The 72,089-nt window shown below is 34.1% G+C and overlaps 4 protein-coding genes across 17 annotated transcripts; 2 read left to right on the top strand and 2 right to left on the bottom strand.

The window, feature by feature from the left end:
* The first annotated feature begins 27,921 nt into the window (after window positions 1-27,921).
* On the top strand, window positions 27,922-33,202 carry LOC112734062 (uncharacterized). Of its 11 annotated transcripts, none has more exons than XM_072211877.1 (8): window positions 27,922-28,113; window positions 28,449-28,585; window positions 29,212-29,309; window positions 29,540-29,603; window positions 30,209-30,277; window positions 31,610-31,679; window positions 32,100-32,200; window positions 32,755-33,202. In XM_072211877.1, the coding sequence occupies exons 6-8, from the start codon at window positions 31,637-31,639 to the stop codon at window positions 33,052-33,054; spliced, it is 444 nt and encodes a 147-aa protein (XP_072067978.1). In that variant the 5' UTR covers window positions 27,922-28,113; window positions 28,449-28,585; window positions 29,212-29,309; window positions 29,540-29,603; window positions 30,209-30,277; window positions 31,610-31,636; the 3' UTR covers window positions 33,055-33,202. The 11 variants fall into 11 exon arrangements, 9 of the variants coding, with proteins under 9 accessions (XP_072067978.1, XP_072067983.1, XP_072067984.1 ...); XM_072211882.1 differs by having other exon boundaries at window positions 32,084-32,200; XM_072211883.1 differs by having other exon boundaries at window positions 29,212-29,352; window positions 32,084-32,200.
* Window positions 33,203-37,047: 3,845 nt separating this feature from the next.
* LOC112738305 (PHD finger protein ALFIN-LIKE 4) lies at window positions 37,048-40,608 on the top strand. Of its 3 annotated transcripts, none has more exons than XR_011869709.1 (6): window positions 37,048-37,491; window positions 37,639-37,671; window positions 38,752-38,980; window positions 39,208-39,343; window positions 39,543-40,014; window positions 40,150-40,608. XR_011869709.1 is itself a non-coding variant. In XM_025788684.3 (5 exons), the coding sequence occupies exons 1-5, from the start codon at window positions 37,395-37,397 to the stop codon at window positions 39,795-39,797; spliced, it is 750 nt and encodes a 249-aa protein (XP_025644469.1). In that variant the 5' UTR covers window positions 37,048-37,394; the 3' UTR covers window positions 39,798-40,080. The 3 variants fall into 3 exon arrangements, 1 of the variants encoding a protein (XP_025644469.1); XR_011869710.1 differs by having other exon boundaries at window positions 40,147-40,608; XM_025788684.3 differs by lacking the exon at window positions 40,150-40,608 and having other exon boundaries at window positions 39,543-40,080.
* Window positions 40,609-47,820: 7,212 nt separating this feature from the next.
* LOC112738303 (protein PLASTID MOVEMENT IMPAIRED 1-RELATED 1) lies at window positions 47,821-52,424 on the bottom strand. Of its 2 annotated transcripts, none has more exons than XM_025788682.3 (3): window positions 52,132-52,424; window positions 49,441-51,839; window positions 47,821-49,349 (listed from the first exon to the last, which is right to left on the bottom strand). In XM_025788682.3, exons 2-3 carry the CDS (start codon window positions 51,837-51,839, stop codon window positions 48,188-48,190), a joined length of 3,561 nt encoding a protein of 1,186 aa, XP_025644467.1. In that variant the 5' UTR covers window positions 52,132-52,424; the 3' UTR covers window positions 47,821-48,187. The 2 variants fall into 2 exon arrangements, with proteins under 2 accessions (XP_025644467.1, XP_025644468.1); XM_025788683.3 differs by having other exon boundaries at window positions 47,821-49,346; window positions 52,132-52,289.
* Window positions 52,425-54,661: 2,237 nt separating this feature from the next.
* On the bottom strand, window positions 54,662-63,612 carry LOC140177595 (uncharacterized). Its single transcript, XM_072210725.1, has 3 exons — window positions 63,429-63,612; window positions 62,406-62,936; window positions 54,662-54,768 (listed from the first exon to the last, which is right to left on the bottom strand). Exons 1-3 carry the CDS (start codon window positions 63,610-63,612, stop codon window positions 54,662-54,664), a joined length of 822 nt encoding a protein of 273 aa, XP_072066826.1.
* Between the last annotated feature and the right edge of the window lie 8,477 nt (window positions 63,613-72,089).

Here is a 72,089-nt window from a genome sequence, read left to right as displayed (position 1 = left end):
GAAATTTTGGGTTGTTGTCCAAGATCAGCTACCAGATTTTTCACATTGAATTCTAAGAACTCCTTTTTATTAGAAGAGACTAATGGAGTGACTTCAGATTCTAGTGGTAGCTTTTTTTTGAAATATTTTTTCATTACTATTTCTAAAAATAAAAAATATATATTCTAAATTAGTAAATTGATCAATTCACTTTAAAAATTTATATGCAACATAATTACATATAATAGAATAGAACGAAAGATAAATAAATAAATAATAAGAATCACTAAATTGAGAATAAAATAAAATATATAAATTCATGAAGAGAATAAAAAATAGATTAACACCTAAATTATAATTATTTGAATTAAAATTTGCAATTGAAAATATCAAAAAGAGAAACAATGAAATTGAAAGATACATAGAGTCATAGAGAGCTATATAAAACAAAATAGAGAATTTAAAATTTACCTTTTGATGAAGCGAAGATGACCACTAGATAAAGAATAGAAAAAGAAGATTGAAAATATGAAACTAAGAAAAAGGTTTAAGAGAATAAATGAGTAACAGCTGGGATTTGAGAATAGAAGAAGACTAAATTTAATTAAGTTAACTAATAGTCAAAATAATAGAAAGATAAAATGGATTTGGGACTTTTAATAATTGGGCTTAGTTTATTTGTAGTGGGGTCATTTAAAATTTAAAATGAAGGCATATATATATATATATATATATATATATATATATATATATATATATATATAAATTTTTGTTTAAAATTATGAAATCAGAGTGGGGGCAAGTGCCCCGATCATGATGCTTGGGTTCGTGCCTGGAAGGATGTGATGTGAAAAAAATATTATTTTTGATAGAAATATGAAATGAGATTGGTCTCATATATTTTAATTATCTAAATGTAATATTTTGATATCTTTTGTATTTTTTTTTTAAGAGATTTTACCACGTATTACATGTAAAGGATATAATGTAATATATTTTAATTTGTATCATTTAGACTAAAAATATATCTAGCTTATAATATAAATTTTATGATTTAGATTATTTGAATTTATCTTTTTTTTTTTAAACTTATTTTGTGATTATCATAATTTTGGGATATGATTATGCTTTTAAAAAATAAATCTCATAAATAGAGTAAGTTATAGTGATGGTTTAAAACAGCGATAACTATAGAGTAAACTATGGTCATGCTAAAATCGTGACCATAGATAAGCTATAATCATGCTAAAACCGTGGTCATAGATTAGGTTATAGTCATGATTTAAAATAAGAGTAATCATAGATAAGCTATATGGTCACAGTTTAAAAATAGGGTGACCATAAATAAATTATGATCACGCTAAAAAAAACGTAAAATTTAAATACCGCAACTGTGATCATAGAAATCATGACCATAAATAAAAAAAACTGTAACCCTAGATTTATGGTCACGCTAAAATAGACCGCGATTAAAAAATCGTGATCATAGATCTATTATCACTTTTTTTATTAATTATGGTCAGGGTTTAATTATGGACCACTTTTCTTTTGTAGTGATGTAAATTGAAATACAGTAACCAAAGTAAAGAGCAATTTAAAGTAGTTAGAAGTAACGAAATTAAATGAAATTGAAGAAAACCTTGGTTTAGGGGTATTTTCTCAGATCCTGTATCCTAATTACTCGTGTTATGAATGTAATTAAGGTGAATTTGCCCCGACAGAAAAGTCTATTGCTAAGTTAATATGCATCTCTGATCTCTCAATGCATACATGTATTTGCCCTTTGTTACAAGCAAGTAATAAGACAATACAAGTTTTGCCAAGCTACAAGATATATAGCTTTTTAATACACGTTATTTTTCTGCTTTTTTCTATCCATAGACTTTATGAAATTAATCATAAATAAACCAGTTCTATCCTTCAACCCAGTTTAGTAGTTATTTTCATTCAAATTTGCATTTGCAAGGTGCATACATGTATTTTCATCTGGTTATAAATATATTAAATGACCATTACAAGTTCTACTGTCACGTTATAAAATTTGTTGCTTATTAATAAATGTTATTTTCTTAAAATTTTTTATACATATATTTTTCTCGTATTCTGGCCAACTAAAACATCTGAATAGTCAGAGAAAAAGAAAGCAAAAGTGATTCTCATAATAGTAACGAATGAAATGAGAAAAAAAAAAATTGATCCCTCCCTTTGTATAATGTCTTAGTTTTCTTTATTTTTATTTTAGGGCTTATATATTCCATTCTCCGACTTTATTAAAAATGTTCTAATAGAATTATATATATATCGACTTGACTCTTCTTATAAAACTTGTTTTTTGAATGTCCTGGTCCTTTTTTTTTCTTTTATTAGGATAGTCAATCTAAACAAATTCGTTATGCTAAAGAACTAAATCATTGGATAAAAATATTGAAATTTGAGTCATCTAAATAAAATTTTTTGTTTATTTTCTTTTTATTTATTGTTAAAATGAATATAAATGAAACAGAAATATAGTCTAGTTCTATCTATATCCTTTGTTGAATTACATGATGTGAACGAAAATTAGTTTAGATTTTTATGAATTCTTGTACGTCTTCCGTGTAATTTTCATGCAATACACGAAAATTTTTTGTTCAATTCATATTTTTGTTAGAAATTGTTAAATTTATTTTTTAGTATCTATTTAATCTGTAAATATTTTATTACTCAATACATAACATACTTTTGTATAAATATTTTAAAACATAATTATAAATTAAATTATAAATTTTATTACAGTATATATTATTAATAAAATTCTATTATCTATTAATAAAATCGAGTTTCTTTAATTAATAGGATAGCTAATGTGAAATGTTCTTGAAGGTATTATATCTAACGGGCCTGCTACACATACAAGCAAAAAGGCCCTACAAGTTATACAAGTTCTCAGCCCACACTTTATTCACACGCGCACTCAATTATTTTGAATGGAGCGTAGAATTCACGCGCTCCACTCAACAGTTGCGCTTCACGAAAACCGCTCCTTAATGGCGCACTCTTTCACTTCTCCAAGCCATTCGAAGAAAACACAAACCGTCCATTTTCGAGCAACATTGCAAATTGCAGAGATAGCAATCGTCGCAAAGATTAGAACTCTCCATCAACACAACATAGAACTCTCCATCAACAATCTCCAGAAAAAACGAAGTTATAATACTCAAGGTACGTTACGTTACTATTTTACTCATCTTGTATATTTTCCACATTTCGAAATCGAAGAACTAGGTTTTACTGTTCTTCTACGTTCTTCTAGGTTTTACTGTTCTTCTTGTTCTACGTCTCATTTTACAGTTTATAATGTTCTACTTGTTCTAGGTTTTACTGTTATTCTTGGTTCTAGGTTATACTGTTCTTCTTAGTTGTTCTAGGTGTTACTATTCTTGTTGTTCTAGTTCTTCTAGTAACTGATTTGTGGGGTATATGGAGTAATTTGTTGGGTGTATATGGCATAATTTGTTGGGTGTATATTTCTGAACTGATATACTGTAATATAGTCAACAGTTGTAACTGTTCTAATATTTGATTGTCCATGGGTGTATATTGCTTGACCTTGTAATGTTGCTTGACCTTGTATATTAATGCATGTTTGAGTGATATCTGACTCATATCTATGGGTGTATCTTACTGATATCTATGGGTGTATTTTTCATTTCAGAAAAAATGGCAGCCAGAAACCAAGCTAGAAAAATTGTAAGAACAAATATATGTCTTAGATGAAATTAGTTTTATATAATAGAAATATATCTTACTATAATTTTGCTTTGTTTACAGCAAACCAAAGACCTTAAGTGTGCAACACATTTGTTAAGTGAGAAATTCAGAAACATGAGCGAGGAGAAGAAAACGATAGTTAGGGATTTGGAATTTGGTGGCCTGATGCACATCCCGCCGCTAAGGGTGCATCACCAAATATTAAGGGAGTTGGCTAACTCCTTCAAATTAGGGGAAAACCGACTGGAAATCGGCTACGGTTCTTTTAAAGTAAGACCAAAAACAATAGGGGCTGCGCTTGACATCAATGCGTCAGGTAACTCGCTAAAAATTATAGGTGTATATGAGACATATTCAGGTGTATTTCAATTGATGCTTGGGTGTATTTGAACTGATTTTCATACTATGTTGTTTTCCTTTTTGTAGGAGATCTATTTCCTCAGAAAGTCAATTATAAGGATCTTTCTGAAGATGACAAAGAAATTTTTAGAAGATTCCAGGGTAAGACCCTCAAAAATCTAATAGATGAGATGATGGCTATTGGCGTTGGTAATGAAAAAAAGGCAGGAAAAAAAAGTAAAAACTACAAGTATGTAAAAGAACCATGGTGATTCACCCCGACAAAAGAACCACAAACCAAATTATACCTGAAACAAATTACCATAGTGCAGAATGGAAAATAATTAGGTACACCCAACAAATGCTTTGTATACACCCAAAAACACCCAATATACACCTCTGCTGCGGATTCATAAAAATACATTAATTTAGCATCATAAATAGGGACAGTTTGTTACTTGTTTGTATTGTAGGTGGTGTCAAATGAAATAACATCTCCGAAATACTCAAAGGCAGCTCTACTTCTTGCATCGGCCCAAAAAGCCAGCTTAATTGATTGATCCTCCTCGAGTTCAAGTTCAAAAAAGAAATTCTGATTCTTCTCTTTCATTCTTAACAAATATTTCCCGAATTCCTTTGCATCTTCTTGTTCAGAAACATTATGCACTTCTCTCATAATGTAATTCCTCACATCCTTTTCAATAAAATTTAACTCGCGATGACCCCTGGCAGCCGCAACAAATGATTGGTAAGTTTTGCTTGGTCTAATACCAGCCTCCTCGTTATTCTCTATTGTACGACGAATGGACATGCTTAGTTCCCTGTGCTGTTTGAGCATCTCTGCTTTACTTGGACAGCAAGGGTGTGAATGATCCAGCACAACCTTTGAAATGATCCAAGCACCAACATTCTTCAATGTGTGTATATAAATTCTTGCAGGATAGTTTAAACCAGTTGTCGAATTCGTCTTCTCGGTCGGAGATATTTTAGATTTCCATTTTTTCTCTCTGCTACATGTAATCAATTGATTCTTAATCTCGTTTCCCTTCCTATTTGTGCTCCGAACTCTTGTAGAAAAACCTGCAGCCTTGGCGTAGTTCCTGTAAAATTTTCCAGCATCTTCAAGGATGGTAAAGGTCATTCCAACCTTGGGAACAAACTGGTCATCAACAATAGAAAGAGGCTGCAGAACACACCATGTTAAAACTAAAAATACACCCAATCATGTCTGATATAATACACCCTAACGACAACAACTCAACTAAAATAGGAACAAACTGGTCATCAACAACAGAGAGAGACTGCAGAATACACCATGTCAAAAACTAAAAATACACCCAATCATGTCTGATATAATACACCGGAACGACAACAACTCAACTAAAAATAACAAAAAAAAGCCATAAACTGTAAATACACCCACACTTCCCCCAAAAATACACCTAAAAAATTCTGATCTACACCCGAGCGTCTGCTATAAATTGCAGATAATTAATAAAAACGAATGCATTTGATTCAATCCATAGATTTATGTTCACGCATTAGTTTCACAGTCAATGTTCACGAATTATTCAGCTACACAATGCTATACAAATAACTGCAACAAAATTCAGAGTAATCGTATGTAAATCAAACCTCAGGAACTTCGTTAGATTCAAATTCATAATCTACTTCACCCTGATTCAGCTGACAATCTGAGGTTGAATCATCCATTATCTTCAAAACGAGTTCAAACTTTGGTTTCAGAAACCAGAAATCGAAAAGAAAACGAAGCTGGAGTTACAGAGAGAGGAAATAACGTCAATGACAAAGAACAAACCAATGAGAAAAGAGGGGAAAAAGAACGATCGAAAAAGCAGAGGAACGAAGGAGAAGAAGAACGAGCAAACTTGGAAAGAAGGAGAACGAAGAAGGAAACAAATCTTTTAAATTTGTTAGTTATATATACGCGGGATCTTTATATAGCGCGTGTATGGGACGTAACACTTGCAGCGCGTTTTGGGGGGTTATTGGTTAATTGACTTATAATGCTTACAAGGCCTAATCACTTGTATGCAGAGCTTTTCTGTATATCTAATTTATTTTACTTGATTCATTTAAATATGTTAATTAATTAATCATTGATTTGATTTAATAAAAATAAATATCAAATTATTTAATATTTTATTTGATCAGGTCGATTATAACTAATTAGTTACATTAATTATTTGATTTGACTAAAATAAATGAATTAATTTTGTTTTAAGTTGCATTATTTTTTTATTTTATATATTTTGATTAATAATTTTTAAGAGTGTTATAATAATTTATTTATTTTATTTGATTAATATAAATATTAAATTATTTAATATTTTGTTTAACCACATTAATTATAACTAATCAATAATACTAATTTATTTTAAAAAATTTATTACGCTAAGGAATTTTGGACAGAAATATTAAAATTTGAGTAATCTAAATAGAAATTTTTGTTTATTTTCTTTTAATTTATTATTGAAATGAATATAAATAAAACAGAAAAACACGTTCTAGTTTTATGTATATCCATTTTTTAATTACATGATGCGAAGAAAAACTAGTTTAGATTTTCACGAATTTTCGTGTATTTTCTGTGTGTGATGTACAAAAAAATTCTGTTCAATACTTCAATTCATATTTTGATTATTTATACTTTAGTATCTATTTAATATTACTTAATACGTATTATATTTTTGTATAAATATTTTATAAAATATTAAAAATATAATTTTTTTATTACAATATATATGAATAATAAATATTTATTATTTATTATTAAAATCGGATTCCTTCCATTAATAGCATAACTGACATGACATGTTCTTAAAAATATTTTTTGATTTACTTTATTTGATTTGATAAAGATAAATATTAAATTATTTAATATTTTATTTGATCATATTAATTATAATTAATTAATCACATTAATTATTTGATTTGACTGTAATAAATAAATTAATTTTATTTTAATTTGTATTAATTTTTTGTCTTATATATTTTAATTAATATTTTTTTAAGTGTCATAATCAATTATTTATTTAATTTAATTGAAATAAATATCAAATTATTTAATTTTTTTTATCACATTAACTATAACTAATTAATAATATTAATTTATTCAAAAAATTCATTATGCTAAAGAACAAATAAAAAATATTGAAATATGAGCGATCTACATAGAATTTTTGTTTATTTTCTTTGCATTTATTGTTGAAATAAATAAAAATTAAATAGAAATACGTTATAGTTTTATGTGTATCCCTTTTTGAATCAAATGATGTGAAGGAAACTAGTTTAGATTTTCGTGGATTCTCGTGCGCTTCGGTGCAATTTTTGTGCAATGTACGAAAAATTTCTATTCAATTCAATTTTTTTTTAATTGTTAAGTTTATTCTTTAGTGTCTATTTAATCTGTAAATATTTTATTAATGAATACATATCATATTTTTATATAAATATTTTAAAAATTTGTTAAAAATATAAATTTATATTAAGCTATATATGATTAATTAAAAATTTATTATCTATTATTAAAATTAAATTTTTTCAATTAATAGCATAGTTGATGTGGCATGTTCTTGAAAGTTTTTTTTATTTATTTTATTTGATTCATTTAAATGTATTAATTATTTATTTATTTATTTCATTTAATTGAGATAAACATCAAATTATTTAATATTTTATTTGAATATATTAATTATAATTAATTAATTATATTAATTATTTAATTTGACTGAAATAAATAAATTAATTTGTTTTAATTTGCATTAATTTTTTTATCTTTTATATTTTGATTAATGATTCTTAACAGTGTTATAATTACTTATTTATTTAATTTAATTAAGATAAATATCAAATTATTTAATATTTTATTTGATAATATTAGCTATAAGTTAACTAATTAATTTGACTGAAATAAATAAATTAATTTTGTTTTATTTTGCATTTTTTTTGCCTTATGTATTTTAATTCATAATTTTTAAAAATGTTATAATTTTTACATGACATATTTATAAAATATCTTTTATTTATTTGACTTATTTTATTATGCCAAATAATTATAATTAATTTATTATATTAAATATTTAATTTAATGAATTTAAATATATGTTATTTGATTCAATATATTGTCACGTTAATGTTTGGGTCATTGTTTACTAGAAATTCTTTTTTAGTTTTTTTTAATCTTAAATATTTTTGTTTTAAATTTTAGATTTTTATTCATTATTTATATTTTTTATTTAAATATCAAATCTAATATTTCTATTAATATTTTCATGTAATTTATCGTCTAATAATTATATACCCATCAACAATTATATGATCGTAAATATTTTCTCAATTTATTAAAAACACACAATTTTATTCTTTTTTTTATTTAACTTATTTCTATATTTCATAACTTATTTACTATAAAAAAAAAACCATATATTCTAAAAGCGGATCTCATTTTTTTATCAATTGTTTCTCATTTGCTAATTTTTTTCTTCTATAATGCATTATTTTTACTCTTTGATTTTTTTATAAATTACAAAATATTATTATTCATTGTTATACTTATTATCTCTTCTATTTATTTTATTTTATTTTTATTTATTTAAATTTTTATAATCTTATCATTTTTATTCCATATAAGTTAATTTATCATAACTATTCACATATTAAGTTTTTCAATGTATAAATTATATTTCTTATGTGCTTACTTTCATTTATAATTTGAAAGATTAAGTGGTAAAATAACTTCGATAAAAGTTGTTAGTTGTTGTGCTTCTTCTACTTCATCTTTTTGGCTTATTTTTCTTTTTTGTAGGGATCTTGAGTAGTTATATACAATGGTCTTTATGTTAGGGACGGAGGTATGTTATAACTTGTGGGTAAGTGCCCCACTAACATTTTGAAAAAATGTAAGAAAGTATATCTGTAAATATATATATATATATATATATATATATATATATATATATATATATATATATATATATATATATATGTCCTATTGAAAAATTGTATTGCCTCCGCATTAAAAAATATTTATTAAATTTTGTGTCAAAATATTTATTTTATATATTTTTTAACTTTTAGAATTAAATTTGGGTAAAGTATATTTTTTGTTCTTGAAGTTTATTAAAAGTTTTAAAATTATCCTTAAATTTTATTTTGTTTCAATTTTGTTCCAAAAATTTTCGATTTGCATCAAAGATACCTCGGCTAATTTTTCAAGAAATCTAGGATGAATTTAGCAACAATTTCATAAGAACAACTTTCAATACAAACAAATCAGACTTAGATGTCATGTATGTATTATTTCTTGATTAGTCCTACACTTTTTGAAAATTTAGCTGTCAGAGGTATATCTGATGCAAATCAAAAAATTAAAAGACAAAATTGAAACAAAATGCAACTTAGAAGTATATTTAAAATTTTTGACAAACTTCAAAGACAAAAAATATACTTTGCCCATTAAATTTTTATACACTGTTAGTATATATAAAGTAGTAACTAATTTTACACGTATATCCAATTACGTAATATCCCATCATAAAAAATAACTATCTTTTACATTGATTGTATTCACGTGAATAATCATCCAAAAAATAGACGTAATTAAATAATTATATAAAATATTTTACACTATCAATATATTAAAATTAAACTCTAATTTGTATCTAAAAGTATAAAATAAAATATATGAAATCAATTTAATAAAAACAAAATATTATTGTAGCATCATTTAATTAATGAATTTATTTAGTTGGAGTTTAACTCCACCTATGCTTCATTTGCGGTACATAGCTGGTCCCAAACCGGGTAAAATAGGAGGATTGTGTTAGGCCATCGACAGCCAACATAAAAACTTAGTCGAATCTTCATGACATAGATCAAAGACATTATTGTGCTAAAGCTAGGTCATTGTCAAGAAGCAACACGTTGTATGGCTCACGTACAGTGTCAAATGAGCAAGAGTAGCTGCATCGGTTCCCAGGTGTAGTGTTAAATGAGTAAGAATTTTTGCTTTTTTTTTAACAGACATGGGTAAATAAGCTAGTTCCCAAAGAAAAAAGTAAAGGTAAAGGTCAGAGTGACAGAATGTTGAGATTTGGAAAATGGAACATAGGCACTCTAACAAGAAAATTCATGGAGATGGTGGATACCATATCAAGGAAGAGGATTAACATCATGTGCCTAAAAGAAATAAAATGGGTCAGCGCGAAGGCTAGGGAGTTGGATACCTCCTAGTTCAAAATTTGGTATACAGGAAAGGTGAACAATAGGAATGGAGTAGGTATTATCGTGGATAAGCAGTGGAAGAAGGACGTAGTGGATGTCAAGAGGGTGGGTGATCAGATCATCTCTATCAAACTTGTGGTGGAAGAAGGTACTTTTCATGTGATTAGCTCATATGCACTACAAGTGGGATCGGACGAGCATTATCACAAGATAAGGTTTTGGGAGGATCTAGAGAGTTTGGTCCAAGACATACCTTCGGGAGATAAGATTTTCTTAGGAGGATATTTAAATAGCCATGTTGAAAGAGAAGTGACTGGGTATGGAAGTATTCACGGAGGCTAAAGTTTTGGGGTGGTCAATACCGATAATAAAAATATTTTGGACTTTTTCTCAACCTTTGACCTTCTCATCAGAAATACATGTTTTAAAAAGAAAGAAGAACATCTTATAACCTATATGAGTGACATGACAAGCTCTCAAATTGACTTCTTCTTATTGAGGAGAGTCGACCAAAAATTTTGCATTAATTGTAAAATTATTCCGGGAGAGAGTTTAAAAAACACAACATAGGATGCTCTCGTCATGGATTTTTGCGTTGAAAAAAAGTTGAGAAAAAGACATCATACGAAGAATTCAAGGACAAAGTGGTGGCGGATGAAAGGTGAGAAACAAAGAAGCTTCCTAAGACGGGTAGGAGAAGAGACTAAGTGGGAATGAGATAAAAGAGCGAAGGAGATGTGGAGGGAGATGGTAGAAGTTATTAAAAGAAGGGCAAAAGAAAGTTTTAGTGAATCTAGAGGGACAGGACTAGGGGTGGAAAAAGGCCAGGCGGTCTGCCAGGGGCCTGCAGCCTGGCCTGTGTTTGGCCTGGCCTGGCCTGGCCTATTACAAAATAGGCACAGGCTCAGGCTGTTATAAAAGCCTTATTATATTAATAGGCCAGGCCCAGGCTCACTAATTAGCCTGGCCTAGCCTGTCAGGCCTGTTTGGACCTCTTAATATATAATTATATATATAAATAATTTTTTATTATTAACAAAATAATGAGATATTTTAAATTTACTATATTTAATTATAAATAATTTTATATATTTTAAATACTTTAAAGTTTAAAAATTCTTATAAATATTAAATATGACATTTTATATATAAATATGTTTATTAAAAAATATTTTTTTAAAATAATAATTTTATTTTTGTAAAAAAAAAATTAGCAGGCCTTTTAACAGGCTTCAGGCCAGGCCAGGCTGAATATCAGGCCAAACTTAGTACTTTGAAAAAAGCCTATAGCAGGCTGCAGGCCAAGCTCAGGCCAATCAACTATATGACAGGCCAGGCCTGTTAAGAGCAAAGCCTGGCCTGTCCTGGGCTGTTTCCACCCCTAGACAGGACCAAGGGACAAGGAATCCTGGTGGTGGAATGTGAGTCTACAAGAAAAGATAAAAGCAAAAAGGGAATGCTTTAAAGAGTGGTTTTTGTACCGCAATACAGATAATTGGAAAAAATATACGGTGGCTAAGAAAGAGACAAAAGTGGCTGTAAGTGAAGTAAGAACAAGAGTATATGAGGGTCTCTACCAGTCTTTAGGTACGAAGGAAGGAGAAAAATTTATATATAGAATCGCAAAAAGCCGTGAAAGAAGAACGAAAGACTTGGATCAGGTTAAGTGCATAAAGGATAAAGACAGAGAGGTTTTGGCTCAAGATGAAAAGATCAATGAAAGGTGGAAGAGCTACTTCTACGAGTTATTTAATGAAGGACAAAAGACTCTTCCGATCCTTGGTCGGTTATGCACGAGGGAAGAAGATCACAACTTTGACTACTATTGAAGGATTTGAGACTTCGACGTAAAAGAGACTCTAAAGCAGATGCAAAATGGCAGGACAATAGGACCCGATAATATTCCGATTGAAATTTGGAAGAGATTTGGAGAGAAAGGTATCCGTTGGTTAACCAAACTTTTTAATGAGATTTTAAGGTCAAAGAAGATGTCAGATGAGTGGAAAAAGAGCACATTGGTACTGATGAGTCGGATTTTACACCGGTTTGGATATTTCCACTCAAGATAACTTATGTTGCAAGTATAGACCAAACCGGCAAATTAAATCCCAAACATCAAAGTTTAATATTTCTATTTTTAAACCGAGAGTAATTCAACATCGGGTCGTCTTCCCTAGGAGTTGCAATTGAGTGTTCATTATTGGCTATGGGAGAAACGGGGGTTGGAATATTGCAATTGGCAAGAAATGTAAATAGCAAGAAATCAAAGTGCAAGAGGCAAGAAAGTAACTTAGCATGCAAGTAATTAAAAGAGAAAGCAAGTAAAGGCAATGATAAAGGAATTTAAATGACAAAAACAAGCTCTTGGTGAGAATTGAGTAATTAAGGATTCCTATCCTAGTTGTGGACCACAAACATGGTAATTGTGTGTGAATTAATCCCAATTAGTCAACCCTACATCGAGGATAAGTCAACTAGGCATAATTAATCTCAATCCCTAAGTCCTAAGTCAACACTAAGGGGGTCACTTAGAGTCAAGGGAAACCAAATTAATTAACAACCCTCACACAATGGGGAATGGACATCCATCACTCAAGTTCACCCTAAACCACACAATTTCTCAACCAAGAGTGAGAAAAACTAAGCAAAAGCCCAACCAAGTATTTTGTCAAACACTTGGTGGGCATGTAAAGAAAGCATGGTAAAATGACAAGAAATAATAAATGCTACAACTACCAAGCAAGGAAAGTAAAGATAACAACTCAATAAAGTAATAAATGACATAAAAACATAAATTGCATTAAATGTAAATTAAAATGACAAGAGTGTGCTTAAACATAAAAGGCAACAAAAGTGAGAAATTAACAAGATAAACCAAGGAAATTAAGACAAGAAAACAAGGAAAGGTAGAAGGAACTAGATTAAAACAAGAATTAAAAAGGAAAATTACAAAGAAAATAAACTAAAAACCCTAGGTTCTAGAGAGAATGGGGAGCTTCTCTCTCTAGAAAATGAACTACATGATGCAAAACTAGCCCTAATTACTCCCCCCTTCAATTGGAGTGAGGCCTTGTCTAATATAGGAAGAATCAGCTTCATAAGGTCCAAAAACTGGGCTCTGGAGGCCCAGAAATCGCCCCCAGCGATTTCCATTAAGTGAGTCACATGCTGGAACCTGTGCGAGCGCACAGGTGTGTGCGTCCGCACACTTCGCTGAATTTCCTCCTGTGCGTACGCACAGGTGGTTGTGCATACACACGCATGCTAATTTCCATTTTGTGCGTACGCACACATCCTTGTGCGTACACACGTATGGCTGAGCTCTCCTCCTTTGTTTTCTTCATGCTTTCTCCCTTTTGCATGCTCCTCTTCCATTCCCACCAAGCCATTCCTACCTTATTCATCTGAAATCACTCACAAATAACATCAAGGTATCGAATGGAAGGTAAATGAAATAAAATTAGTCAAAATAAGTACAAAAGATCATGTTTTCACATTCATGTCCAAATTAGGGAGATAACACAAAAGTATGATATTTGAGTGCTTAAGTGTGAGTTCATATGCTAGAATCCATCCAAATTGATTCAAAATATACCATCAAATATGGACTCATCAAGTACCTATCTACAAGAATAAGAAGGATATACAAAGTTGCAGAAACTATAGAGAGATCAAGCTCATGAGCCATACCATGAAGTTATGAAAAAAGGTGATAGAACGAAAACTGAGACATGAGACACAAGTAACAGAGAACCAATTTGATTTTATGCCAGACAGATCCACCACTGAACCTATATACTTGTTAAGAAGGATGATGGAGAGGTATCGTAGTAATAAAAGGGATCTACATATAGTGTTTATTGATTTGGAAAAAGCGTACAATAGGGTGTCGAGGGAGGTCTTATGGAAGGTTTTTTTTGGAAAAGAAAAGAGTAAGGATCGTATGTATTCGTGCAATTAAAGACATGTATGATAGGATTATAACCAGTGTAAAGACTCAAGGTGATGTGTCAGAGTAATTTTCTATTGGTATAAGATTACTCTAGGGATCATCCTTAAGTCCATACATTATCACATTAGTCTTGGAAGTACTCACAGAGCATATCCAAGAGCCTATGCCATGGTGCATGCTTTTTGCCAATGATATCGTCCTTATGAGAGAGTCAAGAAAAGACCTCAATAAGAGTTGGATTTATGGAAAGAGGCTCTATAAGTGTATGGTCTAAGCGTAAGCCGTAGCAAGACGGAATATATGGAATGTAAGTTCGATCACCGAAGCGAAAACCCTAATACAAAGGTGAAGATTACAGAAAATATCATACGAAAAGTTAAAAGTTTTAAGTATCTTGGGTGCATCATACAGGATAATAGAGAGATTGAACATGATGTAAATCATAAGATCCAAGCAAATTGGTCAAAATAGCGGAGTGCGTCTGGTTTCATATGTGACAAAAAAGTGCCTTTAAAACTTAAAAGTAAATTCTATTGCACTACTATCAGACCAGCTATGCTTTATGGTACAGAGTATTGGGCAGCCAAAGGGGAGCACAAACATAAGCTAAGTATGGCAGAGATGAAGACGTTGAGATGCATGAGTGGTCATAACACGATTGGATAGAATAAGGAACGAAGATATAAGATAGAGAGTTAGAGTAGCACCTATTGTGAAAAAGATGGTAGAATCGCGTCTCAGGTGGTTTAGACATCTGAGAAGAAGATCGACAGAGCACCCAGTCAAGAGGGTGGATGAGATGGAAGATGGACAATGGGTGAAAGGCAAAAGAAGCCTAGGAAGACCATCCATGAGGTGGTCAAACAAGATATACATGTAAACGGTCTCTTTGTAGACATGATACATGATATAGGTCAATAGCGTCATTTGATCCATGTAGTCGACCCCATCTAATGGGACAAGGCTTTGTTGTTGTTGTATTTAGTTGAAGTTTATATCCTTAAATGTTTTTCTACTCAACTTTAATATTTATTAGTAAATTGAAAAATTTTGTCCTGAGCTATTTTGATAATTAGTTTTCAAACATAAATTAGAGTAAAAATCAATTGAAACAAAAAAAAATATTTTATACTTTTATCTATCTAAGTAACTAACTCTATTATTATTATTATTATTATTATTTGAAATTATTTTTTATTAAATAATTGAATAATTATTAAGTAATTTATAAAATATATAATGAGGATATGGGAGATTTGGTGCATAATTATTTTTCTAAAATACCATTTATCGTACACAATTCATAAAAAAAATATGTTTCACTTTCATTATTATTGATTAGAAGATAATCTGTTTATCATCTTGATTAATCTCATTTATTATTATTATTATTATTATTATTATTATTATTATTATTATTATTATTATTATTATTATTATTATTATTATATATTTAATTTATCAAAAATAAATTAATAACTACATTGTTACTTATCAATATATCAATATTGATAATGAATAAATAAAAAAAATTCATATTTAATATTTTTATGTTATTTATTTTTTATATGCTTTGATATTTTTATAAATTTTTTTTATTATTTTTACATGCTATACGTTTGTCTTCTACTATTTAAAATTTTTGAATCCATCACTGTTTATGTATAATAAATAAGTATAAATTGTATCTTATCTTTTTTAGTAAAATTTTTATTATCTATCTTAAAATAGAAAAAATATTATAAATTATTTTAAATTAATAAATTTGTAATCGGTGAATTAATAAAAGTTAACATTAAAAACAAAATTTTGCATTGCAAACATACTCTTTACGGCATATAACACAGCTCCATTATGACCAAACCTAACATTTGATAGATTTGTTTTTGAGGTACTAAGACGGAGACTGGGGGACTCCATCTCAGTATTATGTTTGTTGGCTTAGAGACTGGTACTAAAATTTCAGTCATCGTCTTTAAAATTTTGGTATTTCAATACCTCCAAAAAGTAGGGACACAGGGACTGAGACGGAGATAGAAATTTAAATAACAATTTATGTCCAAAATACCCTCATTCTAATTATCTAATTCCTAATTTGCCCTTTTGACCAAATCAAATAATCAGCTTGAGTTCTTCTAATATAATTTCAATTGCAGACCTTGGAGCTCGAAGACCCTGAAGCTGTTGCCGCTGCCTATCGTCGCTTGCAAAACCACTACCTCGTCGTCGCAATCATCAAACCACCGTGAGCAAGGTTAGTCGCTGTCACACCTTCATCTTCGTAGGCATGTTTTTCAGTTCATGGTATCCTCGTGAAGCCTCTGTTTCTCTTCTCTTCTCCTCCATATTTGCATTTTGCTTGTCGTCTCTTCTTGTCTCTTTCGCATTTGTGTTGGTTTTTATTGCAGTTTTATAGAAGTTGTATGGAGTTATATGATTTTTTATTCAGGGTCCTACTGCTCTACTTGTTGAAATTTTTGGTAAATTTCAGCGCCTTCTGCAGATTATCTTCTGTTTCGGTATTTTCTGTTTTTGTTTCTTGAATAATTTAAATTTGTGTTCTAATGAACTTAGTTTTCTGTGCTGATTTCTTGTTGAAACTAAAATGTCCTATGCCCTTACCTGGTTACCTACTATACCTGAGACAGAGTCTAATATGTATTATTATGTCTTGTTGGTGGTTTTATAATTTTATTCAGTGAGATATGTTTGAGTAATGAATAACAGGGTTTGCGTGATTTTTAATAGGGTAAAGTACCAAAAAAGTTTCATTTAGATTCAATGTAGTCCCACTGTGAGGTCAAGGTTAAATAATTAACGGAATGTCCTACATGACAGCAGTACAAGAATAAGGTCGATAATCTGGAGAACAAATATAAGCTCCAAAGGCACAAAATCAACCATAGATGCATCAATACATTTATTTATCATTCTTCTTACAATTTAAATGAAATATTTTTTTTATAGAACTAAAGAGAATGATAAATAAATATATTAATATATCCACGGTTGATTTTGTGCCTCTGGAGCATATATTCGTTCTCCAGATTATCGACCTTATTCTTGTACTGCTGTTATGTAGGACATTCCGTTAATTATTTAACTTTGAACTCACGGTGGGACTACATTGAAGCTAAATGAAACTTTTTTTATTTAAATAGGACACTTTAAACCTTAAGGGCCAAAACAAGATTATGCCCCAACGTAAGGGACTAATTTAGTACTTTACCCTTTTTAATAATATTGGATTGCAAACTTTGCTGGAATTGGGTATGGAGGTGTGCTCAACTGCTCATACTCATAGTAGGTGCAGACTAAATTTAAACTAAAGCTTCATAATAAGTGCATTTCGTATTCAAGTACATGTGACAAAAGACATTGAATGATTATATATAGTTTAGATTTTGATTTGATTAAATTGAATGTTTATGCTTATTTTGTATGAAATGATTTTGTTAGGAAGGAATGGAGCGGTCGGAGATTATTAAACGATGTGTTTCTTTTTATGAAATGATGAGATTGAAGCATGATAATTTGATGTTGAACTTTGTTCTTACATCTATGTTATTAGCAAGTTGGTATTCCCATCTATATTAATGCTTTGTATGAAATTATGATAATATACCGTTTTAGTTGGATCAGATTTTGCAGTTGTTTTGTTTGGAATTAGGTAAAGAATATAAGAATTTCCCAAAACAGCCAATCTAATTTCAAGAATTCAATGTCAACAAACCAGTCAATCTAATTCATTCATATACATGCTTTTACAACATGTTTACAAATACAAACAAATTACACACAAATACTCCTACTACAATTTAAAACCCAACACTATAACTTAATTTGTAGTTCCTTTTGCCTTCAAGAGATTCTGTGATGCATAAGTTATGTATCCACTAGGTTTCTCACTTGTATATCATTAGCTTGCTTGGATTTCCACTGGTGTGCTCAATGAAGTTTGAATGTCTCGAAATAGATGATAGCGTATGTAGTAAATATGTAGATGAAATAAATTTAACTTCAATTCTAATCCAAAACAGCTTGAAGTTTGATTGTAGGATTTTAGCAAAAGAGAATACAAAAGCATAATAGTTAAATAGAACACAAGTAAAAAAAATATAGTGTGCATCAAGAGCTTAGATATTTTAGTAAATAGAGATCTCACAATAGACTTTTTTATAGCTTCAGCCCTATCACAACAAAGAAACCAAAGAAGGACGGCATAATTAACAATTGAAAGGTTAAAGTAGTGTATGCATAACTAAGCTACTTTATTTTTTAGTTTTAATATTCAAATGCCATATTGTGCTCCGTATGTTACGTTAAAATTAACACTTAATTATAATGTGCAAAATACATAGCAAAACAAGTAACTGAAACCTGGTTTAACATATGAAAAAAGAACTATAATGTGCATTCACAAAATAAGGGCCATAAAAAGATGAAAACACATAAAACATGGTTTAACAGCAAGCAACTGAAACCTGGCACACCATATACACTAATGCAAAAGCAAGCACCAAAATAGCAAACCAAGAAATGAGAACGAAAATCACAACTTGACCACAAACCCAGCCTGCAGTGGTTGCATTATGTTAAAGAGCAAACCGTGAGTGTGACATTTTGTCAGCTTCAAAATTGAGTTGATTAAATTCGACTTTAGCTAACGAAATTGTAATGAAACAAAATTATCTTCTTTTTTAACTCTCAGTGACATAATTGCAAACATTTGGTAGAGTAAAATAATTGCAACCAATAAGCATATCAACTGCAAGCAATTTTGGTTCTTGAAATACAATGAAAAACAACAAACACGTGACTAGGTTATGCGCTCCAAAACTCAATCAGCATGTAACCATTTTCTCCTTTTAAATTTCAGACACCACAAACTCAAAATCACTCATTGTGAAAAACAACTTTTCAAATCGTGACTTTATTCAAAGTTAACAACAATGCTAACTATCTCATATCAGTGTCATCATTGAATCATAAAAAATTTGGTGTCAAAATCACCGTAATCATCAGCTTACATACCTTATTTGGAGGATAACCCCTATTTCCAGCATCAATAGCAACCAACAAAAGAAAGTGAGAGAGAGCAAGAGAGAGAGAGAGAGAGAGAGAGAGAGAGAGAGAGAGAGAGAGAGCGAGAGAGAGAGAACGTGAGAGAGAGACAGATGGAGAGAACCGTATGCAAAGCAATGGAGAAACGGTGGCAAGGCTTCCTCGTCGACGGCGAACTCGACACCAAGTAGGAGAGTGACGCGGCGAAATTGGGTGAACTGACGGGAGACATTGGGGATTGAGAAAGGAGGAAGGGGAAATGGTTGTCTAGAGGATTGGGTGAGGGTGTACTTTTTGTTTTTTTCTTTTAATTAGTAGAGATAATTTGGTCATTTCATTTATTTTAGTCTTTGTATTATATTTTGAATGATATTTTACACCAAACACAATACTGAGATTTATTTTAATTTCTGTCTCTCTGTCTCTATCACTCAGTATCTGTCTCTCAATCTCTGTCTCTCTACTAAATGCTACCTTATTGTTGACAACAATGATTAATTTTATCGCAATTTTTTATCTTTAGTTAAGTTATACACTTGACTACATAGCCCTTTTCATTTGCAAGAGTGAAAAAATAAAATATACCTTAATGTTTTTCATGAAAATAAGATTATTATACGAAAATGCGAGAATGTATTTATAGCCATTGATTGAGTTAACTAATTAAGATTAAATATACCTAATAAATTATATACAAAAAATGCATTTATGGTTATTGAATTCATGTGAGAATATATTTATTGTAGATTTATTTAGATATGTATTATAGTATAGTACAAACAAATATTTATATTATCGATTAAATGAATAGAATAATACCAAAAAATTATTGAAAAAGAAACGAATATTCTTTTTGTCTAGAGGGAAAAAAAATAAAAATCAAGAAAAATTCGTTTTAAAAAAGAAAAGAATATTTTTCCTATTGTTTTTTACAACTTTCAAGTAATTTTTTTATCAAATCATATATTTTTTTTTAATTTTATCCCATCACTAATAATTTAATTATTTTTAGATAATAGTACATAAAATCAACATTAGTAAGGAGTCATATTGAAAACAAAAAATATATGTCTATCTACATAATCTCAAATGTTATCAATTCCTGATATAGATTACACAATACACAATGCATGCAAAATTTCCTACATTAGCTGCAAGTTTTATTCTCAGATTGTAAGTTTCTAGATTTGCACCCAAATATCTTGTAATTTATCAGCAAAATTCGCAATTGTTATCTGAGATGTTTATATACCAGAAATAATACATGTATATATAGGGAGAAATATAAATTTGAATAGGACCAATTACTGAACTATGTTAGTGGGAGGGGTAATACTAGTTTTAACAGTGCAAGAATGCATGAAAATAACATGAAAACTATATATAATGTAACATGGCAGTAGAACTTATAATGATCATCTAAAATACTTATCACTAGAGACAAATACATGTATCTAACTTGAAAATGCAAATTTAGATGAGTATAACTATTGATCTTGATTCGAAGGATAAAGCTAGTTTATTAATGATTAATTTCATAAATCTATGGTGAAAAAAATAAGAAAATAAAGTGTATTAAAATGCTAGATATCTTATAATTTAGTAGCAAAACTTAACTATTATCTGAGATGTTTGTATTAAGGACAAATGCATGTATGTCAAATTTCGATGAAAATAATTACTAAACTAGGTTGGAAGGCAAGTGTAGGTTTATTTTTTGTTAATTTATCCATGCAATACAATGTTAGGTCCTTTATTAAACTTTAATTTAGCCCAAGAGTTTTCTGAGTCATTTTAATTATTTTTATCATGATACAACATCACGTGATTATAATAAGGAAAATTACCATAAAAATCAACATCATAAAAAATAGGGCAATTTTCATATAAAATAATTGGATAATAAATTTACACAATCACAATATTTTGAAACGGTTTACATTTCAATCCTAACTTTAATCTATATAAACTGTAACATCCTATAGAATTTTACACATTATTATGTAAAACCACCATATATAGGCTATCGCTGATTACCTTAAAAAATCTTAAACCATAAACCGCAAAAGTCTACCACTGATTATAGTCAGCCCACTAAATGTTCATAAACCATCATTGGCAGCCATAGTTTATGTGCAGCAAATCATGGATAATCCGCTCTAGACAACCGTGAATTATGAAGAAACCAGCAACTTGAATCTGCTGCTGACTATCGCGGTTTACGCTTTGTAGTGCTACAAAACCACGATGGTTAGTCACGGATTATTCATTCAAGTGAGTTAGGATATTTGTGGTAGAGAGATTTTTTTTGTTAGTTGAACATCTATGCATGCTACTAACATAATATAAACATGTATGATGCAAAAAATATTAAACGATATCTAGATGCCAATGGAAAGCAAATGTGTTGAATAATCCTAGTATGGCAGATGAAGCCCTCGATTTGGAGGTGTGAAGGTTGTCAACAAAGAACGATCCCAGTCCATAGATACGATTCTTGTACGGCTCAGATGTGGTCTCGCACCAAACCGTGTCAAGATCAACAACTGCATCAGCGGCGTTGCTGCTGTGCTCTCTAGTAGGTTAGGATCGCTGGGTTGTGGCCTCTAGTCTCTGTGTGTAGGACTCCTGTGTAACACATGTTAGAAGGCGAACGACAGTTAAGTGAAAACTTTACATCAAATGATGTTTACTCACATAATGATCCACAGACCACTAATCAGCAAATCTCTCCTTCTTCTCTATTAAGGTGTGAGTATACTTGAAGATCTCCGCCATCGTCACATCACGATCTAACGACTTAGACTATACATGTTGAAACAATATGTTAAATCAAGTAATAATGACATTAAATGTCAAAGACAAATGAACTTAATAACAAAATGAAATAAGTTACATACCAGCCTAGCCTTTGTCTTTATGAAAGTTGTTGAGCCGTCAGTATACTTCAACGACCTGGCTGGTGCATTATTAGCTCTATTGTGAGACAGCGATGCCTGAACCCCTCATGAGGCGCCCAATGGACGTACATTGCTTTCTTAATGTCCGGGCAGAGCCAAATAGTGAGGTGGTGGTATCTCTCACGTACGTCTTCCATCATTTGCTGAAGCCGTCTAGCCATCCGATGGTCGAAGATCTTCCTGTTTATGGCATCGTGAGTTTTGTCCCGTATAAATTTCTCCTGAACAAATAATATTTAGCACTAGTTAATCGAAATTAAATACATAATTAAACAAAATAGAAGATATAAACTAGCTATAATTTGAATATGTTGAGTTTTTACCACCCATTTCTGAAATCATCACTTTCTAGTCTCAGCAGGGATCTTCTTGTAGCTCGGCAATAGGCGGTCGTACATCAGCTTTATGACATTGGTACACTTTCTGTGTACATGCATTGTTTTTTGGCAAACCAATCAATAAAAAACTTAAGATTAGTAGTTTATTAAATAATTATTTGAAGTAATCTATAAATTATATTTAGATTTTTTAGAAATTCCGGCAGAGTTTTATCTATAACTAGAAGGCGCCTAAAACTCTATCCATCAATAATTCACTTAAAAAATTCACAAACAAACCAATATGATATTATATTACTTAAGCAACAATATCCATTAACAATAAGGAATTCTCCAACACTTTCAGCAGTTCAAACCTACTAACCTCAATCGAACCTATCTTAACAATCTAAATCCACTAAAGCCAGAAAATTGAATGTAACTAAATTAAACTAACTAACTCAAATGAAAAACTTAAGATTAGTAACGACATATGTTGAATACAGAAATAGGGAAAGACGCAGTAGTGATGACGATGGAACGAGGCAGCAGCGACGACAATGGTTCAAGAACCCGAGACAGCGACGGCGTTGGTTCAACAACCCGAGGCAACGATGGTGTCAGAACGAGGCAGAAGCAAAGGCAACCCACAAGGCAGCAGCGATGGTGATGGAACCCCTGGCAACGATGTTACAAAGGAGAGGAAAGGGAGAACCAAGGTGAGAGAAAAGGAGAGAGGAGAGGGCGAAGTTGTAGAAGTGAGGGGGAAGGGTTTCTGAATTCGAATTTCATTCAATTTTACCGTTGGATTTACGGCAATAAATCCTACGGTAAGGGTGTTGGTCGTTGTCCAAAATGCTGCGTTTCACTAATTCATATTACCGTTAGAAACTTCTGACGGTAAATTCAACAGTAAAATTGGTGTTTATAAAATAAAATTTTGCGTCCCTTTTTATCATCATAATTAAGGAAGGATTATGGAATCCAACGGTAAGTTTCTTTGGGGATGAAGTTTTCCTTGTAACCATTGAAAAATCTTCCGCTAAATCCGCCGGTAACCTCCCTCGTTAAACCTGCTAGTAAATCCGACGTATTCAACATTTTTCTTGTAGTATAGTCGATTGCATCAAACAAAAGATTGCACTAATGTAAGGTGATAAAAAAAAGTTAAAAGTCTAACGTATAACTTTTATACAAATGCCCTAACCAAATTTGAGTAACACAGATGCTTATAGGGAATAATCTATCTAATTTTTCACTACAGCAAAAAATTGCACTAATGTAAGGTGATAAAAAACATAATAGACTAACATATAACACACTATCTATAATAACCCGAATTTTTAAAAGTTAAATAATGAATAATTCAAGATTTATTATTTTATTTAAAGAAAATTATTCTCCTAAAAATAATTAAATTAAATTTTATAATACTTTGAGTTTAAAATCTATTAAGATTTTTAAATTATTTTTATTATAATAAGATATTTCAAAAAAGATAAAAAAAGATTATTATTATTATTATTATTATTATTATTATTATTATTATTATTATTATTATTATTATTATTATTATTATATCTTTCCTGCTGGCCAAAGGCAATTGAGGAAATAGTAAAGAAAGCAAGCCAATGTGGCTTGAATTTAGATAAGTATATATATACATATGACACCAATTCACTTCCTGGGATATTAATCACCATCATTAATCACAAAATCTTCCTCCTTCTCTTATTGTTCAACGAAACCAAAAGGAAAAGAGAGAGAGACCGAGAGTGAGAACCATCATGACTGGAAGACTTCGACGCTTAATTTCTTGAGTTTCATAATTCTAATAAAAAATTTAATTCGATAAAAGTGTTTGTATCTTTCTCTTCTACACGTTGGCGTCACTTTTGTTCGGTGGAAGCTGACAGTGACGTAGCTTCCATTTTCTTTGAGTTCGGCCAATTAGAGTTCTAGGAGGCACAGACGATTTCTAACAGTTTTCCTCTTCAACAGCTCAGTCAGAAAACTTCTCCAGAGCTTCCGTTGTTTTGATTTTATACGGAGGTAGAATTTGGTAATTTTATAATAATTAAATGTGAATTTGATAAGTAAATATTGGTTTGATTGATTATTGTTGCGTTTGATTGGGTTTTATGTTAAATTTGGTTGAATTATTGTTATTTTTGATATTATGGTTTGGCCTTGGTGGATTTAGCCCAAAATCAAATTGTTTTGAGTGAATTTTGGGGTTGATTTATGTGAAAATACTAAAAAATATTGATGAAGTCTGATGACCGAGAGATTAAATAAAAAGTTATGAAAAGTCGGTAACCGTAAAGCTTGAAAATTGACTTAAAAATGAAGCAAAAACTTAAAGAATTTCGGGAATGGGATTCGGTCCTTCGGTAAAAGCTATAATCATGGAAACAAAATTTATATTTGAGATTGAAATAGTAATTTAATAAAAACTTGAAGTTAGTTTTGTAATTCTATATGTTTTGGGTATTTTGGGTAATAATTAAGAAGTTTAGGGATAAAATAGGTATTTTATAAAAGATGCAAGGTCATTTTGGTAATTATATTATATGTAAGAATATTTTAATAAATTATAAAATATGTTGAGGTGAGAATATAAATATTTTAGGAAGCTCAAAAATACAAAATAATTTATATAAGATTAAGAACAAAGCTTAAGTTAATAAGTTTTCGGTAATAAAGAAAATTATTATTATTGTTATTAATTTATTAAAATTATTATCAATATATTTTTGAAATATATTATATATTAGCATTTTATTTAAAATATATTATTTTATTTATGATATACTAAAAGGGTAAGCAGAAAACTGTCTTAAAAGCTTTAGAAAGACAAATCTAAGTTAAGAACCTTTAATACTCTTTTCATAAGACCCTTAGGGAAAGGCGAGAGATAATGTGAAGACAATTTATATTGTGAAATGATAAGAAAGAAAAGAAAGAAAGAAAGAACGAAAAGAAAATGAGATAAGCAAAGATATGATGATGAGCCCACCGAGATTTGCTTTCCAGAGATACATCGGCCAATCCAGGGGATGGTCGCACCTGTAAGACAAAAGTTTCTTACAGAGGTTATCAATACATACATTGGCTAGAGAGAGCCTCACCTGGAAGACCGAGGTTGCTTACAGAGGTTATGGCACTGGAAGCCAAACTCCGACAAAGGTTGCTGAGTTAAGTGGAAATATAATTCAATAAATGACAGTGAACAAAAGAATTAAAAGAATAAAAGAAACTAAAGAACCTCTGCCACTTGAGAGCAGAGAATATAAGAGAAATGAATGTATTAATTAAAGGAATCTCTACCACAGGAGAGCAAAGAACAAAGATTAAAATAATCTAATGAACATATTCTATAGTAGAGCAGATGGAAAAGAAGGTATTAATTAAAGGTATCTCTGCCACAGTAGAGTAGAGAGCAAAGATTAAAAAGAAATTAAGTGCTGTTTGGGCCTTAGTGCCAAGTATCTAGTGGGGACGGCGATGTGTAACGCTCACTTGATACTATAGGGACGGCTCAGTAAGGACGGCGATGCGTAACGCTCACTGGAGACCGAAAGGAAGGTTTCTCGTGAGGATGGCGATGCGTAATGCTCATGGAGGAAACGTTGGCTGAGATAAGGACGGCGGTATGAAATGCTTATCTCAGGACCAGTGTCAGAAATCGGGCAACTAATCGACATATGAGCTCATGACCTGTATAGGATTAGACATGCATCATACTTTTTTGCGCATATTTGTTTGTGATTGTGTTTTCTATGATTGTGTGTGTTTGTGATTGATGTTCATTTGGATCCAAAAATGAATTCGATGTGTTTTTATTGATGATTTAGTCTTTTTGACTGCTTAGCTTGTTCAAATTTGAACTAATTTTGGTTCTTTTGTGTGTTAATTGAGGTTTACTTAATGTTGCTGATAAGTATTGACCAAATTTTTTATTCCTTAAGTAATTTCGGTTCATTTCTTAGTTTAATTAGGGTTCATTTCGATCCAAAAATAAATTTGATGTATTTTTGTTGATGATTGAGTTTTTTTGAGTGCTTGTTCAAATCTGAACTAATTTTGGTTCATTTGTGTGTTAAATGAGGTTCACTTAATACTGCTGATAAGTATTGATCAAATTTTTTATTCTTTAAGTAATTTCGGTTCATTTCTTAGTTTAATTGAGGTTCATTTGGGTTCAAAAATGAATTCGATGTACTTTTGTTGATGATTAAGTCTTTTTTTAGCAAAGAAGAATAAAATTATTCATTATCACTTTATTCAATTGTATTAGATTTCATTCCATTCCATTTAATTTATCTTAAAAGTCATTCTAATCATTAGAACAAATTATTTATCGATAACACACCTAAAATGGTGACCGGTGAATGCATCAACTTCACATTCACATTCACACCATTCTTGAATCCTTGATAATGCAATGGCCAATGCATACAACCTCACTGCTGCCACATCCTACCAATCATTTCACCTTTAATTCTTCTAATCTTCCTTAATTGCAGCTTAAAATATAGTTTATTTATTCATCTTTAATTAAATATAATCAACTTTGACATATCACATATGACATATCATGCGTAATTGATAAGGACCATGAAGGTTTAAAGAGACAATTTTAATCTCTAGTATAGGAAATAACTGCACATTCTTTAAGTTAATTGTAGCCAAACATATTTCATATTAACAAATGAACCGAAATATTATTATAATAATATCATTGTGTAATAATAAATGAACTAAAAATTGTGCATTCTATGAACTCTGAAACTCTTGCATTCTATCCAAATTCAAATTCATAAACAACACTGATTTTAACAAAAAAGAATGAAATTATTCATTATCACTTTGTTCAATTGCATTCCATTCCATTGAATTCAAAATTGTTAAAGAATGAACCGAAATATTATCATAACAACACCATTGTATAATAACAAATGAACCGAAAATCGTGTATTCTCACTACTAGAAAACTAGTTATTACAGACAGATATTTCCGACGGATTTTATCCCACGGAAATACAGACGGAATTTCAGAGGGATTTTTTGTCGGAAAATAAAAAAAATGAATTAGCATAAATTACAGACGGAAAAGAAAATCCGTCGATAATTCTGTCGGAAAAATTAATTTTTTTCGTGGGAAATGGTTACAGACGAATTTTTCGTCTGTAATTAAATGGACGAAAACGGTGCGTTTTGTTAAATTATTACAGACGGAAAAATCCGTCTGTAATTTAAAAATTTCCGTCGGTAATACTGACTTAAACCTAAACGTTGCTTCTATACCCTCGAGCTCCACATAGTTACACTCCAAACGAGTTTCACAAGCAGCTTCAGACTCCATTCACACTCCAAATCTCGCTCCTCAGTGCCACATTCTTCCATCACCGCTATTCCATAACCACAGTCATCCACCGCATTCTTCCATCATCAACACCTTTGGGACTTCCATTACTCTCGTCGTTGTCAATCATCACTCTCGGTAAACCTAACTCTACTTTTATGAGTATAAATTTTAATCCTCCTTCAGTGACTTTTTCTTCTCTTCAAACCCAACATCGATGGTGACTATATTTTCTTCCAGTTAGTTTAATTGCTGCTTGATTTCATTTCTGATTTGGGATTAAGCTAGGGTTTGCTTTTGATTTTGTGATTTATTTGGTTGCTGTGATGAATTTTTTATTTAATCAAAGCATTTCGAATGATGCATGTAAGCTGTTTGATGAAAAGCCTCCGAAACATTCTTCTATCTTGTTATGTGCTTTCTCATAAGAAAACATACTTGCTCTCCTAACTACACAGTGGTTTTCTGTGAAGGTCCCTTGAACAAACAGAACCTGGAGTTTTTCTGAGCTGGGTTGGAGCTGAATCCAAGGTACGGAAGCTTCTCAGTACATCCAGTTGGGAAAGCTATTGTGGATGCTGCTCAGAAAGTTAATTGTACTAACACTAAGGTTCTTCTTTCTCTATTCAACTTCCCCATCCTGACATCAAGTGTTCTCATTGCTTTATTCTGTGACAAACTTTACTTATTTATTTATTTAAATTATTGATTAGTTTATCATATTAATAAAATGTATTTTACTTAAATAATGGAAATAAATAAACAAAATTATTTGAAAATTAAAATAAAAAGATAATAACATTGTTATATTTGCCGACCCTGCTCTTTACTATATTACCTGGTTTATCTATGCGTCTGAGTGTGTATGTGTCAGAAAGGGAATGATATCATAGTTTATAATATTGGTGGATTTTTGGCTTTCCATGAGCTAATCTGCCTCTAATAACAGTTGGCTAATTGCTATTGAGTTGCTATTCTCTTGTAGAGGAGAAACGACTGGGTACTTAACTTTGTTTTGTGCCCCCTTTTACTGTCAGTATATGCCATCTATATGAGATTGACTTATTAATAGGCAATGTTTATTGGTTGTAAGACTCACTGACTAATGTACTTTTGTAAAATAGAACCTTTTGGTGGTAATTTGTGAATGGCTGAAATCTGTAATTCATGTTAAATATATTGTCATAAAGGTTAGTTTCATAAGGACACACCTGTTAGTGTACTACAAATTTGCAGGTTACAGATGGAACATTCCTTGAAGAACCTGGTTCTGGTGCAGTAGCAACTGTTGATAACAAAAAGGTCTTTGTTGGGACATTGGATTGGATCACCAGGTACTGGAGTATTTGATTTTTATCATTCTCTGAAAATATACAGGTGATGCATCTCAAATTTTATTTATTTTTAAAATTTAATTTATTTAAAGGAATTTTTTTCCATTTTTTTCAAAAGAATGCAGCGTATTGCTGATTATGCTTGCTTTAGATTCATCCATGTTACTAAGATACTGGATGGTAGCTTTGTTCTTTTTTTTTTTCTTAACAAAATTTTTTTCTTAATACAGTTACACGATTCCTCACAAGAAAGATGGACTTAGATGTTGCGATGAGGTGGATCCTATTGCCAAGGTACTTACCCTAAAAGCTTATCCCATAATTGTGGATGCTATGGTCTTAAACTGCAGTTGTAATTATAGTTAATTGTGGTGTAATGTGAAAATAAAAGTAATTAATTATAGCCACAATGGGAGTTATAGACTGTAATTTAAAATAATATAAACTACTAGGTTACAATGTTGACTATCTTGGGGCCATTACAGCTATTGAGAAGGGACTAACAGGTCTCTATATGTTTCAATTATTTTTAATTTAAATTGTTAACTTAAAAAAAAGCTTTTATTAATTAGTTACCTGTAAATATGTAAATTTGTAGAATCAATCGGAAGATCCAAATCTAATAAAACGTGGTGCGTGGGTAATTGCTTTAATTTTGTTTTAATTTCAATAATAATCTGAGATATTTTTAATTATAATTTTCTGTAATAATATTATATTTTACTTCTGCTTTACTGCTGCTATAGTACTTAATTAATTTATTGCTAGATTGTTTAATTAAATGATGAACTGTTATGTCAGAATTCTACTAAAAATGCTTGTATTATATGATCTCTTGAGTTTGGTATTATGTCTATTTACAATTTAATTTAGACTACTCACTTGTGCTGTGTTTTTAGATCCTTAAAGATAGACGGTTGAATGAGACTGCCGTTCTTGGTGTCCCTGTGAAAGCCACAATCAAAGAGGTATTTTTGTAAAAAGCAAATCCTGATAGATTATTCACAAGCTTAATATTTAGTTTGCTACATTAAAATAAATTTGGTAGAAGCTGAAGTTATTAGTGAGAGATTGAATTCATTTATTTGTTTTCCTCAGAATATTTTAAATTCTGCACTATTGTAACATGTTTTTAGCCTCAGCTAACTGTTTATTTATCCCACTCAATCCTCCAATGCTACACGAAGACTTGTTTTTACTCCATGTGCGTTAAATGCAAAATAATAGAATAATATTCATTCTGATTTCTTTTTTTTCTTTTAACCCCGTCATTGTTGAGATCCAATTTAAGAGAAATCCTTTCTATAAACGCCACTCTCTTATGCAGTCCAAGTAGGAAAATCAGAGATACTATTTTAATAATTCCAAATCGGTATATTTTTATTCTTTCTTTTTTGAAAATTCTTGCATGCAACTTATCCTCAAAGTGCAACTGCAACTAGCAAGGAAAAAATAAATAAATAAACGTTGAAAGTAAATCATAGTATACCTTATTTCCTCAAGTGTGTTACTTAATTTTATATGGCTAGATCATATATATACTTGACTTCTTTTAAAATATAGATAATATTTTATTCAATTACTTTATGTTTTATAAAAATAAAAATAATATTTGTATATTAAAATCATGTTAGCTGATGAACTGTTCATGTTCCCATAGCAATACCCTAACTCTCTCTCTCTCTCTCTCTTATTGATTTAATAATTTAATAATTTAATAATATATCATAGTTTCTTATATGTCAAAACTGCTAGCATTCCTTTGCGTATAAATTAGTTGTGTTCCCAACATAGAGACTAGGGGTCAATATTCGTAAATTATGATTGGGAAAAAGAAATTTTCAAAAATATTTATTTGACTTACCACTATTTCATACTTGATGGGCATAATACAATAATAATAACAATTAATAAGAGTTATATTAAATAATAAAAGGGTTTTTTCCTTTCCTCAAAATACCAGAGCACTTTCCTTGTATGTTATGTTCCACTAGGTTGAGAGAGCATAGGAGGAAGCATAAACATATATAAGTAAGATAGATAGATAGATAGATAGATAGATAGGGGCAGGGGCAGGGGCAAGGGGCAGGGACACTGTACAAAGGTTGTACATGAGATAAAATAAAAATTTATATGCAAAGATAGTTTAACCGAACCATATGAGTTGTAAACTTGTAATTTTAAGGGCTCTCCATTAATGCTCATCATTTTTCTTGAGGAAAATCTAGAATTGAGTTTATATTAAGAATATAACATTTTGTATATTAAAAACCTTCTAATTTTTACTACTTTTCTTTCAGATAAGAGAGATTCGCCAGAAATATGATATGGTGACCTACCTGTTGGAGTATATTGACTATCCTGACCAAAGTATGTCTTTTCGGAGTTAAAACTCAACTTATTGCACGTTCATATACTGTGGAGCATAAGTTCTTTTTATTTTTATGTTCTTAAGTTGCACTTCATTTCTTTTCCGATGGTCAAACTCTAATTTATTTGCTGTAACTTTTGGTCATGTTGAATTTTGTCCTAATCCTTCCAAAAGATCTAAGTTCATCTCCCAGATTTACTGAAAGTCCATGTTTTGAACCTTCTATTTGATCTTTGTCTATCTTCTAATGGTATTATCCAATGAACCAATTTTACACTGAACTTTTAGCCTTTGCCTACTCCTTTTCTTCTTCAAAGAAAAATTATCCATATAATTGTAGGTACTTTAGTAGTGCAAATATCATAATTAGTATATCCAACTTATGCCCGAATTCTCCTTATAGATTGATCTGCTGTCAGTTCCATTTGGCGAGGGGATGTCTGATGTAGCTTCAAGCAGGGACCTGCGCCTTTCATTGGATTGGTGTCCGGAAAAGGGTTGGACAGTGCCTATGCCCACTGTACGTACTTATAATCCCATAATTTGGCTTATCTTTCTATCTGTAATTATTAATTAATATTCAATACATAGTACGATATTTACTCCGTATAAGTGAAATAATGTTACATTATACCATATTTTGAACTTAAATGATCTTTCATTTTCTTTAGGATTATCTGTTTTATAATGGAGCCTTTAGGTTTGTTCAAGTTCAGTATATGAGCTTTCTGCATAATTGGTTTCTAGAATGAAAATATTGTGGCAATGTGCTATTATTGGGTGGGAGAGGATTGCCTATATTAAGAGCATTTTCTTTCTTCTGAATTTCTTTTGTTGAATTTATTCTATGGCCTCTCTTTAGTGCTCAGCACATACATGGTCTTCTTAAAGGCAGAAGTATTTAGCAGATGCTATCCGGGGGATCATATTCCAAAATAAGGTTTTGAGGATTAAGGATAAGTCTATTGATCAGGTTCAAACATTCCTTTGAATATCAATTTTTGTTCCTAATTGTGATTCATTAAATCTTAGTCCTTGAATATGAATGTAACTAATTTTATTTTTTTCCCACAGGCTCTAGCCTACTTTTGTGAGGTTTTGATGTCTATTAGAGGTGTTCTTCCAGAACCCATGAAATACACTGCCAGAACCGGAGAGAATAGTCCAAGATCTTCTGGTACCTCACTGCTTAGGACTCTCAGAATTCAGTCTTTGGGAAAGCTGAATCCAATTGATTTGAAGCGCTTGTCTTTCCATATGTCACCACCCCACAAGGCAACTCAAAACAAGAAGATTAATGAGGAACTAGACAGAGAAATGGAAGTGGATCACAAAGATGGAAAAGCTGAAAAAGATGACGCACTAGAGTCATAGCTGATAGTTGTAGTATGGTTGAACAATATACTGAGAATTATGGTTGATGTATCTATATACTTTGTTTATGTTTTGAATTATAGTGACTTGCTTGTTTATAGTACTTTTCTTAGTTTGATAATACAATAAATTTGTTTATTTTTTGAAATATTATAAATTTTTTAATACAAATTAGATAAAAATTTGTATTAAATTTATATTTATTTTGTATGAAAACAAGTTTATTTTGTAATTAAGAAATAAAAAAAATTCTATTTTATCTTACTGACGGATTTACAGACGAATTTTCTGTCTGTAATCAGAGTGTGAGATGATTTTCCAAAGTTCAAATTACAGACGGAAAATCTGTCGGAAAATTCGCCTGTAATTACAGACAGAAAATTCATCTGAAAATCCGTCTGTAATTACAGACGGAAAATCCGCCTGAAAATCCGTCTGTAATTACAGACGGAGAATCCGTCGAAAAGTTCGTCGCCTTGGGAAAATGGATGGAAAATTTACAGAGGGAAAATCCGTCGGTAACTGGTAAAAATCCGTCGGTAATTTTCCGACGGAAAAAAATCCGTCGGTAAAAAATTTCCGACGGGGCTTTTATAGAGGGACAAAATCCGTCGTCGGTAACCAAAAATCCGTCTGTAATAAAGACTAAATCTGTCTGTAAATCTGTCTGTGTTAATCCATTTTCTAGTTGTGTCTATAAATTCAGAAACTCCTATATTTTATCCAAATTCAAATTCATAAACAATACTGATTTTAGCAAAGAAGAATAAAATTATTCATTATCACTTTATTCAGTTGTATTAGATTCCATTCCATTCCATTTAATTCAAAATTGTTGAAGATGATGATAACGAAAGAAAAAGATAACGAAAAAGAAGAAGAAGAAAAAGAAGATGCAGCATCAAGGGAGAAGAAGAAGAAGAAGAAGCGATGGTTGCACGCATGAATTTAAATTACTTGGATGGACTTAGTTAGGAAAATCACTTGGATGGAGAACATTATGGTATTTTTTAATAACAGAGTTGTTTTATTCTTATTGATAACCTCTGTATGGTCATTACGAATTCTTGTAGGCTATAAGAAATAATTCCTATGATCATGACCCTGTACTTGCTGCATGTGGAATTTATGTTGAGAAAAAATTGACTGAGGTTGAAGGTCGTGTTCTTGAGCCACCCGTATCTTTCTCTATCGGCATGCTTTAAAAGCGTGGCTATAGGGTTATACATATGGCCACGCTTTTAAGTGTGGCAATAAATAAAAACATGACAAAAAATAAAGCGTAGTTATAGATTGACAAAAGCGTCATGATAAAACAATCGGCAAGCTTGTAGATGTGACTCTTTCAAAAGCATATCGATAGCTCAAAAAGCGTGATGAAAAGCTGTCGCCACGCTTTTTTTCACTTTTCGGCACGCTTTGAAAGTGCGGCAAAAGCCATTTTTTCTTGTTGTGAGATCCATTAATAAAGGCTTATTTTACTCTAATGAATTTAGATTTAATTAAAGTTTAATTACTTTGTTGGTCTCTATATATTTACCAAATTTTTAATTAGATCTCTATATTTTTTTCAATTGGGTTTCTATACTTTTTTTTCTTTTCAATTAGGTCACTATAATGCTTTTAATTTTGTAATTAGGTCTTTTTTCATGTCAAAAACGTTAAAATTAATAAAATATTTCTCCCAAAATGCATATAGTCAAAGATTAATTAGGTTTTTAATTATGATTACTTTCAATTTGAAAAGAAATATTTAGTTAACTCGAATATTTTTTAACTAGGAATGACCTAATTATAAAATTAAAAGTAGTGTATATACCCAATTGAAAGAAAAAAATTTAGAGATCTAATTATAAATTTGATAAAACTATAGAAACGTACAAAATAATTAAATCTTCAATTAATCAGATATGCTAATACAGGTTTTCTTTCTGATATGCATAAACAACTTACAAATAAGTTATCTATTCACAATTGGAGATACAATTATATCTTTATGTTCAATAAAGTAAGTCATAGTTGTAGCATCTTCAAATCATACAAAAACATTAGCTATTAATGAAATAATTTGAGAGTGTGTTTGATTTAATTCAATCATCTAATTTGTCCAAGATATATGTGATTTACCATAGAAAAGATACCAACAATCATATATAAAGATAATTCGACTTTCATACACCGACTAAAGAAAGGATAAACTAAAGGTGACAGGACAAACATATTTCACTAAAACTTTTTTACAAACATGATTTTCAACAAAGTGATGAGAGAGACATTCAATAAATTCGTTCCATTGGTAAGTTGACAATGGTTTATAAAATCGTTATTTACTTCAACATTTAAAAAGTTAATGGATCCACTAGAGAAACAATGAACTATTTGTACAATGTGTACTGGGCTATTGAGTTACTATACTATCTAGAATAATCATCCGAGTACTAGCGATAATAAACATCTTTCCAAAAACTAAAACTGATTTTGGAGTTCACCAAGAATCGAACGTTCACCAAGAATCGAACTCTTGATCTTTTGGATCTAACGCTCTAATACCATGTCATGATACCACTCATCCAAAAAGCTTTAGCTGATGGAAAAAGGTAACACTAATAATTATATCTCTAATACTCCCTAAACCTCCATTGTTCACATTGTATAAATATTCTATTGGCTTCTCATACTTTCCCAAAGTTAATATATAATATTATGACATCCTCATTATCAAGTGATGTAGTTATTGGGGAGCATTCCTTAACCATAATTTTTAACCCAAACTTATTTTTTTTGGTTATATTATAATTAAGACAAATTGTTTAACGTATTGGAAAATAATATACTCTTTTTTCTTTCACTAAAAATTTTTCTTTTAGATATTTTTATTAATAAAATTTAACAAGACACTAGTTACTTACGAAAGACTTTCAAAAAAGTGTAAAATAAACATATTATTTTAGATATTTTAAGATTTTAACTGGAATTTCATATTTTAAGTAATAGAATTAGTTACAGATGTAATTTATGTAATTTAGGTGAGTTAGTTAAGGTAGTATTTGGTGGAGAAACAGAGACGGAAAGACCGAGACTAAGAGACTGAAATTTAAATAAATTTTAGTATTCTGTTTGGTACAAAGTGCAGGAATTAAAACAAGAATAAAACTCTAATTTAATTTGCACAAAGGATAAAATTAGAATTAATTAATTAAAATGAGGATATTTTAGGTATAAAATGTTATTAAAATTTCAGTCTCCATCTCTAAAAATTTTAGTCCTCTGTGTCCCTATTTTTTGAAAGTACTGAAATATTGAAATTTTTGGGAAAGAGACAGAAATTTTAGTACCAGTCTTTAAACTAACAAACATAATACTAAGTCTCAATCTTCCGGTCTCTGTCTCAGTACCTCAAAACAAATACTACCTATGAGTCAGACTCTTAATTATACGTAATCCTATAAGTGTTTTATATAAAATACATTCATTAGTAAAAGTCATATTTTATTCTTTCCATTTTCTTTTCTCTTTTCAACTTCTCTAAACCCTAATTTTCATTTTCATGGAAAATTATTTTTATCAAATACTTCATCTATTATTTGCTTAATTTTTTTTATCTATATATAGTTAAATGAACTAATTAACCACTAATGACAAGTTGCCTTAATTTTTTTAAGCTTCTAAGTAATTAGCTTTTCACAATAATTAACATGAGTTTTTCTTGTAATTCTAACTTTCTTATAATCATTATGTCAAAGGTGTTTCAGATTATTTCAACTGAAAAATTTAATTATTCAGAAATATTTGAACCTTAGAGAAAAAACATTAAGTATAATTATTTAATAAGTAATTTTATAAATTTAATAAATTATCCCCCAATATTGTTAAATTTTTATTTTGTTTTCATAAGAAATATTAAATAGTATACATATGTTTTACTGAGGGAAAATTAACAATAGCTAAACAACAAAATGGAGATAAATACCAGTTTTATAATAAGTGTGAAGTGTGAGACTTTTGAGGTTGGGGTAAGTGAAGACTGAAGAGTGAAGAGCAGGATATCAAAGAGAGTCCATCCAAATTTGCCTTTTTGCCACACAGGTAAGAGGAGTGTTCCCTCTCTTTTTTCTTTTGTGCTGCAATTCCAAATTCCAAAATCCCAAATCTCGCACTGCTTCCACTCTCTCTTCTATAAATACACAAAAACAAAAACCTCACCCTCTCTCACTTTACAGTTTCATTCTTCTCCTAGTTCTTCCTCTTCCCCTTTGCATTGTTTGAAAGAAGCAGTAGAAAAACAACAAAAGAAAAAGTGAGTGTGAGGTTTGGTTAGTGAAGGTGTAAGAAAGGGAGTGATGGACGGTGGCGGACACTACAACCCTCGCACCGTTGAGGAAGTTTTCCGCGACTTCAAGGGTCGCAGAGCTGCTATGATCAAAGCCCTCACCACTGGTCTCTCTCTTGACTGCGATTATCAGAGTGAAGCAGTGCATCACTCAATTTTTTTTTTTAATTTTCAAATTTAGGGTTTTCGTGAAAGAAATTGTTTTCTCTTTTCTTTTCTTGCATTATAATAAGTGTTGTTTTTTATTTTTGCAGATGTTGAGGAGTTTTACCGGCAGTGTGATCCAGGTTAGGGTTTATGCCTTCTTTTGTCTCCACTTTTGTATTTTCTGTGGTATTTGCTTCTGTTGAGAACTTGAGTATCCAATTATATCTGTTTAATTTTTACCCCCCCCCCCCCCCCGGGGGTGTTTTCGGTGTTTTCTTGCTTCATATTGTGAAAGATTTATGCATATTTGTTCTGTTATGGTTACTTGTTACTGCATTGTTCTGCTAATGTGAATGACAAGTTAAAAAGATCTTCTTTGTTTTTTTGGGTATGAAGTAGTTGTGTATTGCATGAACTTATTGAGTATGTGATAGTCGCTCACTTTTTGATTAGCAGAAATATCAAATTGTTTTTTGTTGATGGATACTGCTTACTTCTTCTTTGCACTGAAACGTCTGGTGCAGGAAGCAAATTGACTAGCATGTCGGAGCCTTGTTTACTTAACTAGACCCTTTACTTTTCTTCTGAGTTCTGACCTAAACCTTGGCCTTTCTGTTAAATTTCCAATTAGATTTTGTTTTAATGCATCATTGCATTTTGTTTTCCCTGCTTTGTGTTATTGTTTTTCCAAATTTGGTCCTCCATCCACCTATGGTAAATTTGCGTTTTTTTAAATGACTCCTCCCATAGTACAATTCTAACTTCTATTTAGAAATTTTATTAACGTTAGTTGTGATTTTAAAGGATTTTATGTTGTAAAAACTCTTGTTTTATGTGCTGTACATCCCTTGTCTAATTTTAGTTAGGATCTATAGGTTTGTCAACTTTGTTCTTTGTTGTCACATCCATGCTTTTCTTTTTATTTTAATTGTATTCAGTATTATTGAAATCCTGTAGAAGTGTCCTGTTCTATGATTTTTCATGGTTTTAGATGCAGTTAACTAACTTTTAGTTTATATTTGTGAACAAAGATTAATATGTATAATTTACTATAATTGGAAGTTGGTAGAGTTTGGAATTGGAAGTTGTGTTTTTCAACTTTGCTGCTTTCAGTAAACAAGTCTAATGCTCTCGCATTGGTTGCTTCTAGTGATTGGAATCCTGTGCTGTTTTTTGAGTTGTTTCATGCTTATTTATTACATTTTTGTCCAATTGATCAGATAAGGAGAACCTCTGTCTGTATGGATACCCCACTGAACAGTGGGAAGTTAATTTACCCGCTGAAGAAGTTCCTCCTGAACTTCCCGAGCCTGCATTGGGCATAAACTTTGCTAGGGATGGGATGCAAGAGAAGGACTGGCTAACTTTAGTTGCAGTTCACAGTGATGCATGGCTAATTGCAGTGGCTTTCTACTTTGGAGCAAGATTTGGTTTTGACAGAGCTGACAGGTATATATATATATATATATATCCTACAATCTTTGTTTTCCTCAGTTGGATGAATACATGCTTTTGGATGCATGCCGTCTTCTTTTGCTTCAGAACTTATGTTTCTTATGTCACAATTTCTTAATTTAGTTGGCCTATACATGTAGTAGTTCACTTTAGAACATTTGGTGGAATTAAAAAACCCTAGTCACAATTGATCAAGTGTAAATGTGTAATTCTTGATGCAGGAAACGTCTATTCACTATGATTAATGATCTGCCAACAATTTTTGAGGTTGTGACTGGAACTGCAAAGAAACAGTCGAAGGAAAAGTCATCAGTTTCAAACCACACAAACAGCAAATCAAAATCTAGTTCAAAAGGGGTAAAAACATCTTACTTCCGTTACTTGTCCTTATATGATACTAGTTTTATAATCATTTGTTTTATGTCATTTTTGCCGTATTCATTATTTGGAATTAGTAAAGCATTGTTGTCGTATTTGGTAAAAGAGTTATTGACTTATTGTGTTGTGTTCTCCTCTTAATGTCATTTTTGCATGCTTGTCCGTTTTGGAACAAAAGCGAGGATCTGAATCGGTTAAGCAAACAAAGCAAGCAAAGGAAGAGGATGAGGGTGCAGAGGAATATGAGGAGGAGCATGGGGAGACCCTGTGTGGTGCATGTGGGGAGCTCTATGCAGCTGATGAGTTTTGGATTTGCTGCGACATATGTGAGAGGTGGTTCCATGGCAAGTGTGTGAAGATCACGCCTGCTCGGGCTGAGCACATTAAACAGTACAAATGCCCCACTTGCAGCAACAAGAGAGCACGGCCTTGATACATCATTGCATTGGCTGTATAGCTATTTCATGCTAGACTACTAACTAGTTAGTTGCCTAGGCATTCTCTGTTGTGCCATCTTAGTGTTTGGCATCTGTATTCGGTAGTTTGGTCTTGTGAACTTCTAATGTGGATAGTTTGTTTCATTAACAGTTAGTTTATGGGTTCCAAACCATTCTGGTCTGTATTTGGTATATTTATGTTCCTAGTACAAGGTAACATTTGTTTGTGCAGAAAGGTTAATTTGTGCTTACATAATATTGATTTTCGTTCATGGTTAATTACTATCATTTTGCATTGGTGGATTGATTGATTAGATTTCTGATCTGCCATTCTGCTTCGTGCAGCAGTCTCTAGTGGCTACATTGGCTTTCAGAACAAATTATCCAAGTTTCGCTACTTATGCTCCAAGGTGCTTTTGGTATCACTTTTGATGGACAAGGGGGAAAAGGAGTTGGCTAAAGATAGACTACAAAGTACATTTTGTTTTTATGTTAGGGCCTTATTTGTGATATAATTGTGCTTTAATGAGTCATTGGCATAGCAACTGCCCAAAGGAGCGCTACTCCACGGTGTTAATCTCTAGGGGCTAGTGTGTGGTTTCTTTTGTTTTCTTCTGGTTTTTTTCCCCTTTCCTTTGGGCCTATGGCCCCTCGTGTTATAAATTAAAGAGGGGAAAATATCACGAAGTATCACGCAAAGACACTTCACAGAGTTGCTGTGTTTGTCGGACACATTTTGAAATGACATTTCTCCAACACTTTTGACATATGTGTCTTTTATGTTCAATTAAAATGCTTTTCGAGACATGTTTAGATATACCTAATACCATCATGTGTTAAGTGTGTTCAACCTTCTTAATTTGTATTTTTGAAATGAGTTTGAAAGTAAAATATATTATTATTTATTAATTTTAAAAAGACATTAAAAATAGTTAAAATGTTAATTTATATTTTAATATCAATAGAATATTAAAATATAATTGTAATTTTTTTAAAAAAATACTTCATATTTAATATATGTTAAACATCTCCATATTTAAAAAAAATTAAAATTTGTGTGTCTGTATGTCTCGTATCTCTCATATCATGTCGTATCACGTATGTATCATTTCGTGCTTCATAAATCACTAATAATTCTTGTCAATCGGCTAATTCTTTTGAATATTATTGAAGCTTTGGTGTAACACTTTGTTATTGGGTGATTTGGTGTTTAACAGAGTTATGGGGACATTATGTAACAGACAAATTGTAGGGGAAGGGAGGGGGCGAATTGTTAGAGCAAAATTTTATTTTTTTTAAGACTATATGCGGGGGCGTATTGTGCTAGAGAAATTTTTTTATTATTAAAAGGATAATACGCAAGCGGCGTATTGTGAATCCGCAAGGGTATATGTTACTTCTCTGATTAAAAAATATAAATGAAGTATTATAGAAGGGAGACAGACCGTTATTGTCAATGTGAGTGTGTTCTTCCTTGAGAGCTCTTTCTTTTATTGTGAGTGAGGAAAAAAATTGTTTGAATGAATTCAATAAGAGTATAAAAAAGGAGGGAGGTGTTAGTTTGAAAATATATTATAATAGTCAGATTTTTCCTTAAACATCTGAATGTGTGAGTTTTGTATGTGAAAATCCATGTGATGGTATTCCATTTGCAATAACATATGAGAAATTTAAGAATGTACTTTGTCCATGTGTAGATAATCAAGTATTAAAGAGATTCACAAATATTCTCTATAGATAGCATATGTTAATTAATATTTTGTGGTTTTGTTAAAAAAATTCAAATAATCTATGTGTTAATAAGGGTTGAGCCTGATGTGGTAGATGTAGCAAACGCACTAGCAAGACAACATCCATATGAAGAATCTTCTTTGATACTCGCTTTGGATCTAGAGGCTATGAATGCACCAGATTTTTCTGAGTATGTCAATGCAGGTAAGTAGTCCCCTTATTATTATTATTATTATTATTATTATTATTATTGAATCATACAGTAATAGTCAGATTTATTTCACGTTGTTATTGCTGCAGACCCTCCTGTTGTAGTGAATGATGAGTTCGTCGTTGGCATAGAGTTCAATTCTAAAGAAACTATGATTGCGGCAATCAAAGATGATACCATTTGCACGGGTATGGATTACAGGGTGTGTGAATCTGAGCCAACCATATTCTATGCCAAGTGTGTACAATGCAGAACAAGTTGTGATTAGCTTATCAAAGCTAGTCTTATTAAGCGAAAGTTTTGTTATCTAATAAGACAGTACAACGGTAGTCACATATGCACCAACACTATCATTTCTCAAGATCTTGCTATAATAAACTCAGACACGATTGCCGAAGCGATAACGCCATTGGTTGAATCCAACCAATCTCTAAATGTGAAGTATGTGATTGTTGAAATGCAATCCAAGTTCCATTATATGATCAATTACTGCAAGATATGACTAGCTAATCAAAAGCCAATTGAGAAAACTTTTGGTGGTTGGGAAGCTTCTTATTTTAAAATAATGGTACAAAAAGAGCCATCAACAGCTGTCGAGATCGAAATTGCACTAGCATACCAAGGAGATGAGTTGGTCTAGGTTATACTGATGCGAGTGCTTTGGAGCTTTTATCCTTGCATTAGAGTATTTAGGAGTTACAAATTACTCGTACAGATAGACGACACACATTTCTATGGAAAATACAAAGGAGTTATATTAGTTGCAGTTTTATAAGATAGAAATGAGAATATTATGTCTCTTGCATTTGCGGTTGTTGCCAGTGAGACTTCTGATACATGTCACTTTTTCCTTACTCATTTGCATATACATGTGGTGACTCAAAATAGTGTTGGTCTTATCTCTGATTGATATGACTCTATCAACTCAGCAAAAACCCGTAGTAATGGATCATAGGAGTCTCTAAGAGTTATCCACATGTTTTAAATTAAACGCATAACATCCAACTTCTTAAGGAGGTTTAAGACACTGTATTTGTAGAAGCTTATCATCAACATGGATAAGTAAGTTACAGTAATACAACATTGTTAGTATTATGTGATATACTTGTTTATTTTGCTTTGTTGCTTTTTTACAAGCTATTTTAGGACATTGCGTGAGATTATGTGTGCATGGTAAGGCTACCGTCAGTAGCTTGATCGGATCCCACGATTGAATATACTTTGGGTTTGATAATGGATGTTGCTGGGACTATATGATCACAAACCTAGTAGAGTGCATTAATAGAGTTTTGAAGAAGGTGCACAATTTTTCTATTACGTCACTTGTCAAGGCAACCTTTTACAAATTAAATGAGTTATTTGATAGGAAGAGGGTTGAGACCGATGCTCGAAAGAATGCAAGATATCTATTCTTTGAATATGCAACTAACAGACTTCAATCAAATCAGTAGGAAACATTCAAGTTAACTTATTTGATAGGCAAAATGAGTTCTTTAAGATGCATGAGATGTCCAATGATGTGGGATATGCGGTGAATCTCTATCAATGGCATTGTGACTATAGTGAGTTTCAAATAGATCAAATTTCGTATCGTCATGTCTTTGCTTGTTGTGTCAACTTGCGCTTGACAATAATATGTTGTTGAGGTATATAGGATGAATGAGATAAAAAAAATATATAAAGTCTAGTTTAAACCATTGAAAAATCTAGTAAGATGACTTGTAAATCAAAGACCAAAATACGTACTTAAACCATACTTGAAGCGAGTATCCAAAAGTCGTCTCAAATTTTAAACGAAATAAATATGCATAATCCTAAGAATTGTAAGTTTTGCGGAGGCAAAGATATCATGGTCGAAGTAGATACCCTTAACATGCCAAATAAAGAAGTGCTGGTGGCTCAACATGTAATTCTTAACAAATTTAGTGTTTATTTAATTAGTGTATCGAAATATGTACTACATTATGAATTGGATTATATACTTGGATATGTATTAAATTATATTGTCTAAATTAACTAAATGTTTTACCTGCATGGTTTGAAGTCTTAATCCAATTGCAGTAAAATTCATAATAAATTTATAAAAAATATAATAATAGCCTTGAAATAACAAGAACAACAATTATAAAAACTGCAACTACTTGTTAAATTTAAGTTATAAATTAAAATATATTTAAATTCAAAATATATATTTAAACTTATTTAAATAAAGTACTTAAATATTATATTAATTATTTATTATACTAAATACATACGTATAGTGTTACAAAGCATCACTAATTGTATATATTACATAATTTCATGCCAACTAATTGTAAACTTTTAGTATTTTATAACTATTAATAATACCAACTAATTTCACTCACAAATCCTATATTTTTTTAAGTTCAGTTTCAAAAAAAAAAAAAAAAATATACCAACATTAACCTAAGAACTCCCCAATTCTTACTCCTAAGAACTCCGACTCTACTAATAACCCCAACCCTACTAAGAACTCCCCAATTCTTATCTCTTCTCTCTCCCTTCCCCCTTCAGATGGAAGCATGAGTACCCTTCCGTAGTTCACTGACGACCGTTCGCAAAGAAGATTCCGTTCTAGGTAGTCTTCTGAGTCTACGGTGAATCTCGTTCTCTGTTCATATGTATATACTGTGAGACCAATCAACGCCTGTACCCCGTTTATCTACGAACTTTAACCTAAGTCCTTCGTATGATGTTGCTGTTATGCGGCCACTCAATAAAGTACCAGTGATATGTTCTAAGCCGACGTATGATCGAGCAGAGGAGTAGTAGAAGATGTTCCACTTTTTGATGACATTCGACCTGACTCAAGTTTTAAAGACTTAGAATGTACTTTCCCTCGCTTTAGTAGTTTAGAGGGACTAGGTGAGTATAGAGTCTCGACTAGCCTGGGTGCCAGCTTAGGGACTTCTTGAATAAGTCAGGACCTGGGATGTTGTATGTACATATATGTATTTATGTGTGGTTGTTTATAACTATTTTATCTGTTATTATTTGTGAATTGATTATGAATGATTCTATTTATTAATTCAAACGTTTTAACAAAAAAGTACCTTGTAAGATAACTACGCTTTTAATAACGAATCAGGCTCATATAATAAATAATAGATAATAATTAGGAAGACAAGTTGGTAGCGCTCAATTTCTAGTATGATCATGACGTACCAGAAATTGGGTCGTTACATTTTCTATCACATTCTTTAGGTCGTAACAATCATTTGTAGAGTGCCCATACAACTTATGGCATTCACAGTATTCATTGCGGCTTCCCCCTTCTTATTTTTGATTGATCGTGGTGGGGGAAGTTTCTCTGTGTGACAGATTTTCCTGTGGATATCCACGAGGAAAACCCGTAGTGGGGTGTAATTGTGATACCTCCTAGGTTTCTCTGAGTTGTGCTCTTCCTTTTTCTTGGGCTCTTTTTCTCTTTCCCGAGCTTGGAGAGGGTTTCCTAATTGCGAGTTCGGTTCTCGCAGTCTGTCATTTTCTTCCATGTTGATGTACTTTTTAGCTCGTTCTTGTACATCGCCCAAGGAAGTCAGGTGCCTTTTTGAAATAGACTGGGAGAAGGGGCCTTCTCGGAGGCCGTTGACTAATTCCATTATTATTGCCTCAGTGGGTAAGTTCTAGATCTCCAGGCATGCCTTGTTGAATATTTCCATGTAGTCTCTGAGATATTCCTCGAGCTCTTGTTTGATTCCAAGTAGGCTGGATGGATGCTTGACCTTGTCCTTCTGAATTTAAAATTGCGTAAGGAATTTACGCGCAAGGTCATCGAAACTAGTGACCGACCTAGGGGGCAAGCTGTCAAACAATTTCATGGCTGACTTTGTCAAAGTCGTCGGCAAGGCTTTGTAGCGAGTGGCATCGGAGGCGTCGGCTAAGTACATTCGACTTTTGAAATTGCTGAGGTAATGTCTCGGGTTGGTCGTTCCGTCATACAAGTGCATGTCTGGACTTTTGAAGTTTCTAGGAACTCTAGCCCGCATGATGTCTTCAGTGAAAGGATCTTCTCCTCCCAACGGGGTGTCCTCCCGAGCTGTACGTGAATTCTTTCCACGAATGTCAGATTCCAGCTTCGAGAGCTTGTCCTCCAGCTTTCTTCGTCGCTTAATTTCTCTCCTCAGATTTCTCTCTGCCTCCTGCTGTCGTTCTAATTCTTGTTCTAGTTGCTCAAGTCGGCCATGGTGTCCATGTAGTAGCCCCATGAAGTCGGTAGAATGGGGTTGTTCTTCTCCTTCCGGGTGACGGACCTCGGAAGGGATCCTTCTGTGATGGTGTCCACCTGAGGTGCCTTCACGCAGTTCCTCCGTCGCTGGGGGAGGTACCACGAGAGCTTGCTCATTATTGACCGTGTCTTGGTACTCAGGATCTGATTCCGACGCGGTACGTCCGTCTACGAACTGATCATCCGCCATGGGCTGTTGACTTCCAGGTCCCTGCCAAAGGCGCCAATGTTCTAAGGGTTACCTGAAATTGGATCGTATTTAGGCTTGTACGTGAGGTCCAAGCTCTTTATTTGGCAGCGTCCGACTCGTTGATGCTAAGGAGCCGCCTATCCGAGTTCCTCGTGAAGAGGTGGAGGGTGGTACCTGTAAGAGATTCTGATGCTTAAGTTAGCAATGGCTTTTTGCAAGTTTAAGTGTATTGAAATTTAATTATACCTGAGAATGTCATTGTACTTATAGGGGATGAGCCAATAACCACCGTTGGTGTAGTTCTACTTCTGGTGGTGGATAACCGTCCTTTTATCTTAGGGTTGTTGAGATCTCTCTTCTAGAAGTGGGTGAGAGATATTAGGGGTTAGTTACAACTCCTTTGGGAGTAACGGGATCGCCATGCAGCGCTTCAGTCCGACTTGCAAAGAGGTCGGTTATGGGCGGCTGTGACTTGGGCTTTCTCTGCTTTTGGACTTAGCTCATATTTTGGGCCAGATATGAACAATAAGAATAACGTGGATTAATTAAAATTTTATGTATATTAAAATTCAATTAAATTTATATATATTACTCAAAATCAATTAAAATTTTACGTATATTTTGAGTAAAATATATATAAATTTAATTGAATTTTAATATACTTAAAATTTTAATTAATCTACATTATTCTTATATTGATAAATTTTTTTCGATCTATAACCTTATGATAATATGTGTTATTAATAGATTAATAATATTATTGATGCTTTGAGTTTGTTGAGTTTATAAATGGTATATATATAATATATTATGTTTTATTTTATTTAGTATTAGTAACCTACTCAAAGTGTATTTTAGCGCAAAGATATCAAATAAAATTATTAATTTAGTTTAAAGAGAGAAAAAAAATTAAATTTGTTATTACTTGAAAAATTTTTACTATATATCAAATAATGTTTTCATTAGTTTTCACTTTATTTTATAAAAGTTATCTAGATTATAATACTAATAGTATATCATAAGATTATTATTATTAATGTATTAATCGTATTTTAACATTTATTATTTGTATATTTAAAAATTATATTTGAAAATTATTTATTTAGTTTCATAATAACTGATATTTTTAAATTTGAATAATTGATTAATTAGTTTGTACTTATTAAACCATATATTCAATAATTTATTGAAAAAATATTAATATAATGAATAAAAATAATTTAAAAAAGATATTATTTAAAGAATAAGGACAAATAAACCCCTAATCAATTTAAATTTAGAGACAATTAGGTCCATGTCTATTTCTGAACCTAACACGTAAGTATTTTCCGTTCAAAGTCAACAGAAAAACACCCACAAGAACTGCATTGTGTCACAAAAGTAAAGGACATGGACCAAAGTGGATTGTTTTTATCTTTAGGATCGTGTTATTATTCTGAAAAATAAACAAGAATCGGATTGGTAGTTCACTCCAGAACTATTTGATGATTGGTTGATTGTCAATTTTTCAAATTTCCCATGCACATTTTCATCATTTTTATTTTTTAGAATTACTGAATATTTCGAATACATTATTAGTAGTTTATTGGACACATAAAATAATAGCTAAGAAGATCAATAGACGGCACCTGCTAATTGTTTTATGTTAACGAGAATACATTATTTTTCAGTGCAATTTAAATTGCAATAGTTAACATTTTCTGCAGTAATACTTCCCCAATTGTGGTTTGTAAGCTGCAATATACATGCACTACTTCCAGAGAGGAGATAAAACAGTTAAATACAACAAATGCATAGAAAAGTAAAGAAACCACTTTACAAAAGAACAGTGTACCTAATCAAAATCCACCTTGTCTGATCCATGATGTTTTCTCTTTACCCTATTTTCACGAAGCTCCAACAAAATCAAACTCCCAATCACAGGTTCAAGTGGATCTATCAAATTAATAAGTATAACCACTCTTCATAAAGAAACCTGCATTGCAATTGCCAACTCCATTACAAGTCAACTAAGTCTTATGGTATCACTTGGTATAATGACATTGGGGTTTCTGATATGAGGATTAAATTTTGCCAGTTCCTTCCATTTCGAGCCAGTACCGTAAATTCGAGATGATACGCTCCACAAGGTGTCACCAGGCTGCACCTTTGTAGTAACTTGAGCACCAGATTTCGATGCAGCCTTCGACTTCAATGGGAGCTTGTTGCCCTTTCCCATTCCATTAGCAAGCAACCAGCGCGAACCAGACTGTTGCTGGGTCGAAGTTCCCCAAAGCTTCTTTTTCTGAGGCTCATTCTTCACACCTGCAACATGGACTTCAGTAATTTTGAACTGGGGAATGAGCTCTTCTTCAGAGCTTTTATCCTCTTTCCTTTCGTCCTTTGTCTCCACCTTAGCTATTATCTCGCACTCATCATCCTCATTGTTGTTGTTGTTGTTCCTCAACTCGGACACAGTACAGTAAATTCTTTGCTTTGGTAGGACAAATTCTCTCTCAACTTGTATAAGTGCGAGCATTGGAGTTCCGACGGGCTCATAGTTTCTCATAGGATCACGAAGTTGCACCATCAATGCTACTGTGAAATTGTTTCCTAGCAAACCATATTTTCTGCCTTTACTTCGTTTCCTATCTCCCTTCGAATTCCCACGCATGAAGTCAAAAGAGTTAGCATGATGGGCTGCAAGAACCTTGGAAGTATGCTCGCTAATGTTATCGATATCATCGATCTCACCAGAGTCCAGCTTCATCCATTCGTCAAGAGTTAAAGATAGGCCCATTATTCCATCGACACCATTGCTGCTGCCTTTTGTATCCATCAACTGCAAACCAGCAGCACCTTCCAGGCCAAGAGACCCACTCACATCAATCCCCTTGCCCTGGAGAGCTGAAATATCCCCAATCGATTGGGCAACGATGTTTGATGGAGCCTCCTCACTTGACATGCCAGATTGTACTCTTAAACCCTCCATTGAAAGTGCCTCAATTTTTTCCATAGCCAAAGGAGCAAGATCTTCCAACGAAACAAACTCCGAGCCCGTCTGGTTGTCCACTGAACTTGAACTAGACTGGTTGAACTTCTGCCCAGATGGTCTTCCTTTCAAGTCTCTTTGCATGAAAGTACTATCTTGCCCTGCTATCAAATCATGTTGCAAACTGCATTGCCTACTAAAATTCAAAGGAAAAAAATATTCAGTCAAACATAAAGATTACCACCAAAAAATCTCTGAAGACCTGAGGTACAAAAATATAGACTAACCTCTCTGTACCCTCTATGGCAGGCATAGCTTCCCATGCTACTTGCTCCATTGTCTTCCCCGTGATATCTTCGAGTGGCATTAATTCCTTCGCCTGCATTGAGAGCTTTTCGATTCCCACTGAAGCTAAACCCTGCAGAACCTCCATTATACCGGAGCCCATTTCAGCAGGTACCACGACAGGGTTGGAAACTTGCATAATTAAGCTGCCACCACTTTTAGCATTCTGAAAAAGAGTGGGATTCATCGACCGCACGAACCCCCCATCTTTTGTTTGTAGAAAAGGGCCCAACCCCTCAGCAAGAGGAGGCAATATAGGAGGTTCTTCAGGTGGAAGATCAATAGGACTTCCAAAACCAACACGATCTTTTGAAGGAGATTGAAGAAAAACCTTCTCACTCAAACCCCACTCCCTCATTAAGGCTTCTGTTTCCAAATCTTCTAGCATCTGAGCTTTCTGTTTGCCTCTCACATCCTTAGACTCAGCCGGATGCTCCTTGCACATATCTTGAAACAAGGATGATGATGATGGCCTAATACCCTCAGAGTAGTTCCAGTGCTCAGATCCAGTAGAAGCATCGTAGCCAGCATCTGCCTCATCATCATCGCCCATGCCAAAATCAAACAAAGAGAAGCCCCCATCCAAAGCCTCCTTCTCAAATTGTCTCAAAAGGAGCTCTCTTGGAGACTCAGGATCACCTTCAGAATTCAAGCCCATTGGTCTGTGTTCCATGCCTAGCATGCTTAAAAATTCACTGGCAACTGATTCTGTAACGTCATCCATGCTATGTGCTTCTTTCATCTTAGGTTCATATTTGGTTTCCATAATTTCAGGAGAGTCTAGGGCTGCTGTCTCCAAATTTGATACGCTATTTAAAGCCGATTCTAGTTCTTGCAGGAGCTGTTCTTTTGTGTATAAACCATCCTCTTTGGAAGTAAACTCATTTACTTGTGCTTGATCATTGGAATTATCATTTAATTCACCAAAAGAATCAAGTATCACACTATTTTCTGAAGATACTTGCAGAGTTTCAGTACCAAAGTTACAATTACTATAAACAGCAGGAGAATCCTCATGAGCCATTATCCTGGACTCTTCTGGTTTAAAGGGTTCATTTGGTGCCATTTCTGTGCCCTTATCAACAACAGAAAACTCATTACCTTGGCACTGGTCAGGGTTTTCTTTTGCAGAATCGGAATGGGGATAGCCATCTTGTTTAACTGTATCCAGTTTTTCATGATATGCATCGAGTTCAGGTTCGTCATGCACTGGACCTGTATTTGTATGATTACCGACATGATCTTCAGCATTATCTTTTCCAAGATCAGATGAAGCATAGGCATCTGGTTTGATTGGCTCAACACTATTGGCGAAAGCATCAACTGCAGGTTCACTGTGAAGAGGATCATGTACCTTTTCTTCTTCAAATTTCTTATACAAGATGTCGATAGAGCTGGCCAGTGCAGACTTGGACGTTGGCAATACCTCATGAAGATCCTTTACCTCATCTATGGACCCAGACAAAGACGGACTGATAAAACCTTGTAAACTTCCAGCACGCCTGATGCTGCTGCTTCCATCAAACTGTCTCGGTTTAACATCTGATTTCATTGAAGCCAAACTACTCTGCCTGAAATTCAATGAATTAGGAGCATGATGGTTGTCTCTAGAACCACCGGCATTATCGCCAACAACCAGATACCCAAAACTAACATTCATCACGCCACCCTTAGCCAATCCAGTTAGCCTAAAACTCGTAGTCCACTTTCCGGAGCTCTTCTCCTCTTCAAGCTCCTCCAGCGTAAGAGGAAGCAGCCTCGTGAGGTCAACGCGGTGCTTCCCCAAATCAAGGTCGGGCGCATTAACAAGAGAAGCATAGAGCAAGAAATGCTTGGCCTCATACTTGGCTGAATGATGAGGTCCACTCCTACTACCATACACTGAGCAAGTGTAAGTCAACTTCTCTTCAAACTCAGCCCTCCCTTCAACCACCACAGCCGGCCGCGTCACCAGAACCCCATCGCGCCTTTTCCAATACACGGAAAGCACTGAATCCTCGAAATTCAAAGGCAGCCCTTCAATCAAATGGACTTGGAGATAAAAACTACAATTAAATCTCTTATTGCGTATATGGGAAAGGGCTTTCAACGGCCTCCAATTCCATATGGACCTCTTATCCTTCTGCGAATTCGTTTCGTCTCCAGTACCGGATTTCGGCCTTGATTTCGGATCAGGCAAAAGGGGCTTGGATCGAGAACTCCATGTTGGAATTGAATTCCTTGACGAATTTCTGTCCGAGTAAAGAGCTTTGCTCATAGTCTCAACATCTTTCAACAACCTCTTTTGGTTATTAGAACCACCAACACTCTTCTTACCAGCTTCACCTCTCGACAACATCATCTTTTTACCACAAAATAAATAAATTCAATTAAGTTAGTTCAGATGAAACAGAAGAAACCCCGTATTTAATTTACAAAATTTGCACACGTAGCAAACTTGAATACAGTATGATAAATAAAGTATATGGGAAAAAAGATGAGAACACAAAGGGTCGGGGACCATAGACTGGAGAAGGAACCAAAGCTTGAGAAGAAGGTCAAGTGGAAAGTGTGAACAAGAATGAACAGAGAGAGAGAGAGAGAGAGAGAGAGAGAGAGAGAGAGAGAGAGAGGAACCACAAATGAAAACTTACAGAGAGTTGTGGTGTTGTGTGCGAAGATTGTGATCTTCTTCTTGCTCACCAATTTCTCTCTCTCTCTCTCTTTCCCTCTCTTTCTCTCTCTCTTCTGCCCTGTGTTTCTATCTGTCAAGTGCCGCTACCACTTTCAAAATCGAAGAATTTCTAACAAGAAAGCATATTGTAGGAAATGAAAAATATTATATTACCCTTCCAAAAATAAATAAATGAAAAATATTACAACAAAACAATGTATTTTTTGACTATTCTCCTTTTCCGGTCTAGTCCGGAACTTTTTTTTTTTCAACAATTAACTTGTAAGAATTTTCCAAATTTTAAAAGCAATTCTTTTAGACGATAAAAGAAAGAATAGGAGTAAAGAAAAACAGAAATAACAATAAATTAATTGACTTTAATGTTACCTAAAAAAAATTGATTCTCAAATATTCTGGTTTTTTTTTAAAGAAAAAAATACCACGATTTATAACTACTTGCATAATAATATGCAGATTCTGATTTTGTTGAGCTGTTGTTTTTATATTTAAGGTTTAATAGAATTTATTGAATTGAATTCAATAATAAAATTATATAGTAGATATAAATATATATATATATTTCCTATAACAAATAAACACAAATTAATATAATTTCACAGTTAAAAATAATCTATAATAAATATGATTTGAACATATTAATTTTAACCCTTCTTATTTAAGTGGTACTAATTCTTTTTATCTTTTTAACCTACACATTTTTGTTATGCTATATTTCGAAATTTTGACTTTTCGTTATTAAAGTGGTAATTACTAATTACCCATTTCAAAAATTTAGTAATTTTGATGTAGTCACCATCTAGAATATTTTTGGATTTAGTTACTTTTAAAGGTATATTTTTAAGAATATAATAAAAATTTATTCATGATATGTTTCTAGGGTTAATTTTTTACAAAATGAAAATATTATTGGTGTTTTAGTTAAAAATGGATGTAATTAGTGTATTTGCAAATTGATGGACGTGTCAGAGGAAAACTTCAACACGCAGGGGGCGTACTGCTACAGCACGTGAGGGGCGTGTTTCCACGTGTCTTAGTCTGCTTGCTTGGTAGTGCAATACATGGGGCGTGCTGAGTTAGCACATAGGGGTAGGTGTGTTGCCACGTGTCACAGTTGTAACACCTTAATTAGCCTAAGTTTTATCGCGCATCGTAAAGCGAAGGTTAACCAGAGATTACGACAGTTCTAAGCTCATGATATATATATATATATATATATATATATATATATATATATAAAGAATAGTATAATCTAGAAGCCCGATGAAGGATATAGCTCAAAAACCGGATTTCAAAAGCGCAAAACGTACTAACGAAGCTACTAGCTTAAGGCACAAGAAATAGATAAGATACAACAAAAGATAAGTATGTAATATCATAGGAAACTAGCCACGTCTCGCGGAGTTTAAGCCGGCTAGCCATATACAAGTATACAGAATCATACAGAAACCTGACAGTTTAAAAACAGCTTATACAAGTTTTTCTCTCATAATACAAGCCTCTAGGCAAAGACAAAATACAAAAAGAGAGATGTATAAACAAGTTAAACCAAAAAGACTCCAAAAGAATCCAAGATCCTCCGCTTCTGTCACCATCCAAAGCAACTCACCGAGGTGGGTTGCGACCTGCATATGAAAAATACAACAGAAATATGGTATGAGAACCAGAGATTCTCAGTATGGTAACAGTGCCCAGTGATGTAGGATATAAGATCCCGGGATGCCAAAGACAATCCTAAGCTCCATATCCATCACAAGATTCAAACTTAAGCATTCTAAAACAAATAAGCATAATCATAACAACATTAACTTAAATAAACCAGGTAATCTATCTTAGGGGATTTCTACTCTAAGCAAACACCACTGTCCCACAGCCTTCACCAACCGATCCTCTATGCGATTCCATCGCCACCGCCTTCCGAACCTCCTCAATCCCAGTAGAAAACACAGGTAATATACAAAACAAGTAAAACACAAGTAGAAGCATATAATGCAATAACTCAAATAGCAATTAGGAATGTTATACAAATAGGCAAACCATTTCAAATAGTCAAAGCATGCAAATAGATAGGAAATGCATATGATGAATGCCTGCCCTACTGGCTGTGATATCCCATTGTCGGTTCAACTGCCAACCCGATACATCTCCATGGAGACGTTGCCCTTCGGAATCATGGTGTGGGAACCCCCGAGATATAGTGCTCGGATCACTATCCAGGGTTTTGCGCCTGTACGCTCTGATGATCCGAAGGGATGCGAGCGGGATCTATTGTCACCGGCCTCACATCTAAGTGCAAGTGGGACGAACCACCGCCCTTACGCTGCCGCCGCTACCTTGACAGGCGGGATCCAACCTCGACCCCTGCCGGGCGCATAGCGTCTCATAATCTCAATGAAAAAGTAGTGTAGTGGTTTTCAAAAACATTTTTAGTACAAGATGGATCCATCACTTCATTTAGAGTCCTCGACTCTTTTCAACCACTGTCATTCACATTACAGTTCCGAACTCAATAGTTCCTTAATCCTCACCTCCTTCATCAACCATCCATCACATAATATTGAACCACCTTCAGTACGGCAGAAGCCTAGTCCTCCGTTTTCTAAATTTCCAAAAAATAGCGTTTAAAACCCTTAAATCTTTTCCCATGTTTGAGTATCCAAAAATATGCCCAAAAGTCTTAAAAAGGTGTTATAGAAGCTTACAACCTCGTCGGGAAGGTGAAATAGTTGAAAACAAAACAAAATTTGAGAAATAGGGTGTGTGCGTCCGCACAGGGGTGTGCGTGCGCACGCCCAGGAAAATTTGTAAAAGTGTGCGTACGCACAGGGGTGTGCATACGCACAGGTGTCAAAACCTAAAAGGTCTGTTCACTCGCACAACCTGGCCAGCGCCCCCAACAGACTGGCCTCCCCAACGTGTGCGTGCGCACAGGTGCGTGTGCGTGCGCACAGGTGCGTGTGCGGACGCACAGGTCGCAATTCATCCTTAGATATGTGCGCGCACAAGCTGTGCTAGCACTGCAAACAGAATGCATTTCCCTGCCTATGCATGCGCACAGGTGTGTGCGTCCGCACATGTCAAAATTTTCGCAGGGTGTGCGTCCGCACACGGGTGTGCGCTCGCACATATCAGAAATCATAAAATTCTGCAACTTTGCAGAATTTCAGATTTTTTAACACCAATTTTGAATGATCATAACTTCCTCTACAAAATTTCAAATTTCACAAACTTTATATCGATTTAAAGGGTTTTCAAAGACCTTTAATTCTAAATAAATTTCAACTAATTTTGAAAACCGAGGCAAAAGTTATGATCAGACAAAGTTCACCAAAAACTAATTTTTACCCAAAATCACAATTTCCACAATTCCTTTATAAAACACAACCAAGACCAAACCCAACCATTCCAAACTCCAATTCTCATCAAAATCAACACCCTATGACATATTACACCAAGCTTACCACATATTTCTTCACTTTACCTCATCCTCAATTGCAACATTAATATATTACATATAATCAAACCTCATTATCATTTTTCCAACTTCATTACCAATCAATCAACATCAATATCACATTTGTCAACACAATTCACTCCTCAACTTCACAATCCTTTATCCTCATCACATCCACATCAATCATTACAATTAAACTCAACATTCATTAAATCATCAAAAATCATCATATACCATCACTCAACAACTTAACAACCATTCAAATCCAAACCTATCCTATGGGTCGCTAGCCTAAGTGTCCATGAATATTATATACTACATAAAGAAAACCGAAACCATACCTTGGCCGATCCTTTATATGCACGAAAACCCCAAATTGAGCCCAAGATAAGCTTTCAATCACAATCTAAGCCACCAAGAATCTCCAACAAGTATCAACAAGCTCCTAACTCACCATAATCAAGCTATATATACATAAATCATCATAAATCAACCTAGGGCTCATTATAATTGAAATTTCACAAGATTTTTAATGTCTCTTACCTTGTCCAACAGTTTTGGAAGTCAAAACCAACATTAATCAAAGGCTAGAGTGTACCTAAACACCCAAAACACAAGATTTCACTGAAAACCAAAACCTAATATTTTCGAATTTATTAAGACAGAAACTGGGAAAGATTTTTCGAGATTCATACCTCTTTGGCAAGATGAAACTAACGGGCTCAGAGAGAGCTTCGCGTAGCAACTGACGGCACGTAAATCGGAGCACCGTAGCTCAAGTTATGAGAGAAAGAAGATGAATGTGAATAGTGCTTCTTGTAACCCTCACCTCTCTTCTCTCACTCAACGTTGATGCTGCTTGTTGTGTTTAAAAGTGGCTGAAATGGCCACTTAATACACTTAGATAGCGTTTGGTGGATAGACAGAGATGAAAAGACTGAGACTGAGAGACAGAGACTAAGAGACAGAGATTGAAATAGATCTCAGTATTCTATTTGGTGCAAAGTGGGAGACAGAAATTGAAACAAGAATGAAATTCTAATTTAATTTGTATAAAAGATAAAATTAGAATTAATTAATTGAAATGAGGATGTTTTAGGTATAAAATGTTATTAAAGTTTCAGTTTCCATCTCTAAAAATTTTAGTCCCATGTGTCCCTACTTTTTGGAGGTACTGAAATACTGAAATTTTAGGGACAGAGACAGAAATTTTAGTACCAGTCTCTGAACCAACAAACATGATACTGAGTCTCAGTCTCCCAGTCTCTGTCTCAGTTTCTCAAAACAAACACTACCTTATATATTGTTGGGCTTGGGCCCAACTTGGGCCCGGTCCAACCTATTAGCGTTTTTAGCCCGTTTGGCCCAACTTCGGGTCAAACCTTTAAAATCAACGCCCGGTTTTTCATTTCTAATGCTTTTCTAAGGTTTTTGACTGTTTCCACTTTTTCTCGTGCAGTACCAGGCAGACTTGAACCGGTTCAACCGGTTTAACTGTTGGTTTGCAATTTTTCGCAGTTTTTCGTAGAAAGCACATTTTCTGACTCAGAAAAACCCACTGAGTCCAAAAATCACCTTTAAATCCTCAAATTCTCACTCTAACTTTTTGGAACGTAATTTGAGCAATTAATTACTTAATTAACTGGTTGATTAGTTGCGGTTCTTACAACAGTCTTGTTGGTTGGTGAACCAACACGTAGAGTTGCTAATATAATATATGAATTATGCTACGTGTACACCAAAATTAGCCACCAAAGTCAGCCACCAGTATAAAATATATATTGCAATACAAATACACATTGAAAATAAATTAAACCACACATGTATTTATACATAAATACATTGGTGGCTGATTTTAGTGTACAAATAGCATTTTTGATAATATATTAACGAGGCAGAAAAATTTAACAAAAATATGAATATAAAAAAGTAGTGCAAAAAGCATGCATCTTAGTAGTTTTGGTTTGTACAATAAAAAGAAAGTGTTTACAAAGATGAATTAGTTTGAGAGTATTTGGACAATGCAATTGTACCAAGGGTTAGAGCTATACTACAAGAGATTGTCAAAAGGTCCTTTTTTTAGTGACGTTGATGAACGGATCTTTACTAGTAAAGAATTCACAATAAATTCTCGTTGCTAGTATAGTTTCTAAACCGACAAAGAATCCTTTCATACAAAAATTTGGTTGTCACTTAAGCAAACCCAATAAAAATAAACCGAAGTATTTAAACCTCGGGTCGTCTCTCAAGGAATTGCAGGAAGGTATGTTACTATTGGTTGTGGAAAAGTATCTTTTTGGGGTTTTGAATAAGGAACAAGAAAAGTAAATTGCAAGAAAGTAAACTAATAGCTAAGAAAGCTCTTGGCAAGGTATGAGAATTAGAAGTCCTATCCTAGTTATCCTTATCAATTGCGATGAGAATTGTTCATTGCTCCCACTTAGTTAACCTCTAACTATGAAGGAAAGTCAAGTGGACCAATCAATTTGATTCCTCAAGTCCTAGTCAACTCCTAAGGAAAGACTAGCTTTAGAGGGATCCAAATCAACCAGCAATTGTCAATTATCAATCAACAAAGGAGTTTGATAGCTCAAGAGTCTCCAATTACTCAACCAAGGCCAAGAAGATAAAAAATATAACTTAGAACCCTCCCAAGCATTTTGTCAAACACTTGGAAGGTAGAACATACAAGCATAGAAGAGCAATAAGGAATATTAAATCCAAACAACCAATTGCAAACATCAATGAATAACAAATAATAGAAGAAGCAATAAATATGAAATATCTCAAATTGCATTAAATAGAAAATCAATTCCAACATTAGGATTCATAAAGCTAAATTGGGAACATAAATAAACCAACAAGAGAAATAGATAAACTAAAAGACTAGAACAAATAAGAGTAGAAGAAAACTAAATTGAAATAGAGTAGAAATCTAAAATTAAACAAGCTAATCCTAAAATCCTAAAACCTAGAGAGAGGAGAGAGCCTCTCTTTCTAGAAAACTACATTTAAAACCTAAATTTGTGAATGATAGTTATATGAATGAATTCCTCTGATTCCCCCACTCTGCAGCCTTTAATCTGTGTTTTTTAGGCTTGAAACTGGGCCAAAAACAGCCTAGAAATTGCCCCCAGCGATTTCTGATACGTCTAGCACGTGGCTATGTCACGCGTACGCGTCATCCATGTAACACCCTAATTAGCCTAAGCTTTACCTCGCGTCGTAAAGCAAAGGTTAACAAGAGATTACGACATTTCTAAAGCTCATACGTATAATATATAAAAGAAATAATATAATCTAGAAGTCCGATGAAAGATATAGCTCAAAAACTAGGATTTGAAAAGCGCAAATCGTACTAACGAACTACTAGCTTAAGGCATAAGAAATAGATAAGATACAACAAAATATAAGTATATAATATCATAGGAAACTAGCCTCGACTCGTGGAGTTTAAGCCGGCTAGCCATACCCAAGTATACAAAATCATATAGAAACCTAACAGTTTAAAAACAGCTTATACAAGTTTTTCTCTCATAATACAAGCCTCTAGGCTAAACAAAATACAAAAGAGAGATGTATAAACAGATAAAACAAAGAGACTCCAAAAGAATCCAAGATCCTCCGCTCCTGTCACCATCCAAAGCAACTCACAGAGGTGGGTTGCGACCTGCATCTGAAAAACACAATAAAGATATGGTATAAGAACCGGAGATTCTCAGTATGGTAACAGTGCCCAGTGATGTAGGATATAAGACCCCGGGACGCCAAAAGCAATCCTAAGCTCCATATCCATCACAAGATTCAAGCTTAAAGCATTCTAAAAACAAATAAGCATAATATAACCTTATCATAATTAAACAGGGTACTCTATCTTAAGGGAAAACTATTCTAATCAAACACCACTGTCCCACAGCCTTCACCAACCTATCCTCCATGCGATCCCATAGCCACTGCCTTTCGAACCTCCTCAATCCCAGTAGAAAGCACAATTAAATAACAATGCAAGTAATCCACAAGTAAAAGCATACAAGGCAAGTAGATCAAGTAGGCAAATAGGCATGTTATTCAATTAGGCATACAATTTCAAGTCGGCAAAGCAAACAAACAAATAGGAATGCATATGATGAATGCCTGCCCTATTGGCTGTGATATCACATTGTCGGTTCAACTGCCAACCCGACACATCTCCATGGAGACGTCGCCCTTCGGATTTCTCATATGGGAACCCCCGAGATATAGTGCCCGGATCATTGTCCAGGTACCGGCGCCTGCTCACCTATAGGTCCGAAGGGATGCGAGCGGGATACTCTTGCCACAGACCTCACATCTCAATGCAAGCGAGACGAACCACTGACCTTACGCCGCCGCCGCTACCTCGACAGGCGGGATCCAACCGCCGTCCTTGCCGGGCGCATAGCGTCTCATATTCTCAGTAAAAACAATATTTCAGTAGTTTTCAGAAAACATTTTCAGTATACATGGATCCATCGTCTCAATCCGAGTCCTCGACTTATCTCAACCATTGTCCATTCATAACTCAGTTTCCAATGTCAAAAGTTCATCATTCCTTATCCCATATATCAATCATCCTCTCCCAATCGTCAAATCATTCTCAGCACGCCAGAAACCTCGGCCTCTGTTTTCTAAGTTATCATAAAACCATGTATTAGGACTCTTAAGTTATATCCCATGCCCTAATGCTCAAAACTAGGCCCAAAAGTCTTAAAATAGTGTTAAAGAAGCTTGCAACCTTGTTGGGAAGGTAGAATAGTTGAAAACAAATAAAATTTTGAGAAACAAGACGTGTGCGGGCCGCACAAGGGTCTGTGCGTGTGCACACTCCTGAGAGTTTTAAAACGCGTGCGTACGCACAGGGGTGTGCGTACGCACAGGTGTCAATTTTTACAAGGATCTGTGCACTCGCACAACCTGTGCCAGCGCCCCCAACAGACCAGCCTAACCAACTTGTGCGTCTGCACATGTTGAAATTTTTTCTTGGATATGTGCGCGCACAAGCTGTGCTAGCGCCGCGACCAGAACACACTTTCCTGCCTGTGCGTGCGCACAGATGTGTGCATCCACACAGGTCAAAATTTTTGCAGGGTGTGCGTCCGCACGAGTGTGTGCGCCCGCACATATCAGCAAATCTTGAAATCCTACAACTTTACAGAATTTTAGTTTTTTAACACCAACTTTGAAGGATCATAACTTCCTCTAAAAATTCCAATTTTCACAAATTTTATATCGATTTAAAGAGTTTTCAAAGATCTTTAATTATAAATAAATTTCAATCAGTTTCGAAAATTGAGGCAAAATTTATGATCGAGCAAAGTTCACCAAAAACTCAATTTTACCAAAAGTTCACAATTTACCAAATTACTTATTTTCACCACTCAACCCAACCAATACCAAATAGAACCATTTCAAAACTCCATTTCTCATCAACACCTACACTTCATGACATTTTGCACCAATCTTTCCACATTTTTCTTCACATATTATTCTCAACTTCAATATCACATATATCACATATTCACCAATCAACATTATATCACTATCAATTTTTCTCATCAACTCAACCATGATTCATATTAATAATCAACAATATTCATTCATCCAATCCATCATATCTCAACTTCATCATTCAATCATAACAGCAACATCAATTCGTTATACATTATCAACCCAAATAATCATCAACAACATATAAATTTCCAACCCTATCCTATAGGTCACTAGCCTAAGTGTCCATGAATATTATATACTACATAGAGGAAACCGAAACCATACCTTGGCCGATTCCCTTTTATGCACCAAAACTCAAATTGATCACCAAATAGCTTTCAACCAAATTCCAAGCTTTCACTTCTACTCTACTAAGCACAATTAAGTTCCAAGAGCTCCCAAAGCCACAATAATCAAACTAGATACATATAAATCACCTCAGATCAACCTAGGGTTTCAATTAAACATAAATTCACAAGGGTTTAGTGACTCTTACCTCCTCCAATAGATTTACTAGCAAGAATCCAAGGCTAAGCAAGGATTAGAGCAAACCTAAACACCAAGAATCACAAAAACTCATTTAATAAAAAATCCTATATACCCAAAATTTTGAGGAGAGAAACTGAGATAGATTCAAGATTTCCTTACCAGTTTCTTATATGGGTTTTGTAGAGATTTTCACAAGGAATGCGTAGCCATAAACGGTGCGGCGGTCGGAGCTCTCTAGCTCAAGATATGAGCTTTGAAAGAAGATGGGTGAATAGTGTCAATGTTGTTTTCTCTCCTTCTTCTTCTTTTCAGCATGTGGGTGTGTGTGTCTTAGTGTTGGTGCTGATTGGGTTCACTTAATGAACCCTTTTATTTGTTGAGCTTGGGCCCAACTTGGGTCCAGTCCAACCCGTTACCGTTTTTAGCCCGTTTGGCCCAACTTCGGGCCAAACCTTTAAAATTAATGCCTGATTTTCCATTTCTAACATTTTTCTAAGGTTTTCGCCGGTTTTCACTTTTTCTCATGCGGCACCGAACAGACTTGAACCGGTTCAATCGGTTCAACTGCCGGTTTGCAGTTTTTCACGATTTTTCGCAGAAAGCACATTTTCTAACTCAAAAAGACCCACTGAGTCCAAAAATCACCTTTAAATTCTCAAATTCTCTCTCTAACTTTTCAGAATCTAATTTGGGCAATATTAATTACGTAATTAACCAGTTGATTAATTGCGGTTCTTACATTCTCCCCACCAAATATGAAATTTTGCCCTCAAAATTTGAATTACCTGAGAAAAGCTCGGGATAATCCTTTCGCATCTCAGACTCCAATTCCCAAGTATGCTCTTCTACTCTGGCTCGCTCCCAAGCAACTTTAACCAATGGGATATCTTTTCCTCGCAACTTCTTCACACTAGTGTCATCAATTCTCACTGGCGTTATTTGGAAAGTCAAGTTCTCTTCTAACTCAACCGATTCAAGCTCCAACACATGAACTGTATCCGACGTGTACTTGCAGAGTTGTGACACGTGGAATACGTCATGCAAATTAGACAGATGAGGTAGCAAAGCGACTTGATACGCCACCGGCCTGAATCTCTTTAGAATCTCAAACGGTCCTATGTATCTTGGGTTCAACTTCTTGGTCTTGATTGCTCTTCCAATCCCAGTTGTCAGTGTAACCTTAAGGAATACGTGTTCTCCCACTTCAAACTCTAACGGTTTCCTTCTTTGATCCGCATAACTCTTTTGTCGACTCTGAGCAGTCAAAATCCTTTCTCGTATTCTCTTAATCGTCTCAGTAGTCTCTGCTACCACATCTGGACCCAATACACTTGCTCCACCAGATTCATACCAACAAAGTGGAGACTGGCACTTCCGTCCATACAAGGCCTCATACGGAGCCATCCCAATGCTCGCATGAAAGCTGTTGTTATATGCAAACTCCACCAATGGCATGTAATGGTCCCAACTTCCAGGTTGATCCAAAACACATGCTCTTAGCATATCTTCCAACGTCTGAATAGTCCTTTCCGATTGTCCATCTGTTTGTGGATGATATGCGGTACTGAGACATAGCTTCGTACAGAAAGTTCTTTCAAAAGCTCCCCAAAACCTTGAAGTGAATCGGGGATCACGGTCCGACACTATGCTCGTTGGCACACCATGCAACCTTACTATCTCCTTGATGTATAATCTTGCTAACTCTTCCATAAAACAGTTTACTCTGATAAGCAGAAAATGAGCGGATTTGGTTAAGCGATCCACGATCACCTAAATCGCATAAAATCCCGACCTAGTCCTCGGTAAACTGGTCACAAAATCCATAGCAATTCCTTCCCACTTCCACTGAGGAATCTCAAGTAGTTGCAGCATTCCTGACAATTTCTGATGCTCTATCTTCACTTTCTGACAAGTCAAACACTTGGATACTACTATTGCTACATCACCTTTCATCCCCGGCCACCAGAACATCTTCTTTAAGTCATAATACATCTTCGTGCTTCCGAGATGAATGGAAAACCCACTGTTATGAGCTTCTGACAATAAATCTTGCCTCAAACTCCCCACATCCGGTATGCAAATTCTTCCCTTGTACCTCCATAACCCTTCATCATCCTTAGTGAATTCTTCGCGCCTCTTATCACCAACTGGTTGGAACAATTGTTGAAGCTTCTGCTCATCTTACTGAGCCCTTTGTATTTCTGATTTAAATGTGCTCGAGATTTGTAGCTGGTTAAAACAAGCTCTCCCGACAACTTTAACAATATCCAGCTTAAGATCCACAAACTTATCTACTAGCTCTTCTTCCTTGATTCTCATCCAAGCAATTGTTAAAGATTTTCTGACTCAAAGCGTCGGCTACTATGTTCACTTTTCCAGGATGATAACTCAACTCGAAATCATAATCTTTAGGCAATTCCATCCACCTTCTTTGGCACATATTTAGCTCTTTCTGATCAAAGATATACTTGAGACTCTTATATCAGAAAAGACGCTAAACCTTACTCCGTACAAGTGGTGTCTCCAAATCTTCAATGCAAACACAATCGCCGCTAATTCCAAGTCATGAGTGGGATAATTCACCTCATGCGGTTGATAAACCACTATTTTATGGTTTATCTTATGTTTAATTGAGTGGTTTCATCAAGTCTTTACCCACTTATTCATATGATTTGCATGATTTTATAATCCCTTCCTAGTTTTGTTTTATGGTTGAAAACTTGCTTCCTAGAGATCCTTAAAATATATATTTTACTTCTCCTTTATACCATTCGATGCCGTGATCCATGTGTTAAGTGTTTCAGGCTTTATAGGGCAGGAGTGGCTTAGAGAATGGAGAAGAAGCTTGCAAAGATGGAAGGAACACAAGAAACTAAGGAGATGACCAGCGAGTACCAACGCGCACGCATGGCTCACGCGAGAGCGCAGAATGGAGACATTTGCAGCGACGCGTGCGCCTGCCAGACGCGTACGCGTGGATTGGAGTCTGCACAAAAGACGCGCACGCGTGGACGACGCGTACGCGTGACAAGGAAATTCGCCAAATGATGCGTACGTGTGACTGATGCGTACGCGTGACATGCGCAATCTGCAGAAATAACAGAAAATGCTTGTGGCGATTTCGGGCCGAGTTTTGACCTAGTTTTCGGCCCAGAAACACAGAATAAAGCCAGGGAACGTGCAGAGACTCAACACACATTCACATACTCTCATTTAGCATAGTTTTAGGATTTTTTTAGATCTGATCTAGAGAGAGAATTACTCTTCCTCTAGGTTTTCTTTGCATTCATAGTTTATTGCTTTTGCTTTTGGATATTGAAGAGTCATCACCTCCGTTGAAGATACTATTCTAGTTTGATTTCTTACTCTTTTATTTTCTTAATTCTTGTTTAAAGTTACAATTGGATTATTTTCATGGATTGTTAATGCAAATGATTACTTTCAATTTTAATTAATTTTGAATCTTTATTTTATTTAAATTATCATGTCTCTTTTCTATTCCAAACTCCCAATAACAAAGATGGTATCCATGTCAATAGAGTAGATTCCCTACTTGACATTGGGGTTGATTAAGAGGAGACACCTGAGTTGGAATGCTTAAGTGGCTAGTTAAATTGGAAGTTGTTGGCTAATTCTGTATTTACTAACGCTAGACCTTCCCAAGGGAGAGGACTGGGATTTGCGAATAAGAGTTAGCTCAATCACTTGACTTTCCTTTATTTAGTAAGGGTTAACTAAGTGAAAATAACAACCTCTTTATACTACACTTGAGGAAATTCCAACAAGGGTAGAACTTCCAATTAATCATTTCCCCAGTCAAGGCTTTTTAATTAGAATATATATATATTTCTCTTTTAAATTACAATTATTTATTTTCTGTCATTCAACTCTCAAAATTCTCAAAAAACTCCTGATTAATAACTTAGCACCCTTTCTAGCAACTCGTTGGGAGACGACCTGGGACTCATACTCCCAATATTTTTATTCTAAACTTTTTGTGACAACCCTTCTAAATTGGTGAGGCAGATTTTTGCTGGTTAAGAGCTATACTCGCAACGCTGTTCTATTATATTATAATCTCTTAATTGGTCTAATTTCTGCCACGCATCAATTTTTGGCGCCGTTGCCGGGGAGTTATAATTGTGTGCTGAATTATTAATTAGTGTACATATTTTTATTTTATTTGCATATTTTATTTTATTTTATTACCATGAGCTGTATGTTTCTTTCATTGAATGACGCGTTCACTACCTGATCCGAGCTTAGCTGCATTTGATCCTGAAATTGAAAGAACTCTTTCACGTATTAGGCGAGCTCGACGCAGGTTAGCCTCTGATGGTGGTGAAGTGATTGTTATCGATTCACCAGTCTCATCTGAGGGCGAATCTGAATCGCCATCTGAGGAAGAAACAAGCTCTTTTACTACTGATTCAGTTGATTCACGTGCAGATAACATGGCAGCACCTAGGAGGATTACTCTTCAGGAAGCTGGAGCCCCAGATTTTACACTGCAGCCATATCAAGTGCATCATCCAACTCTGGCTGCAGATTTTGAGCTGAAGACTGCATTAATCAACTTGACGCCCAAGTTTCATGGCTTACCTACTCAGGAGCCTATCAAGCACCTAAGGGATTTCCAGGCAGCCTGTTCTACTGTAAGGCGTCATGGTGCAAATGAAACTTCTATTCTGTTAACTGCCTTCCCATTTTCTCTTAAGAGAAAGGCAAGGGAATGGTACTACTCCCAACCTGAAGTAACTGTTACCAACTGGGATATACTCAGGAGAGAATTCTTGGAAAAATACTTTCTAGCTGAAGTTACAAATAGATTGAGAAAAAAGATCTCCTGCATTGTTTAAGGAGAATTAAAGACTCTTTATGAGTACTGGGAGCGCTTTAAGAACCTTCTGGATGCATGCCCCCACCACATGATTGACAGGCTAGTATTGATAAGCTATTTCACCCAAGGAATGAAGCCTTGGGATAAAACTACACTAGATGGTGCTAGTAATGGTTCTATAAAAAAGTACAAGATCGCATATGAAGCATGGCAACTGATCAGCGACTTAGCTGAGTCTACTAGGAACCACAAGCACAGGAACAGCCATTCAAAGACTGTTGTAGAGGTTTTCTCTAGCAGTGAGACTACTGCTCTTACACAGAGTATATGTGAAATGACCAACCTACTGAAGCAGATGCAGTTGAATCAACAACAAACTCAGCCTTCCCCACCACAACAAAGCCAACAGTTAGTTCTCCAAAGAGTATGCGGAATCTATGCTGATTATAGTCATTACACTGATGAGTGCTCGCAGCTCCAACAAGAAGACAACACTGTGGTAGCTACTCATAACTTTTATGACCGCCCGAATCAAGGATACAATCAACATGGCGGCAACTACAATCAAGGTGGGAACTATAACCAAGGATGGCAGGACAACTCCAACCAAGGTTGGAGAGATAATTCCAACCATGGCTGGAGGGACAACTATAACAGAGGAGGCATAGACAACAATAGAAATCAAAGGTGGAATAACAACAACAGACAGCAAAATCAAAACCAGCCTTACAGAGCACCTCACCTTAAGCAATCCCAAGGACCCTAGAACAACCAACAACAGGCCCCTCTGATCACTTATCCTTCTTCCTCATCAAATGACGAGATGCTTCATTCTCTTGCACAAGGACAACAAGACATGCAGACTACACTGAACTCTATTCTAAATGGTCTGAATGTCACTTTACAAGCTCTCGTCTCCTGGATAGATTCATTACCTGCTTCCACCAACCAGCCTTCAAGCTCCAGTGGAATTCCTTCTCAACCCTTACCTAATCCCAAAGGTGGCATCAATGCCATCACTTTGAGGTCCAAAACCACACTGCTAGAGAAGAATCAGGAGGAGCCAAGCCTACGAGAACATACCCCAGTTGAAGACTTAGTTGAAGAGGAAGAAGCTGAAGAGGAAGATGAAGTACAAGACAAGATTGAAGAAGAAGTAGCTCAGCAAAGGAATGAAACACCAAAGGATACAGAGGCTGCAAGTGGTGCCATTCCTATCCCATTTCCACACCTTGCAAGGAAGTCCATGAAGCAGATGGAACTTGATCCTAAAATGGTAGAAATTTTCAAAAAGGTTGAGGTAATTGTTCCCCTTTTTGATGTTATTCAACAAGTACCTAAATATGCAAAGTTTCTGAAAGATTTATGCATATATAAAGATAAAATTAATGAATTAGAAACTATTCCTTTAGGTAGTTCTATATCTGCTTTAATGGGAGGTATACCTGAAAAATGTAGTGACCCAGGTCCATGCATGGTTAACTGTACCATTGGAGGTGTAATATTTTCTGACTGCATGTATGATTTAGGAGCGTGTGTTAGTATAATGCCATTGTCTATATATGATACTTTGAGGCTCCCTCCCTTAAAAAGGTCGGCAGCTCATTTTGTGTTAGCAGATAAAAGCATTATTACAGTAGTTGGAATTGCTGAAGATATATTAGTGAGCATTAAGGGGCTCACATCTTTCATTGACTTCTATATCCTGGAAATGTACCCTAATGACTCAGGAAGACCATCATCAATCCTGCTTGGAAGACCATTCTTGAAGACTTCAAAGTTCAAGCTGGATGCATTCTCATGAACTTACTCCTTTAAGATAGATGGCAGAGCAGTGAGTTTCAGTTTAAATGAAGCTATGAAGCACCCTTTGAAAGATCATTCTATCTTCCAGTGCAACATCATTGATGAAACTGTACCTGAAGTTCGTCAAGAAGTAGAAAAGAAGCACATGGAGCAAGGTCCAAGTGTGGGGACACCCTCTGAACATAATGAAGACACCTTGCCATTATCACTAGTTCCAGATAATCCAGAACCTAGCCATGAACAGAAATTGGAATTAAAGCCACTTCCTCCACACCTCAAGTATGCTTACCTTGAGGATAATCAGAAGTTACCAGTTATCATTGCAAGGGAACTCACTTCCCAACAAGAGGAGCAGCTGCTTAGTGTGTTGAGAAAATATAAGAAAGCAATTGGGTGGAGCTTGGCGGATATAGTAGGCATCAGCCATCAATTTTGTGAGCACAGGATATTCTTAGAAGAAGGATCAAATCCTATCCGTCAACCTTAGAGAAGATTGAATCCCACCATCTTAGAAGTTGTCAAGAAAGAATTGACCAGGCTACTTGAAGTAGATATCATTTACCCCATCTCAGACAGTGAATGGGTCAGTCCAGTACAAATGGTCTCCAAGAAGTCTGGAGTCACAACAGTAAAGAATGAGCATAGAGAACTCCTGACAACTAGAGTGCAGAATTCATGGAGAGTTTGTATTGACTATAGGCGTCTCAACCAAGCTACTCACAAGGATAATTACCCCTTGCCATTTATCGATCAGATGCTTGATCGCTTGTCAGGTAAATCCCATTACTGCTTTTTAGATGGTTATACAAGCTATTTTCAAATTCATATAGCTCCTAAAGATCAGGAGAAGACTACTTTTACATGTCCCTTTGGAATGTATGCATACAAAAGGATGCCTTTTGGCTTATGTAATGCACCGGCTACTTTCCAAAGATGCATGATGAGTATCTTTTCAGATCTTATTGAGAACTGTATGGAAGTTTTCATGGATGATTTTAGCGTTTATGGTGATTCCTTTAACCTTTTCCTGGATAGTTTAGCTAGAGTATTAGACAGGTGTGTTAGTTCAAACCTAGTATTGAATTTTGAAAAATGTCACTTTATGGTAAAACAAGGGATTGTTCTAGGACATGTTGTTTCTAATACTGGTATTTTTGTAGATCCAGCAAAGGTGGATGTCATTTCTAGTTTACCTTACCCCTCCTCTGTGAGGAAAGTCCGTTCGTTCCTTGGCCATGCAGGTTTCTACAGGAGATTCATTAAGGACTTCAGTAAGGTAGCATTACCTTTATCCAGACTGTTGCAGAAAGATATTGAGTTCGAGTTCAGTGAGGATTGCATGCAAGCATTTGATAAGCTGAAAATCGCCCTGACTCAAGCTCCAATTGTGAGAGGACCAGACTGGAGCCAGCCATTTGAGATTATGTGTGATACTTCCAACTATACAGTAGGAGCGGCGCCGGCTCAGCGCAAAGGTAAGGATCCTTTCGTAATTGCTTATGCGTCTAAGACCTTAGACGCTGCTCAGTCTAATTACACTACTACTGAAAAAGAGATTCTAGCTATTGTTTTTACTCTGGATAAATTTCGAGCCTAATTACTTGGTACTAAGGTAGTAGTGTACTCAGACCATGCAGCTCTAAAGTATTTATTAGCTAAAAAAGAGTCTAAACCAAGGCTAATACATTGGATACTATTGCTGCAAGAATTTGATTTAGAAATAAAGGATAGGAGTGGTAACCAGAATTTAGTGGCAGACCACTTGAGTCACCTTGAGCACATTAAGGATGACTCCACTCCTATTAATGATACTTTTCCATTTGATAGCTTGCATGCAGTATCTGAAGTAGTTCCTTGGTACGCACCTGTAGCTAATTATCTAGTTAGCCATACTTTCCCTTCCAGTTTTACTAAGCATCAGAGAGACAAGCTGAAAAGCGAGTCTAAATATTATATATGGAATGACCCATACTTATGGAGGTGTGGTGCTGACCAGGTAATTAGAAGGTGTGTGCCCCAATCAGAATTCCACTCCATTTTAGAGGCCTGCCACTCTTCTGAGAGTGGAGGACATTTTGGCCTTGGTGTGCAAAATCGTGATCATTCCATTCCTTGGTAACGGCGCTAAAAACTCAATACGCACGTTCATGATCTTATATCTGTTTCACAACTTCGTACAACTAACCAGCAAGTGCACTGGGTCGTCCAAGTAATAAACCTTACGTGAGTAAGGGTCGATCCCACGGAGATTGTCGGCTTGAAGCAAGCTATGGTCACCTTGTAAATCCCAGTCAGGCGGATTAAATTGCTTTAAGAAATTATAGTGGATGAAAATTAAATAAAATATAAAATAGGATAGTGGTACTTATGTAATTCATTGGCGAGAATTTTAGATAAGTGTATAGAGATGCTTTCGTTCCTCTGATCTCTGCTTTCCTGCTGTCTTCATCCAATCAATCCTACTCCTTTCCATGGCAAGCTTTATGTAGGGCATCACCGTTGTCAATGGCTACATCCCATCCTCTCAGTGAAAAAGGTCCAAATGCTCTGTCACGGAACGGCTAATCATCTGTCGGTTCTCGATCATACTGGAATAGAATCCATTGATCCTTTTGCGTCTGTCACTACGCCCAGCACTCGCGAGTTTGAAGCTCGTCACAGCCATCCCTTCCCAGATCCTACTTGGAATACCACAGACAAGGTTTAGACTTTTCGGATCTCAGGAATGGCCATCCATGGTTTCTAACTTATACCACGAAGACACTAATAACTCGGACTCGGTCCCCTGTATTAGATATCCAAGAGATATCCATTCAATCTAAGGTAGAACGGAAGTGGTTGTCAGGCACGCGTTTATAAGTTGTGAATGATGATGACTGTCACGATCATCACATCCATCATATTGAAGTACGAATGAATATCTTAGAAGCGGAATAAGTTGAATTGAATAGAAAAATAGTAGTACTTTGCATTAATCTTTGAGGAACAGCAGAGCTCCACACCTTAATCTATGGTGTGTAGAAACTCTACCGTTAAAAATACATAAGTGATGAAGGTTCAGGCATGGCCGAATGGCCAGCCCCCATGATCTAAGAACTAAACGTCCCAAGATGATCCGAAGATAGTAAAAAGTCCTATTTATACTAAACTAGTTACTAGGGTTTACAAAAATAAGTAAATGGTGCAGAAATCCACTTCCGGGGCCCACTTGGTGTGTGCCTGGGCTGAGCTTGAAGTTTACACGTGGAGAGGTCATTCTTGGAGTTGAACGTCAGTTTGTAACGTGTTTCTGGCGTTGAACTCCACTTTGCAACCTGTTTCTGGCGTTTGACTCCAGAATGCAGCATGGAACTGGCGTTGAACGCCAGTTTACGTCATCTAAACTCGGAGAAAGTATAAACTATTATATATTTCTAGAAAGCCCTGGATGTCTACTTTCCAACGCAATTGGAAGCGCGCCATTTGGAGTTCTGTAGCTCTAGAAAATCTACTTTGAGTGCAGGGAGGTCAGAATCCAACAGCATCTGCAGTCCTTCTTCAACCTCTGAATCTGATTTTTGCTCAAGTCCCTCAATTTCAGCTAGAAAATACCTAAAATCACAGAAAAACACACAAACTCATAGTAAAGTCCAGAAATGTGAATTTTAATTAAAAACTAATAAAAATATAGTGAAAACTAATTAAATCATACTAAAAATATACGAAAAAACAATGCGAAAAGCGTATAAATTATCCGCTCATCACAACACCAAACTTAAATTGTTGCTTGTCCCCAAGCAACTGAAATTCAAATAGGATAAAAAAAAGAGAATATACTATAAAT

Source organism: Arachis hypogaea, chromosome 13 (assembly GCF_003086295.3).
Source record: "Arachis hypogaea cultivar Tifrunner chromosome 13, arahy.Tifrunner.gnm2.J5K5, whole genome shotgun sequence".
Taxonomy (NCBI): domain Eukaryota; kingdom Viridiplantae; phylum Streptophyta; class Magnoliopsida; order Fabales; family Fabaceae; genus Arachis; species Arachis hypogaea.
The sequence above is the reverse complement of the archived record's forward strand: the minus strand, read 5'-3'. Positions and strand labels throughout refer to the sequence as shown.

What these genes read in the sequence shown, in the direction of transcription:
- LOC112734062 (XM_072211877.1), top strand. Translation starts at nt 31,637, where the DNA reads ATGGTGACCTACCTGTTGGAGTATATTGACTATCCTGACCAAA. An exon ending in TATTGACTATCCTGACCAAA is followed by an intron (nt 31,680 to 32,099) that starts GTATGTCTTTTC and finishes ATCTGCTGTCAG; the next exon opens with TTCCATTTGGCGAGGGGATG. An exon ending in GGACAGTGCCTATGCCCACT is followed by an intron (nt 32,201 to 32,754) that starts GTACGTACTTAT and finishes TTTTTCCCACAG; the next exon opens with GCTCTAGCCTACTTTTGTGA.
- LOC112738305 (XM_025788684.3), top strand. Translation starts at nt 37,395, where the DNA reads ATGGACGGTGGCGGACACTACAACCCTCGCACCGTTGAGGAAGTTTTC. An exon ending in TTACCGGCAGTGTGATCCAG is followed by an intron (nt 37,672 to 38,751) that starts GTTAGGGTTTAT and finishes CCAATTGATCAG; the next exon opens with ATAAGGAGAACCTCTGTCTG. An exon ending in CAAAATCTAGTTCAAAAGGG is followed by an intron (nt 39,344 to 39,542) that starts GTAAAAACATCT and finishes TTGGAACAAAAG; the next exon opens with CGAGGATCTGAATCGGTTAA.
- LOC112738303 (XM_025788682.3), bottom strand. Translation starts at nt 51,839, where the DNA reads ATGATGTTGTCGAGAGGTGAAGCTGGTAAGAAGAGTGTTGGTGGTTCT. An exon ending in GCCATAGAGGGTACAGAGAG is followed by an intron (nt 49,350 to 49,440) that starts GTTAGTCTATAT and finishes TTTGAATTTTAG; the next exon opens with TAGGCAATGCAGTTTGCAAC.
- LOC140177595 (XM_072210725.1), bottom strand. Translation starts at nt 63,612, where the DNA reads ATGTATTATGACTTAAAGAAGATGTTCTGGTGGCCGGGGATGAAAGGT. An exon ending in TGCTATGGATTTTGTGACCA is followed by an intron (nt 62,937 to 63,428) that starts GTTTACCGAGGA and finishes TATTGGGTCCAG; the next exon opens with ATGTGGTAGCAGAGACTACT. An exon ending in TTATCCCGAGCTTTTCTCAG is followed by an intron (nt 54,769 to 62,405) that starts GTAATTCAAATT and finishes TTGGAAATTTAG; the next exon opens with AAAACGGAGGACTAGGCTTC.